At 41.5% G+C, this 63,811-nt stretch overlaps 1 protein-coding gene across 1 annotated transcript; it reads right to left on the bottom strand.

The window, feature by feature from the left end:
- Window positions 1-22,862: 22,862 nt before the first annotated feature.
- On the bottom strand, window positions 22,863-37,941 carry LOC307146299 (E3 ubiquitin-protein ligase TRIM39-like; the record flags this gene model as incomplete). Its single annotated transcript, XM_079850197.1, has 6 exons — window positions 22,863-24,334; window positions 24,455-24,481; window positions 25,792-25,936; window positions 36,799-37,020; window positions 37,121-37,195; window positions 37,894-37,941. 6 exons carry the CDS (start codon window positions 37,939-37,941, stop codon window positions 23,796-23,798), a joined length of 1,056 nt encoding a protein of 351 aa, XP_079706323.1. The 3' UTR covers window positions 22,863-23,795.
- Window positions 37,942-63,811: the final 25,870 nt, after the last annotated feature.

The following is a 63,811-nucleotide window of genomic DNA, read 5'->3' as shown; positions in this document are numbered from 1 at the left end:
AGGGGCACACATAAACTTTCAGTTAGTGCGAGCATATGACCGAGCGTCGTGTTTCATTTCGGCGTCTGTTTGCAGGCGTGCGTGTAATAAAACAGGCTCGTTTACTGCAGTATTAATATTTCCAGCCGCCTGAACTCAGAGGGGACTGAGAAATATGCGAGGATTGGAGGTAGTCCGGCCTGGGCGGGACGAAAACACTCTCTCTTCCTCCTTTCGCCGGTGCTCGTGACGTCCGCTCTGATATCCCTTGAGAACGGCGCAGTTGTGCGGCTCGAACAAAGGGAGAGAGAGCGGGAAGATGTCAACATGTGCTGTGACATCGTTTGTTTGCAGGCGTGCGTGTATAAAAACAGGCTCGTCCTCAGTCTGAGATCCTCGGCTTGCTGGTCGCTTGATTCGACGGCGGCTTCCTCAGAGTCCAGCGATGCAGAGAGCTTCGCTGAAGAGACAGAAACCAGTGAAGCAGCCTCTGAGCCCCGCTTATATACGCTAAGCCACACCCCTTTTGCGGGCTGTGACGCATTAAGCGCGCCAAGCGCGCTCATTGGTCGTGACGTCACGCCAAGGGCTCAGCGGTAGGCTGCTGCAGTTGCCGCAGGGCAGCCAATGGGCACGCTAGTAAGCCTGCTCTAGGTCTGCAGGCTGCCGCACTGCGTTGACAAGATTATTCAAAATTAAGGATAATTTTTGGCTTCAGTATCTCGAGAAAGAAGACTTTCCCGCAGCGTAAGCTACTTACGCAATACGAGAGAACCTCTCGTAAGATAACTTTTATTCTCAAAAGTAAAAAAGAAAAAAGGCAATTTAAAGGTATAGGCAATTTCAGATAGGCTAGCAATAGCAAGCTAGCTTTGTAAGCTATCAAACTCTATCTTGCACTCGGATTGTTTGCTCTATGGTTTTGACCCCATGCCTGTAATTTGGATTGCGATTCTGGATTGTCCCAATAAAGTTTGTGACAGAAGACTACGCCACTAAATGAATCCAGCAGTGCAATTTATGCATCTCCGACAAGGAGAGCGCAGCATCAAGGACCATGTACTGGACTGTACATGGCTCACTTAACCAACATGGACAAAATTCACCTTGTGATCTTTTTTGGGGGTGAGTTGTCTGAGCAATTCAGATTAATTATGCTGCTACATGACCCATATGTCACATCCGCTAGCTAAAGTATTCTTAATCTAGCACTTCTTCCTTCTGGGCTTTTCCATTATTAACTTGTTTTCTGGTATCCATTATCTGTTCCCAGAGGTGGAAAGAGTACTGAAAATTTGTACTCAAGTACAAGTACCGTTACATTGCTGAAATAATACTCAATTACAAGTAAAAGTACTGGTGTCAAAAAAGTACTTAAGTAAAAGTACAAATTACTCAAAAACTACTCAGAGTACTAGTTACTAGTTACTTTTTAGCTGGCGATAGTTAATGTATTACCAATAAATATTCAACCAAATCATAGATTTATGTAGAAAATAGCTACTTTTAACACATTTTTACCTTATTGTCAAAGGACATTAATTAGTGGTCATGAAACTTCAATATGACACCTTGAAATATGTCAGTATTCAGTAGGCCTAGCCTATAATTTTTAATACCATCGGGAAAATTACCACATACTAAATATTTTAATATCTACATTTTTGTCCATCCATTTTGTCAAGGCAATCATTATTTTCAAGCATCGAAAAGCACAACACTCATTGTAACAGTAATCTATTTGAATGGAAAAGTTTAATTCAAGTCTTCTGAAGAGACATGTCCACTTTATACGGTGAGATTTTAATTTAGGCTTTTGTTTACATATTTAAACATTGATCAATAACCATTACAATAATCTAACTTAAATATTTACTCACTCAGTGTATGTCTTTATAATAGGGTAACGCTAACTGTTGCAATAGCTCACACACAGCACAAGGAAGCTTGATTTCAAACTCAATTTAATTTGCAAAAAAGACTAGATTTTTCATAACTTTTGACAACGTTTAATTCAAGAGTATGGAGAGATTGGAGCTGGACGTCATTTGAGTCTGCAGTGAGAACCACTTGGAGTTCATTCGTATATTTGAGAGCTCACGTCCAGTTTTCTGCGATTACATGAATGTGCCCTCGCGTTATAATATTGCACTCGTGACATTTGCCATTAAAATATGCCATAGAAACTTGCAGGTATTAATAAAATTATGTGTAATAGGCCTACCTGCAATCTCGCGCTGTTGAGATGAGAGAATGAGAACACGCAGCTGGTATCGTATCGGTGTATTGGCCAAAATGAGTATTGACAGATATTTCAGTATTGATATGTATCAAAATATAGATATTTGTGGCACACCTGGATTAATCAGTTTGTCCAATAATGGCAGACAGGAAACAAAGGAGCTGGCTCAAGTTCAGGAAGTAGTGCAGCTGTTCATGAAGCCCGTTTACGATCGAATTTTTTTATTGGCTACTGAAATGCCGGTCAAAGATTTGAATATCAATTCAAATTGTACTCAGTAACGAAATGTGATTTTACAAGTAGCGAAGTAGATTACTTAGTTTATTATGTACTTGAGTACAAGTAAAATTACAGACTTATACTCAAAAAAGTACAAGGACCCAAAAAACGACTTAATTACAGTAACGTGAGTAGTTGTAATTTGTTACTTCCACCTCTGTCTGTTCCCATGATTTTGTGATTTCGTTCAGCTGTGTGTGATTACCCTTGTTAAAGTTTTCCTAAAGCCATGTGTTTTCATTCCCATTCTTTGCGTAGTCTTGTTTTGTGTTGCACTGCTGTTTTGAGTGCCCCTACCCCTGTTCTTCTGCCCATTGTCCTTGATATCCTTGTTTGCCTTTATTTTTGGACTTTATCGTTCATTTGGATCGTTGGCTCTATGGTTTTGACCCTATGTCTGTCATATGGATTATGATTCTGGATTGTCCCAATAAATCTGCGTTTGTATCTTCAACCCAAGTCTTGGAGCTTGTTGTCTTGGTTCAGGAGGAACTGTAAAAGTTGACTGCTGTTTGTTTGTGGTGCAATAACGCGTGTACAACTGATGTACGCTCAACGGCTAGACAATACCCATAATCTACTGTGACTATCACGTTGAATGAATTCCCATGTCTCGCCAGAAGATGGCGCCCGCAGCTGAATCTTCAACACATTTTCCAAACCACTGGTGGCTACAACCAATGAGGCTATAACATAATACCATAGTTGTAAATTCCTTTTTACTTGATTATTAAATTGTTTAATTAAGGTTTATACATGCTAGTTTCCATGACAGAGTTCAAGATAAATGTTTTCATTTTACTAGAGCTGCCAGTTTGCTAAGTTGGAAATGATTATTAAAGGGGGGGTGAAATGCTATTTCATGCATACTGAGTTTTTTACACTGTTAAAGAGTTGGATTCCCATGCTAAACATTGACAAAGTTTCAAAAATTAAATTGTACGTTTGAAGGAGTATTTCTGTGCCAAAAATTGTCCTTCCGGTTTGTCACAAGTTTCAGAAAGTTTTTTTCGAGTATGGGTCTGTGTCACGTAAGATGGGGCGGAATTTCCTTATATGGGTCCTAAGGGCACTTCTTAGCGCGGGCGCGCGCGCACTCGTAGACCAGACAGAGAGAGAGCGAAAGCAGTACGTTACCTCATCAAAGCGCTCTGCTCAGCTTTTGGGAGATCAATGAAAGACTCGGTACAGCCTATCTTTCTTTTATAAATATAATAAAACTAAAGACTTTTTGGAGATATGAAGGATGCAATACTACTCTATAGGTACTCAAGATTAACAGGAGATTGAGTGAAAATGAGCATTTCACCCCCCCTTTAAGAATGAAATCTAGAATTCTTTCACAGCAGGTATAGCTGAATGAAACACTTCAGCCATCTACTGGCCATTATTGTCATAACATGATTTTGACCTGACATAAAAGTCTTCACCAGATGGCAGCAAAGTTTACATTTATAGAAGTGTAGATTTATACTGCAAGTACCCAAAATGTTAGCCTGGTTAAAACCAGACCCTTCTCAGTTGAAACTGAGTGTAGGGTCTGGAGAAGCTAGACAAATCATTTCGAAAGGGGCGTCACCAACCGACGTAGCTCAGCTTGATTGACAGGTGATCTGACCAATCATACTTCGCCATCTGCCATTTTGTCCGACAAAGCAGTCAGGAGAGAGTAGATTAACAGGATTTGAACTTGAAAAACGGAGTGTACTGACGCCTTTCCGTGGTTAAAACAACATTCCTTCTTATGTTTGTTCATGTTTATTTGAGGCTATAAATTAACTAGAAGGAAGAGATGATCGGTTCACAAGAACAGCTTTAACTGATGCTCTACAGCGATCTGTCACGGCACATTAAAGAGCAACAAAACGGTATTTATTGTTTAAATTTCTTTTAAAAAATTACCAAATTTGAAAGCTGAGACTTTGTTTAATATGTTTAATATCAAACGTAACCGAAAAGTAGCCTGCTCTGTCCTGTCTGCCAGCGTGTTGTCAGCCTCCTCTCTGCTCCGCAATGTATTTTTCACTGCGTGAGAACTCCTTCAGCGTCGCTGCGCTGTCGTCATCATGTAAATCCCTCCCCAAACGTTTCTGATTGGTGCCGCGATTTCGGCGGCACAGTAATGAGTTTGAATGGGCTCTTCTCCAGACTATCCTGAAGAGAGAATTAAAATTCGCCGGAAGTAGTCTGGGTTTTCCCAGGCTACCAAAATGTAGTATTTGTTCATACAAATGATACTGAAATTTACATAAGATCTATGAACTAAATTACCTAAAATCCCCCAAAAGTGCATAATTGTATTGTTACTACACTGTAAACTTTACTCTAAATTTCAATTGCTGACTTTTTAGTATATTCAAATCGCTGTACAAGTCACTTCAACTTAAATTATATTAAACTGACTTTAAAAAAATCGAGTCGAATCTTGTATAACTAAAAGTTTAAATTGTTTATAATATTTTGATGAGTTAACGTTATGTAAAAACATAACTTGCCATGACTTATTGGTCATATAATCTTTTACAGTGTTTCAGTAAATTTTCAGTTTTATAACACTATTTAAAAAACCAGGAAGAGCCAATGTGTCTTTCTTATAATGTTATAAAGCTGGTTAGGGTTAAAGTGTTTAGTTTTTTAACTCTTTACCTTCTTCTCTCGACTCTCCTCCTCTATAGGAACAGTGTTGTGAGTCCTGTGTTCTCCTTCAGTGCAGAACAGACAAACACACGTCTGGTCATCTCTGCAGAACCACTCCAGAGGTCTCTCGTGTTTCTGGCATATATAATCCTCCAGATTTTCCACAGGATTGATGAGTTTGTGTTTCTTTAGACCTGGGACTCTGTGATGAGGCTCCAGATGAGTCTCACAGTAAGAGCTTTGACACGTCAGGCAGGTCTTCACAGCTTTCTGCTTTCTTTCAGCACAGACGTCACAGAACACTGGATGATCACTTGAGGACGCCATGGCTGGCAAAACAAATGACAATATAACATCTACATTGCTGAATAGAGCAACTTTTATATTAATAGTTTCCTTTCGATACGGTTCACTCAGTTACATCAGTTTCTAATGTGTACTGAATACTGATTTTCTCAGAATACTGAAGCCTGATTGGTTCACGGCTGTTCTTTGCACAGACAAATGGCTTTTCAGTCTGCCGAAATGGGCGTGGCCGACTGCATTTAAGTCACGCTAAATAGCCATTTCAGTCAGAATTTCTCTCCTTCAGCCTTTTTCGCTAAGACCACACTACTCCTGGCTGGCTCTGACATCGGTCAAGTGAATTGGTGACCTGCAGGCTCTTTCAGTGGATATTTCCCCTTGAGTTTGGGCCCAACGACATCAAAGTTGTCCTTATACCTAGACGAGGCTATGTGCCTAAAGGCAGGCATACACTGCAATTTAAGGAAGGTTCCCGACTCACACCGTACGAGTAGATTGCATGCGATGTAAAGCCAAAGCTCACAATGCATGTGCTCACACTATGTGGTCTGATTGACAAGCAGACACTTGACTGCTCACACTATACGTGAACGACGCTACTGCTACCCAGTCAAGAAATTCTCACTGAAATTACTTTTTAGCACCACTTAAACATGCAGTCAGTCTACCCATTTCGGCAGGCTGAAAAGCAATTTGAACAAGTTAGGCTTCAGTATTTGCTTTGGATAAAGGCGTCTGCTAAATGTAAATTTGGAGAAAACAGAGTTTCCTCATACGTATCAGAAACTGACGCAATGCTCATTCCCGTTATCTCAGGGAACCATGGTTACGTTAGTAACAGAACATTATGTACACTGCGCAATTTAGTTTGTGTTCTAAAATGGATGTTGCATTAATGTTAAAATTATACAACTTAAACTATGAACCACTGTCAAGCAGTCAAAGCAGCCATAAACTGCATGGCATATGAGTCAGCAGTTTCTGACAGGAAGTTCCATCACGGGAGTCTGCTAAATGACTAAACGTAAATTTGGAGAAACCGGAGTTTCCCAATATGTGAAATGGTGTAACTGACAGAAAGATAACTGCTCATTCCCGTTATCTCAGGGAACCAAGGTTACGTTCGTAGCAGAACGTTATGTAAACTGCGCAATTTAGTTTGTGTTCTAAAATGGATGTTGCATAGTTAAAGTATAATAACTAAAAACTATTATAACTTGAAACTATGAACCACTGTCAAGCAGTCAAAGCAGCCATACATGCCATAAACTGGCACATATGAGTCAGAAGTTTCTGACAGGAAGTTCCTCCGCCTCTAACTCTAACCTCACTGAGCCTATAAGCTCCGCCTCTAACTCTAACCTCACTGAGCCTATAAGCTCCGCCTCTAACTCTAACCTCACTGAGCCTATAAGCTCTGCCTCTAACTCTAACCTCACTGAGCCTATAAGCTCCGCCTCTAACTCTAACCTCACTGAGCCTATAAGCTCCGCCTCTAACTCTAACCTCACTGAGCCTATAAGCTCTGCCTCTGACTGCCAGTCTGAGACCATGTGCTTCAGATGGCGGCAGTTAGATCTATTAGGCCGCAGAAGAAGAATCTAAACACAGAAACTAAATGTGTCTCTGGGAGCCATAGTACAGCAAATGTAACTGTTTTTTACAACACCATTTTATACAATCATGAAAATATATTTTTATATATAAGACAAAATAAAAGGCCAACCCAAGCCTTTATGTGGCCCCAAGCAGAATTTTATTTGAAGGCCCCTCAGGGCTACCAATACGACTGACTATTGTCAATGTTTGATTATTCGCAGACTATAAATCTAACACACCCATTATCAACCTATTAGTATTATCATCTGATGGATATGCCACAGTCGGATGGATCGAATGAACGTTAAAGTATTGTAGTTTGTTTAACCAATATTATCACTTAAAAATTATATTATATAAATATTTTGATCTCTGCATGAATCTTCATGATTCACGTGGGTCAGGATTTTAGGCTGAAATAACCGGAATTCCGGATTAATCCGAAAGAATCACATCCTTGCTAAAGCCATTAACAAGGTAGGACTCATCTCTACCCGCATCCTGTTAAAATGGGTATGTGCCATACTTTTTTTATGTGACAAGTAAACCACTTTACCTGCTTTCGGTTAAAAAATTCATAAACATGCAAAAGTGCAGAAAAATCAACTACAAATAAAATAACTTGAGATAAACAGTATCTACTTATATAAAGAATACATCTAAATGTACAAAACAGACCATATTAAATTAAATAACAAAATGAACAGATCAGATGAACCTGTAAAAAGAAGACAATAATCCATTTATTAATAAAAGTTCATCCAAAAATATAAATTATGTCATAATTTCCTCACTCTCAAGTTATTTTAAACCTGAATGTTTGACCGGTTTTTGGTGTGTTAGGCTGTGTGTGCTTTGAGTGTACGTATGTGCTCAGAAAAAGTGCACAAATGAAATGTCATTCAAATTAAATGAATTAAATGAAAGCCAACAGGGCTTTAAAACACATGAAAATAATGAACTTTTGTGATTACAAATAAGTGTAAGGGTCCCGTGAGTATAACTCTACCGCTGTTCTTACATGTGATGTGAATGTAAGTCGAGTTGTCCAGTACTGGGATGGAGGCGCCAGAACAGCAACTGATAGAATGAGCGCTGAAGCACAATATGATATTTCTTCAAAAGCTGATCGTGGAGACATTTTAATAGTCCACGAGCAAAAATCATGATATCACACATGATACTGTCCCTACATGAACTTTCCTAAAACAAGAAGATATGTTACCTATAGGCAACTAAAAATGTTTTTAACATACCTTTTTCTTGTGTTTTTTTCTCTTCCTCAGGTTTCTTCTTTTTCCCTTCCTCTTCACCAGTGGGGGGATGTGGCCTTTTTTGTGACATGACGGTTTTGCTGCTGCCTCAATCAGTCGCAGTCCTCTTCTGAAATGAAATGCTGCTGTTTGATGAAACTTCCTGTTCACCGGTTTAGTTTTAGGACCTGCAGTGATGTCATATAGCTCCGCCCATAATCATAAATATGGTGATTCCCTAGGCTTTGTAAAAAGCTAAAACATTCAATATATAATGTCATTTGAAAAGTGGCAAAAAAAGAGAAAACAAAGTCTAATATTTCATAAGTTTACTTGGCAGCTATTCTTATAGCTATCGGATTATTCAAGTTTCTTTAATGTTTTATCTTTTCATGACATTCGTCTGCTATGTCAGTACATGTGAAACAAGATAAATATAGTTTGAGGCTTTTTTTCAAGTTAATAAACTTCCTTCACACTTCCTTTTGGCTCCACAAGGTGGCTGCAGAGCTAGAGAGAACTGCTGTGGGAAAGTCATTTCACGGGTTGATTTGTAGAGTGTTTTCTGTTCATACATGCCTCGTTCAAGCTCATTGAAATATGTTTTGAATAGGTGGAGCTGTAACATCACTACATGACTTATCATTTTCTCTCCTGCGACAGCCTATGAAGCCACTACTGATGAAACTGTGAGTATAAAACAGCACCTGAAGAATATGTCATCTACTTGTCTGAAAGAGACGTGTGCAGGAATACCTGAAGCATGGAAAAGAGATGCAGTGTCTCATTCCCCTTCTCAGGGAACCATGGTTACATGCATAACCTAAACCATTACCTTTTCAAAGGGAACTCGCACTGCGAATGGGGAACAAATACCCATGCTGCCATGCTGAAGGGATGAGTGCCTTATTGGCTGACATAAAGTCAAGACTCAGGAGTCCCCATCCCTAAGGTACACACCAGCATTTTGACTAGGGTTGGGTATCGGTTGGGTTTTATCCGATACCAGTACCTACTCTGTATTTTTTAAATGGTTCCGGTACTTAAGAAAACGAAACAGCACACACTTTGTCAAAAAATAATACCCTTTTATTTACAGGGTCAAACTGGACACAATATTAACTTAAATCTTTAAACAATATACATACAAGTAACATATGGAAATAATAAATAAACCAATATAAAATAAAAATTCACATTTACATAATATCAAATAAAACAATATTGTATCAAACAATATAATAATACTGGAGATTAATAGAGATTACTACCAGGGTAATCTAATCTCAATTTTCTCTTCCTAATGACCTGAACTGAACAGTGCAACACCTTAAATATTAAAATAGAAAAAAATATATAAAACACAAATATAGAACAAGATATTACACAACAGTATTGCACATTTAAAGAAGCTTTCAAGACTTGTGGTGAGGACACTTTACATCATTTTTTAACAATTCTTCTGCAGGAATATCACCATATTGGCCTTCTCTGGCAATATACAGCATCTTTCCTGACTTACAGCATGCCCAGCACAGGAGAAAATCCTCTCAGAGGGGGTTGATGAGGCCTGCACACACAAGGACACCTCTGAGAAGACAGACAAATTAGGGAGGGTATCCCTCTTACCCCACCCAAGCTTCTGCAACACCAACTTCCAGCCTGCCTTTAAAGCGAGGGTCCATCAATGTGGCCTCCTGAAGGAAGTTCTGAGTATCTTGATCCTGTAATGAAAACATGGTTTAGTGTCAAATAGTGAAAATGGTGTAGTTTGCCTTCTTTCTTTGTGAACATAGATATTGGCTGCAAATGCATAGTACCTGGTATCTTTTTTTCGAGATCTCCCCAGACCAGAATTTATATTGTTGCAAGTGACCCTCGTCCATCACCTCACCTGTCCCTCTCCATTGGCCTCCTTAGCCTTTGATCGAGGCAAGCTGCCTGAATTGCAGGGAACTGCTCCACCATGAGGTATAGAGAATTCCAGCGAGTCCTCACATCCAGGATAACATTGTGCTCATGTAACCCCTCTCACCCGGGTCCTTCACACCCCGCTCCGTGCGGGTCTCGAAACCGGGTCTCCGGCATGAGAGTCAGGCGCTCTAACAAGGAGGCTAAAGACTGCAGCCTCTAGCATCTGTCGCTAGAGCGCCTATTGAGATCAGAGGAGTGAGGTTTACTCGCACAGCAACTACTAGCTGGCCTCTGTTACACTCACCCCCCTAAACCTCACTCCCATCCGGGTCACGGCACCAGTGTAACCCCTCTCACCCGGGTCCTTCACACCCCGCTCCGTGCGGGTCTCGGGCATGAGAGTCAGGCGCTCTAACAAGGAGGCTAAAGACTGCAGCCTCTAGCATCTGTCGCTAGAGCGCCTATTGAGATCAGAGGAGTGAAGTTTACTCGCACAGCAACTACTAGCTGGCCTCTGTTACACTCTGGCAAATCTAAAGCACAGACATTTGAATTACAATAAACAATTGCTTATATTTAAAAGTATTACTTTTCAAGATGTATTCATAAATATATATATGCTATTTACTGAGAAGTCACTGCTTCTCTCTCAGAGTTTCAGTTTTTTCAGTTTTGCTCATGGTGGAGCACTTCAGCCACACCAGCACTGCGCGAATCTTTGCACACCATCTAGTCACAGCTTGGATGCCATACACCTTCTGTGCTGCCAGCTTGAGTGTGTGGGCAAAGCACCCAACTTTTAAAAAATGTCAAGTTTCTCAGGGCAACATCCATGTTGTATGCGTTGTCTACTGTGGCAGTTATGACTTTTCCAGTCAACTTGAACTCCTCAAGAATGCTGTGGATTTCCTGTGCCACCACTGGCCCTGTCTGGGACTCATAAACTGCTTCAGTGCTCAGCACTTTCTGCTGGATGCTACCTTTGTAAATGTAATGGACAGTCACTGTTAGATAGTGGTCCTGTGCCACGCTGGTCCATCCATCGCAAGTAATTGCAATTTTGCTGACCTGCGCCAGCTCCTGGATGACATTATGTACGTGTTGGACATGTCATCCCTGGATGGTGGTTGGTATCTATGATTGAGGGCAGTGCTCATCTCCCTTTATAAAAAAATAAATATGATATCTATTAGTCAGTCTATTAGTATCTATTTACATAGAATGTCTTCATGGTACAGAGGTGGCATTCACATGCATCAAGGGAATTCTATTTTGATATAGCCCACATTTTCACCTGAAAGATAACGATTCCACCATGGAAAATGGATGAAGCCCCATCACCACAAATTTGGTGACTGCCCTGTGGATTTCCTGGACCTTCTCTTTGGTTAGTGCAGCCTTCTTAGCCATGATGAAAGGAGTCACTGTTGTAACTTGAAAGCCAGAAATAAAAATATTACTATCAAAATTCTTTAACATACACCTAACTCTTCAGGTCACTACTACTAGTAGCCTATTCTGCTCAACGGCTCATAACAATTCTCCCCCACTTCCCCCTTCCCCTCTCGATAAATAGGAGTTGCCTCGGATTGAGTAGGCTGTAGCCTCGAACAACAATTGTCCCCCCACCCTCTCGATACAGCCTCAAAACACAGGTATACCTTACCAACCAACCTACGTTTCTGATTAAATAAAAAAAATTGCACCATTTAATACTGATGTAAAACACTTATGATCAAAATTTTGTCTTCACATATTATGACTTTTACTTTAAGCAGAGAAATATCTGACACTGAGCAGAAATATTTAACACACACAGTATAGCCTCGGCTCGTATAACTTTGTTAAAACATTTTGCACATGTTGTCACACACACTGCTGAATGTCAACTGTGTTTGCTAGACTACTTGATATGCAAGATTTGCAGTTGGCATTAAATTACTAGACTTACCCGAAGAGGAACGGCTGCTGTTATCATCATCTGTGATGTCCATCACCGCACTGGCAAGGCTGGGACTCTCTTCAATTTGTCTGGCGGCGAGGCCAACTCTAGCTGCTGCTGTTGACATGCTTGGCTCTGCGTCTCGTAGTTTGTCAAACACGGTGCATTGTTCGGCTTTTAAGTACACTCCATGTCTCGTCAGATGTTTCATTAAATTCGAAGTGTTACCTCCCTTGCGTGATATTGCTTTAAGGCATTTGTTGCATGTTGCAGAGTCTGACTCTGCATTACACGTAAAATGCAGCCAAACCTCGGAGCGTTTTGCCATCGGCATCTTCATTAATCCTCTCGCTATCAGTTCTGCCAGAAAGACTCGGGAAAAGATATTGTAACAATCATCCATTTATTAATGACCCAGCAAGCAATATATGCGATAAAGTATTTGGCGTAGGCCCCGTCCGTAACTCGCAATCCGAGGGTACGGATTCAGCATTTCCTGCCTGAAGATGAAGGCAGGGGCGCAGCCGACCTATGACGCATGTTCATGGAAATGAAAGGTCTTCTGCTAGGTCCCAGGTTAGTTATGGCTTTCACTGAATCCCAGAGTCCTCTAGAGTTTATAATATCCTTGTGTCGCTGGTTGAGCTCTTGTTCTACAATCTTCAGTTGCAACCGATCACCGTTCCTGAAGACAGCTTTTTAGCGCAATTTTCCACCGGACAAATTGCGATTGTTAACTCATGATTTCTGTTCTGTGGGTCTGTGCGCACCAATCTTGCACTTCTATCTACTCCTCAACCAGACCACCTAGAGACTTCGGGTTTTCGGCATTATGTTAAGGAAGGTCTAATCTCGGGAACGCACAAAAAAAATCCAGGAAAAGATTTACTATCTCTTAGTTTTGTGATCCCATGAGGTGAGAAAATTGCGCTAAAACACTCACTGAGTTTTTATTACTTGTTTCCTGTTAATGCACTCCTTTACTTCCTTTGTTATATAAGACTTGTTGTTAGGGAACACAATAATGTATTTTTCCCCACAACATTATCTACACAAAAAAGGATGTAACTAGATATTGATTCAGAGGCATCATCATCAATGCATCATCATTGGTCTTAACCCCAGTGACGGGTAGGTTTAGGGGCAGGGTTATGGAGGTCATAAGACCCCCAGTGACGGGTAGGTTTAGGGGTGGGGTTAGGGGTAGGTCATCAGACCAATCAGGGATGACTTCCCTAATGAATATTCATGAGTCTTCCCCTACCATCCTGGGAAAAAAATATTGCATCCCGGGAATGTGCCAAGCCGTGGCCCCACCTCGCCAGACTATTTAAATTTTCTGAACAAGTTAATGATGGTTTTCGCTTCAAGTGTTTGCTGTGTTTACCAATGTAAGCACTGTGGCAGTAGTAATGCAATATTTAGAAAATGTACTCTTGTACTCTTGATACTCAAGTACTTTTAAAAACAAGTACTTTAGTACTTTTACTTAAGTAGACATCTGACTGTAGTACTTTTACTTGTACTTGAGTAAAATTTAGCAAGGGGTATCTGTACTTTTACTCAAGTAATGTAGCTGTGTACTCTGTCCGCCTCTGGTGAAGACCATTAGACTTTATTCCCAATCCTCAAAGCAGCCTCTGATTTTAATCTGAAGATCCTCCATTTTATTCCGAAGTGACCTGGCGTTGCACAATATCTTCATCTACGGGTTTAATTATACATTCAGGTCCTTTTCAGACTATATTGTAAATTTGTTAAAGATGAATATAAATATAAATCTAAACATATAAATGGCAAAGGTGTAATTACACTCTATTTAGCACAAACAGGGCTACCATAATATGTGAGCAACATGTATGTACATGTTTGTATTTTTGAGAGAATAATGTTTATGCATGGTTATTGAAAAAACAAAATATTAAAGTTTCTGAAATAGGGCCACAAAACACATACTAAATATGTGTCCACAAGACATTTGATTAATGCAGTGGCGTAACTTTGTTTTAAAAAGTGGGTGGGACGGGTTTTTAAAAAAACGCTAAACGCTAAATCATAAATCATAAATCGATGTATGTACAATAACATTACGATGTCCAGCAATCGATTGAAATAGTGCATGGGTTTAATTTGCCGTTTAATGAGGTTTGATATATGTTGGTGTGGGTAAATCCGTTATTAATACGTGTATTGAAATGGTCTAGTGGTAGAACTTTTGCCAAGCGTGTCAGAGGTTGTGGATTCTAATCCACACTCGTATAGGTTTTTTTCTCTCATTAAAACTGATTATGTTTATCAGTGGCTGTATATCAGGCAAGCATACGTTTGTAAGCATTTTGTTTTGTAATTTCACCGGAACGAATAGAGAGTCTCCACAACGGATTGAAGCGCCCGTCCGAGTGAAGACTGTAACTTATCCGCGCCACTGATCGCAGCGGCAACGAGCACTTGGATCACTTGATTTCAAAAACAACACATTTCAGCGCTAGATCGCCTCTTACAAACGAACTAAATGAATGCTCTGCTAGTTAACTGGAGATGTTTTATTTATTTGTATTGGTACATTCGTGCCGTGAGATGTTTCAAAAGTGGTGGGGACAATATCGACCTTAGCAAAAAGTGGTGGGGACATGTCCCACCCGTCCCACCCGCAAATTACGCCTATGGACTAATGGATGTTGTCGCTTAGAGTTTTTTCTTCAAAATGATCTGAAAATCATCCTGCCTAATCATTCACATAAAACAATACATTGATTTAAACTTTGTAAGACACGTTTTGTTTGGAAAGGCAAAATGCGTGTGGGCGTGCTTCACACCTGAGAAGACAATGACCTGCATAATGAGATGCATAATGAGCCGCATAATGAGCCTTTCATTCAGGTGTGTCACTGAGAGGGTACCACAAGTTAAGAATGTGAGGACTTATTTTGTATGCATGCAAATTGCATAATATCCATGGAAAACATTTCTAGTAACTATGCAGTTAATACTCATACTGTATTTTCAGAATGTTTTGGAATATATCCTCTCCCCAAATGTGACACTAATAAAAACCTATAATAAATAATTTAATGAGAAGGTTTATATTGACCTATTAAGATGTACCTTACCTTGTTGCTTACCTTGTAAATATATGTTTGCTATTTTATTAAACAGTTTTTACATATAAATCAACAACAATTACAATTTTAACAATATTTCAAGTGTAATCTTTCTTTTTAAAAAGTATACATCGATTTTATCATACGTATTTCAAAGTTAAGGATTCATTCGTTTGAATATTGGAACAAACACTATAATAACATCTTGTTGATCTTGTCATCAGTTGATAATTCAATACACAGAATAATTCAAACACAAATGATCTGAGGCGATCCATACAAACCTGTGAACGCCCACATCAGCTGGATAAAACACAACGTGAGTTTAATCAGACTCATGCACTTTATGTCGTCCTGCTTCGCTGGGTGGAATAATCCTTAGGAATAATTTAGTTTCACATCGAGGAGCAACAGATCCAGCTATTCAGAGGACTGTATTAAGTTTTTTTATTCTTAACTGCTTTGTTCTAATCACGATATGCAATAGTGTCGATAAACTGCAAAAGGTCTGTTTAAATATGAATCGTGTGTCTGTGTGTGAATGAATGAACGGCACAGATTTTTCATACAGCTGTAAACAACAGCGCACACTTGCACTTACATTAGTAAACATGTTATTTTTACATGAACACATCTACTAGTTTTGCTTTTACCAAACTATATTGCTATACTGAGATGAGTAAAAATCGATTGAAATATGTTGAAATAAAATGTCTTTGTATAAGCAATGTATTAAACTGCAAATTAACATTTATATGCAAATATTTCTGCTCATATGTTAAATATATATTATGTGATGTTTTGTTAAAAATAAAGTATGGGCGGGGTCACATTAAAACTTAATGAGCTGAGATGAGAACGGCTGACATCTCTCTCTTTTCATACAGATTACATAAACTGAGAATTTTTTTTATTATTTTTATTATAACATATTTTATATAAATTACTTCATTTCACTGACAGAGAGAAGGCAGAACTTGCATCATGTTTTTCATATTTTTCTTTATTTGGCAAAAAGCACAACACTTTGTTTTTATTGTGAGTATACACAAAAATAATAGACACTTAACAGGATCGAATGATGTATTTAACACTTGTAAGATCAAAATCGACACAGTATTTTAAGTCTCTTTTACACTGATAAGAAAAAAAGCGTGCAGATCATGGCGGCGTGATTGCCGACCCCAGGGGGTTAACACACTAAGTAACTATTACTATATGTCTGAATAATATGTATTTAAACAGTTTAATCATTTACTTATACTTTCTAAGTGATCTCATGTACCATTGACAACTCCTAAATAACCGGTGTTTAAATAATGCAATACTTAATTTAGAAATGATAAATTGATCATTAAAGCTGTAGTCGGCAAGTCTGGCAGATTGGGTCGACTTAGCCAAAATTTTGAATGTTTACAACTCCCATGCCCCTCCCCCACTACCAGCGAGCACCTCCCATCGAGGTCATGCTCGTCAGTGCGTGTGTACCATAGACTGTAAAAAATATGGACAAAGCGTCTGTGACGTCACCCATAGACTTTCTGAAGAACGGGTTTGAAGCCGTTTATGGGGGGTATGGACGGCGCCATCTTGGAAAATCTCGGGAAATCCTAACCCCGCCCACCTTCTGGTCAATCCATATATGGGTAAAAGGGGCGGGCTTTGTGTGAGATTGGAACGATGTCATTTTTGCGTGAAGAAAGCAACATAAACAACAATGGATGACATACAGCAGATCTTGTTCTTGCTTCTCGGCGTGTTTGTCACAAGAAGCCAAGCGCCGACATTAGGCGTTTCTCGATAGCAAGTACGACTCAGGAGACTCAGGAGAATGACTCCCGAGGACGTGAGTCCGGTTATTCTGTGTCACTCAGTTCGCTCTACTCCGGTTATCTCTGTATGTATATTTTAGGCAACAATAAAACGAAATATGTTATAAAACACCACACTGCCTCTTTTCGTTTTCATTTAAAGAAATCTTAAACATTATAGCCACACAAATGTGGTTCAGGCAACGCGTATTGATTATATTCACTGCATATAACATTAGCCTATTTATAAGAAAACTAAATATAAAACACAACCCTGCCTCTTTTCGATTTATATAATATAAAAATATTAAACATTTTAATATGGTCCAGGCAATATGTGCATTTGTACTTAACAACAGATGTTGCAGTAAACAACATTACAGATCATCTTTGTTGTATTAAAATTTAAAATGACAAAACTCAACCCAGTCTCTTTTTGTTACATTTCAGTTTTATCAATATTATCCATTATAAAAGTATAAGTAAAAGGTACAAGAAGCTATACAAATAAAGCAAACAATTCAGTCAAACATACAAAGTCAGCGCTCTAGTCTAACCATACATCGGTAAAGTTAAATAGCTTATATGATTGGCCAGGGAACAAATGATAGATTCACCAGACCAAAGATCGCCCATTAGATATACACAAGACGAATTATATCTCATGTTTAACCACTACAGAGACGTCAGAGTCAGCGGCAAGCGTCAGAACGACTAGCCGAGGAAAGGCTGTTCCAGGCGGGGTACTTGAGCACAGAGCGCCCGGTCATCGCCTGCATCACAACCTGGATCAAATTTTCATAAATCTTTATAAATAAACCACAGATTTGAGCTTTAAACAACTACATTCCCGCCTGAAAAACTCTTAAAACTACATTTCATGATACAGAAACAGTAGTATTATATTTCAACTGTATATTAAAAAATGGCGCTTCTTATGTTGTCATTCTCCTTGGCGCAGCCTATGCTCGTTATCAGCTGTCAATCAAGTTGTCAATCAAAGTTAACCACGCCCTTATTTGTCATACATTTTATATCTAAATACGATCTAAACTAACGAGTTAGAAAAAAATTCACCCCCCTCACAGTTGTCAGGCACTCGGAACCTATCGAAAAATACAATAAAAGTCCATTGGACCAACCTGTAAAAACATGAATTTATGCTGTGAAAACGGACATATTAAAGCTGCAGTCGGCAAGTCTGGCAGATTGAGTGGACTTAGCCAAAATTTTGAATGTTTACAACTCTCATGCCCCTCCCCACTACCAACGAGCACCCGCCCATCGTCAGTGCGTGTGTACCTGATTTTCTGTGAACGCGTCCGTCTCTTCAGCATCGATCAACACCATGGACTCGGAGGTAGGCTGCCCTGGCTAATCTATCCATAGATAGCAATAACCGAGGAATTGGAAGCTTGTTAGTAGATTTTCTCTCCGCCATCACGCTTCGTACAATCTTCAGGCGAACTTAAGGCATGTCGTGTGCATGTGATACTGTAATGTGCGCGTCTGCGTGAGGGAGAGGGGATCTGTGGCGCGTGCACGAACTGTGATTGACAGTCAGATCTCACACCCCCCTGCGCTGATTGGACCCAATGAGACGGGAGCGGTGGATTTTTGCAAAACAAATAACACGCTCCAGGTGGAGTTAGAAGCTCGGGTTTTTTTCTAAAACCACCTTATTTATGATGTTCTGTCGGATTATAGTGTCGATTTCACTGAATATGATCAAAAAAATGTTGCCGACGGCAGCTTTAACATGGGGTCTATGGAGATTTGCTCCATAGACCTCGCCCTAGCGGATTTTCAATGTATTGCAGTTTTTCGCACTTCCGGGTAGGCTTCATTTTTCAGATTAGAATGTTGCCCCTTGGTGTGTACCTGATTTTCTGTGAACGCGTCCGTCTCTTCAGCATCGATCAACACCATGGACTCGGAGGTAGGCTGCCCTGGCTAATCTATCCATAGATAACAATAACAGAGGAATTGGAAGCTTGTTAGAAGATTTTCTCTCCGCCATCACGCTTCGTACAATCTTCAGGCGAACTTCAGGCGTGTCGTGTGCATGTGATATATTGTAATGTGCGCGAGCCGCGAGGGAGGGGGGATCTGTGGCGTGTGCACGAACTGTGATTGACAGTCAGATCTCACACCCCCCTGCGCTGATTGGACCTGATGATCCGGGAGCGGTGGATTTTTGCAAAACAAATAACACGCTCCAGGTGGAGTTAGAAGCTCGTTTTTTTTCCAAAACCACCTCATTTATGTTGTTCTGTCGGATTATAGTGTCGATTTTACTGAATATGATTAAAAAAATGTTGCCGACGGCAGCTTTAATAAAGTATGAAAATACAATTATTAAACACATTATAGATATGCTTTAAAATCAAGAACAAAGCATTTATAACTGTATTTATAAACTGCTGAATGTCTATTAATGCTTTATAAATGACAAATTAACTGTTTACTAATGCTTAACTAATGATTAGTAGCATGCAGTTATTATAAAGTGTTACTGAAAAATCATTCAGTTCAAGTACTTCCTGTTTCTAAAGTCTCTAAGGTGTTACGTGACCACAAATAATCAAACTTTGATTTATAGCCAAAAATAAAATTAAAAAATGACAGTATTTTTACCAACAATCTGATGCTGCTTCATGCTTCCAAACTACTGAACTAGCTCTAACATTTCCATCGCTTACCTGTGAGTGAATATCAGATCTGGTCATTTATTTCAGAGTTTCTGAAATGAAATGCTGTTGTTTGATGAAGCTTCCTGTTCATCTGTTTAGTTTCACTTTCACTGAAATCTTTTACACACTTGCAGTGATGCTATAGCTCCGCCCATAATCATAAATATGGAACAGTTCATAATTCATCCCTGCTGAGTGTGTAAACAGTGTAATAAACTTTTTTCAAGTTATCAGTTTACACAATTGCAGCTTGATAGAAACGACACACGCTAAACATGTTTCACAGTGAATGAAAACATGTTAAAAAAAAGTCTGTACACAAAGTCCAGACTCCTGCCCGTAGAAACGCAAGGTCCGACAACGGGCTGAAGGTTTGGCGACAGGCCGGGGTGATTGTCCCCCAGTTAGTGCTGCGTTGCCACGCCCATCTCGGGACTCGGCCGTGAATCCAGTGCTGAAGCGGCCTCATATGAAGCAAACTGAGCGGCGTTACTGCGGCTGTGGATGCCATATACCCCAAGAGGCTCTGAAAGTGTTTCAAGTGGGGCCGCTGTCCTGTGCTTGAGTGAATTCAAGCAATTCAACACCGTCTGAGCACGTTGCTCTGTGAGTCGTGCTGTCTGGTTGACCGAGTCCATCTCCATACAGAGAAAAGATATCCTCTGCATGGAGGAGCGTTTGCTCTTTTTCCAGTTGACCCGAAGCCCCAAAACTGGCTGAGGTGAACAGCACCCTGTGTTCGCACAACTGCTCTCGCAACTGGGCCAGTATGAGTCAGTCGTCAAGGTAGTTAGGATGTGAACACCGTGTTCTCTCATAGGAACATGACCTCCGTGAAGACAAGAGGCTTCAGGGACAGCCCGAAGGGGAGGAACAGGGCCGGAGTGGGGCCACTTTTCAGCCCGGGAGTTTCAGGCCCAAGACCGGCCCACTTTTTCCATGGTGGAATTCCAAATTAGCACTTTTTCTAAATTGGATAAATGAAGCAACAGTTCAGCTCGTACTATTGTGTAGTTTGTCTTAATACCATGGGTTAACAAATAATGTAAATGTTAAATAATAATTCACTTAGACTTTATAAGCAATTGCGACTTTATTTAACACAATTCTGACTTTATAACGCGACTTTATATCACAATTCTGACTCTATATCTTGCAGTTCTGATTTTATAAGCAACGGCAACTTTATTTCACGCAGTTCTGACTTTATATCTTGCAATTCTGACTTTATAAGAAGCAATTGCGACTTTATTTCACACAATTCTGACTTTATATCTCGCAATTCTGACTTTATAACACACAATTGCGACTTTATATCACACAATTCTGAATATATATCTTGCAGTTCTGACTTTATAAGCAATTGCGACTTTATTTCACGCAGTTCTGACTTTATTTCTTGCAATTCTGACTTTATAAGAAGCAATTGTGACTTTATTTCACACAATTCTGAATTTATATCTCTCATTCTGACTTTATAACACGCAATTGCAACTTTATTTCACGCAATTTTGACTTTATATCTCTCAATTCTGAGAAATAAAGTCAGAATTGCGAGATGTAAACTCGCAATTGTGAGATAAAAAGTCGCAATTATCTTTTAAAATGTTTTATTCTGTGGCGGAAACAAAGCTTCCATACCTCCTGGCCTCTTCCTCCCATCCATCCTCCCTGACGTGTACCGTTACGGTAGGGCCGGCCCAGCTATCGGTAGGCGGTGCCGCGGTAGCCTACCTGAAAAAACGTTTTGGAAAAGACGGACTATGGACCCAACCAACTCTATAGGAGGGGAGGGGAGAACTCCCTCACATCATGGTACAACCCATGCAGAGGCTGCGCGCTGCGGTGTCAGAATGCGAAACGTGTGTAGCCTATGTAACTAACGTGACATTGAAATGTGAAAAAAAAAAAAACATTTCCAAGACCGGCCCAAAAGTGAAGCGGCCCACCGGGAATTCTCCCGATTACCCACTCCGGGCCTGGGGAGGACTTTGTACTGAAATGACTGACCCTCGAATGCAAAGCAAAGGAACCGTCTGTGTCGATGGAGAATCAAGACATTAAAGGCCGATCACTGCAAAAGCAGTGGGGAAGCGAGGTGGAGCACAGGGACTAGACTCGGAAGGCATAGTGTCCAGAGGTGGGGTCTGAGTGCGCAGTGCAACATTTACCTGGCTCCACGGTTGGGCAGGGGGTGCATGAGAAGGCATAGCGTTCTCGAACCGGACCCCACTGCCCACTGGTGATAGGAGAGGGTTATGAGACTGTAATCATCCTGTGACCCTGAGATAAAGGAAGCTGCTCTTCAATTGATAAGCAATAGACAAAAATATGAAAATACAGAGAATTTTTTTTTTTGGTACAATCTACATATTAGGCACGATGCAGCAAAAAGTACACAACAATGAAGTGGTGACACTCTAGATATCAAGAATGCAAAATAGACACAATTTTGCATTTTGGTTGCATCTGTAAAGTGTCATAATAGCATAATAACTATCTTAGATCTCAAATCTCAAGATCACATTCCAGAACTGCTGTCACAAGTGTTGAAGAATGTTTTGTTCCATATAGAGGGATTGAGAATAGTGTAAGAAAGATCCCGTTGGGTAAGACTTTCACTGTGACGTGTTCATGCACTTTAGATTTGCTTCAAAACATAAATTGTACTGCATTAAATATGATATTTAAAGAGTGAAGCTTCCAGAGAGTTGATATTGTCTTTGTGTCTGTCAGTGATGTGGAGAAGCTTGCGACGGTTACACTGATGGAGAAGTTTGTTCCCACCGTCTCCGGCTCTCAGAAGCTCCTGGCATCGATGGACTGCCGTCTGCTCACTCAGGTGCACGGATTCACTGATATTGTGCTCAAACCAAAGTCAAAAACACTGTCATTGTGAAGCCTTATAATGCTCTCGCTTCTCTTGAAGAATATGTACTGGATATAAGGATCATCTGCATTAAATAATAATTCTGTATTTTTATTCACAACTGATCCTCCATGTTTTATTCATATCCTGTCTGTCTGTTGTAAAATTCATCTATATATTCATGTGTATTTGCATAACAATTAGAAAGCTGTATAGATTATACTCAATATCAGTAATAGAATTGAACGTTTGTCTTTATTAAGATGCTGCAGTTATTACAACATAAACCAAAAATTACAATATTTCACAAGTAATTCAATGTTAAAAGCTGGAGAGGAGAGGAAAAATGGCTTCAGAGATTTCCTTACAAATTAACATGTACCATGTTTGGAAATTTAGTATATTATGTAGATTTTCACAATATAATATTAAATCATAATGTAAGGTTGAAAATAATCAAAGATATTTGAAAATGAACAAAGACATTTGCTTTTACTGTTTCAACCCCCCTCTTTCTTCCCCAAGGACTGTTTGTAAAACTGTTTGTAATAAGTGTAACCATAACCATACTGTCATTAAACCCTTTCAATTACAAATAATGTGTAAACTTGATTTGGTATTGACTTCGAAGTGCTACCTATTGCAATACAATATCATCACCCTCTAGCAACGCTCTCCCACATATTAAGCTATTGTAACTGCGCTTATTTCCGTCGTTGGTATAAGTAGCAATGGATGGTAATAGACACATTTTTGTACAGTTTTCTACCATCTTGCTGATTACGTTTCTTTAGTCATTCGGCAGTCCTGCAGCCTAAACCCCTGTAGGAAAACCCCCCTTACAATGTCATAGATTTGAAAAGCAAAAGCAAACAAATAATTGTGTTGATTCGAAAATATAGACTCCTTATAAGCTGGCCATTTAAATGTAACTCTTAAAAAAAATTCACACAACATAACTCACAAATATAATATTTCATTAAAGTAGATGTTTTGTCAGTGACTGATTTTTAAGGGCCTGAATATAGTTTTTTTTTTTTTTTGTTGCACTTGTACACATTTTGACTATCACATATTGTAAGAAAGAACTTCTTGATTGTGGTTTGTGCAAATTCTTTTTTTTTATATATATATAAAAACAGCAATCTTTTCAGATTTGTTTTTTGTTTTTCATTTTAACGGTGTGATAATCAGTGGTCTTGAGTTTTTACCTTCATCATTACGGCCTGGGTTAAACACTGGATAGAGTTTATCAGTGAAAGTCTGACCAGTGAAAGAGTAGATATGAGATCTGTATTTCACGTTATAAAAAGAGACCAGACCCTCCTCATAATCCACAAACACACCAACCTTCTCAGGTCTCACTCTTAGAGGGAACATAACCGATGGATTATCAAGAACTGAATATTGATTCTCATCAGTTAGACCCAGAACCCAGAGTCCATCCTCTGGTCTCGGTGTGATCCTCCCCTTCCTGTTAATGGATCCTCTGATCACTCCTAAATCCCACTGAGTCTTTCCCTTCACCTGCACCTCATAGTAAAATCTCCCTGAACTGAATCCCTCCTTTGCCAGAACACGAAAACCCACATTAAATCTCTTTGGGTTTTCTGGGACGTCCCGCTTAACATCTCCACGACTGACTTGTTTTCCATCATCAGACAGGATGAGAGATGGATTTGCTGTATCAGGATCCAGAGTCACATCCACTGAGAGAGATCAGACATTATCAATCAACTTCAGAACAAACATTTTCAGATGTACCGTATATAATAGATTAACAAAGTATTGTAAGTGTATTGAAGAAAATGGTGTCAATCACACTGTACCTGCAAACTGCTGCACAAACTTCAACCCTGTGGACACAGATAATGACGAATTATTTATAGCAAGTTTCTTAGAGAGTTTATAGAGAGTTTCTCTCTACTGTCAGCATCTATAGCATGCAAATGATGCTCGTCCCTCAGTTTGTAAAATAAAATGCAGAATGTGGTTACAGTAAATATACTTATAATGGAGGTCTATGGAACAAACATTGAAGATTTAAAGTGCCCGTATTATGCTATTTTTAAGTCTCCTGATGTTGTTTTGGAGTCTCCTACAACAGGTTTACATGCATCAAAGGTCAAAAAACGGTTTAATTTTCTCATAGGGCGTAATGCCGAGTCGACTGATATCCAATTTTTCCATTTCGGCCATTTTGAATTTTGTACTAAAATGCTGTATTTAATGAACGCATGAATGTATCGTTACAAAACTTGGTATGGGTCATCGGCACGATGCTCTGAAAGAGTCTGAGAAGTTTCGGCCGAGTTAGGCCACTCCTTGCCGAGTGTAACAATACCAAACATTCTAGGTTTTGCCTTATGGTTAGTTTAAAGTTGTAAATTTACGCTTAAAAAACATTTGCTAATATCTACGAAGCCATTAGACCGATCGAGACGAAACCAACGTAGGAATTTTGGAAACATAGATCGTTGACTATACGTTGATGCCCAAATGTCAAACTTTTGATATTAAGTGGCAAAAAAATCTAATCAAAGTTGCCCATGGGTCATTTCTTATACTCTCGTACATATAAATGTCTATTACTCCAAAACAAAATGAGATATTTTCACCAAATTTGACACACACACACACACACACACACACACACACACACACACACGTATGGGCTCACTCTGAGAACACACAAAAAAGTGGTGGAACTGTGCCTTGGTGGTGCTATAATAGAACAAAACAAGGATAATGCCATTAATTACAATATAATATCATGATATTAAATGCAACACTTTACGAATGCATTGGTGTACCGTTACAAAACTCGGTATGTGTCTTGATAATCCATTAAATCATATTTTTAGTTACTGTATATGATTTTTCAGCCATTTTGCCTAAAATCTTCTTTAAATGTCTTTAATTTCTCTGTTGCAGTTGGTCTGACACTCCCAGCCATGTTGGCATGTCTTATTGTCTTCTTTCCGCTTGGCCCCGATAATTGCTGCTTGCAGCTATATTTTATAATTATTGTTTTGTGTGTGTGGCTCAGGGAGGGCGGCGCCCTAGCAACCTTTATTGACCAGCCACCACTTAACCCATAATATTCCTTGAAAAAAATATTTTTTTAGTTACTGACAAAAATCTACTGTATTTCATATTCACATACCAGTTTGATTGAGTTTTTCATTTAATATCTGATTAGTTTTCTTCAGTTGAGCCAGAGCTCTATGCAGGTACACATTCAAATCAGAGTCAATCCTGATCTCAGTCCAGTTCTTAGTGTGTGGACGACTGTCCAGGGATGAGCACATCTACAGCAGGAGAGAGAAGACTGTTAAATATGTTATTAATTTATATTTAAAGTTACTATATTTTACACAGTACCTTTCTAACTGTCACGGTTCTGTTAGTTTGGACTTTTTATGTCTTACCACCTTCTGCTTGAGTTAGTCATTTGTTGTCTTGGTTACTCATTATGTTCAGCTGTGCACTTATTATCTCCCTCATTATCACCTGTAGCCTACTTAAGTTCAGTTTTTTTTTTTTTTTTTTTTTTTCATTGTTCGGTCTCGTCTGTGAATAGATGTGGTGTACTTTCTCCTGCCTTCTTCGTTGTGTATCTAGTGAATTATCAAGTAAAGAGACTGTCTGAACTAATAAGACCTCTTCGTGTTTATCTACACCGCCAGTTCGTGTCACTAAAACAGTTAACCCTTGAACAGGCAAGTGAAAAATGATTTAAAAAAATGATTTCATCTCACTTTTAATATCATCTAGACTTAAGTCAAACATATCCAAAGGATTTTTTAAAATATTTAATATAATTAGGTTCTCTTACGAGAGGTCTCTCGTACTGCGTAAGATTATCTTACGCTAGGGGAAAATACTTTTTCCGCGAGATATTGAAGCCAAAAATTATCCTTAATTTTGTAATAATGCAAAACGCGTTGCGGCAGCATACAGACATAGGCGAGGCAGCTCGCGCGCAGAGGTGGGTAGAGTATCCAAAAACTGTACTCAAGTAAAAGTACAAGTACTTATAGAAATATTTACTCAAAGTAAAAGTAAAAGTATTAATCTCAATAGTTACTTGAGTAAGAGTAAAAAAGTATCCAATGAAAAAACTACTCAAGTAGTGAGTAACTAGTTACTTCGGATCATATAGGCCTATATATATATATATATATATATATATATATATATATATATATATGAAGACTTCATGATGCAAAAGCCTCTGAGTGCCATCTGAAATTTTCTTCTAAAACAATCATTTTTATCAAGCTCGTATATTTAAGTTCAGTAATTTCACTTTAATGACAATTAATAGATAGGCTACTTTTCATTGCCATTTAAGTGTGAACATAAACATACAAGCTTGATAAAAATGCTCTTTTAGAAGAAAATTTCAGATGGTACTTAGAGGCTTTTGCCTCTGAAGTCGTCATATATATAAAATGATATTATTTAGATTTTGTTTATTTAAATTACTATTATTATCAGCTATCTTTGCAACAAAAACAGAAGAGAGACGTAAGCATTATTTCTGCCATCTGTAGGCCTATAGCTCGAAAATCATGGCCTGTCCTCTGGTTTGTATAATAGTAACTTATACAACTACATTTGGATTATTAGACAATGTCGAAATAAATTGAATCTGCAGAGTGTTGCATTCAAAGGTATTGACAGAGAAGAGTTAAAAACTCTTTATGTGCTCGCGCTCATGACTGCTACTCAACATCTGAACACAAAACAAACAAAAAAACAAATAAAAGTACATTGACGGATCTTCTTCTGACTGTTCTCCAAAATATAATCATAATCAAATGTATATTTCTGCAAGCATGTTTAAACTGGTTAACTGTCTACGGCAGGCAAAGGCATTCGTTTTCAAGTCGAGTTCGCACGCCACTGCGCAACGATACACACAATACCGCGGGATGGCGGGTGTTCATAAACTGTGAACAGTGGTAGCTTTATTTAATGTAAATTAATGTATATGTCCAAAAAACGGGTAATGTCATACTTTCTAGTATCGTGGCGTAATAATCTGTTTGGTTGTAAAATGTATTACCTGAGTGAAATGAAATCGAATATATCGTCCTGACTCCTGTGGAATCATTCATTCACAGACAGCATACGAAGATGTTCAACTAATAAAGATCTTCATCGCTGGCAAAAATAAGATGCATTTGAAGATTTGCTCTCACTTGACCGTAGGCTACTGTAGGTCCACTGCCACTTCATCTAACGCTCTTGATGTGCTTAAATCTTCCTGTTACGACTCCGAGTCCAGTGTGAATTGAAAGCGCTTCAGACGATTCAGTGCGTGCAGGGAACTGAACAGAATCAGGAACTGAATAATTCAAACTGATTCGCGAACCGATTTAGACAGATCTGCCCATAGATCTGCCAACTTGTTTGATGAAGTCTTTGAACAGAATCGACTCAAAAGAGTCATTCATTTGTGAATTGAGCATCGCTCAAGTCCAGAAAAAAGATACATCGCGGTTGGAATAAACTACGCATTTAACAACACATTGCATTAAAATAAAGTAACGAGAGGAACGTCGCCCAATGTAACGAAGTAAAAGTACAGTTTTTTCATTAGAAAAGTACTCGAGTAAAAGTAAAAAGTACCCACATTCAAATCTACTCTTAAAAGTAACATTTTTCTAAAAAAGTACTCAAGTAAATGTAACGAAGTAAATGTACTTCGTTACTACCCACCTCTGCTCGCGCGCCTATTGGCTGTTCTGCGGCAACTGCAGCAGCCTATCGAGCGAGGCCTGGCATGACGCCAGACCCAATGAGGGTGCTTCGCGCCCGCTGCGTCACATCCCGCCGAAACGGGCGTGGTCTAGGCCTATAAATACCGCTCGCAGGCAACTATTATCCGATTTTTTCATCCTTCAAGCAAAGCACACGCATCGCTGGAGCTGGAGAAGAAGCCGCGCCGTCTGAGAGAGAGCACCTTCAGCGGGACGAGTCACTGAAGTCGCTGGCCGCGCCGCCTTCCTTGCCTTCCTGCTGCGCTTTCCGCCGCTTATATCCTTTTATCCTTTATTCTCTGTACTCTGTGTGTGTGTGACACATTCTAAACATTCTCACATTCTAAAAGAGCAGCGTCTTTTTCAAGATGCCTTCCTGCGGCTCGTGCAGAGCCACACTCAGCGACGGGGACCGCCATGTTATCTGCGTTTCCTGCCTGGGTGAGGAACATGCAGCTCTCGCGTTTGCTGACGGCGGATGCCCTCTGCGAGCTGATGCCCATGGCAACTCTGAGGACTCGTCTGGCTTTCTTCACCGAGACTGCTCCCCCGCCCGCCGCGGTGTCGCGCCGTAAAAAGCGCCGTGCCCAGCGGGTCCCGGAACCTTCCCCCAGCCGCCAAAGCTCGCCGGTTCGCCCACCTGCTTCATCGGCTTCGTCAGCTTCTCTTCCTGACGGACAGTGGCCGCTGTCTGCCGCCACTTCCGTCGACATCGCTGACGAGGAAGCCCTGCTGGGAAAGGATGATTCCTGCTCTATCCTGGCGTCAGGCAGTGAGGATTGGGCGAGCTCTGAGGATCTCGCGCCCCCTGCCCACACATCGTCAGGCAAGAGAGCGATCCATCGAGACGGAGCTCATGCGGATACTCGCACAGGCCGCGGCGAGCCTCGGCCTCGAGTGGTCTTCGCCCGAGCAGCCCGCTCACAACCGGCTGGATGGCTTTTCCTGCCTGGGGAGCGCGTTTCGCCTGCGTCCAAACCAGCGCCCTTTCTTCCTGAGCTTCACGAAGAAGTCGCTAAGTCCTGGAAAGCCCCCTATTCAGCTAGAGTGCGTCCTGCTGTTTCTGTGGCATTCTCTGCAGTTGACGATGCCAAGAACAGGGGATACCTTTCGCTGCCGCCGGTCGAAGAGGCGATAGCGGCCCAACTTATGTCCGCCCTCCGCTGGACGGCGCGCTAAGCTGGCCCTACCCTCTAAAGCTTGCCGCACGACGTCAAGCCTGCTCCGCCGCGCTTTCTCCGCCGTCGGGCAAGCTGCGTCAGCGCTGCACACCATGGCCACGTTGCAGATCTTCCAGGCCGATCTCCTCAAAAAGCTGGATGAGAAAGGACCTGACGCGATCTGCGTGCCGGACCTAAGAAGTGCCACGGACCTTGCTCTCCGTGCCACTAAGTCCGCGGCACAGGCCATTGGACGAAGTATGGCCTCTCTCACTGTGACCGAGAGACACCTGTGGCTGACGCTCTCAGAAATGGCCGAGTCCGAGCGCACCGCGTTCCTCGACGCCCCGCTTTCTCCCGCTGGCCTCTTTGGATCCTCCGTCAAGGATTTTGCGGAAAGATTCGCAGAGGTACAGAAAGCGTCACAGGCTATGAAGCACTTCCTCCCGAAGCGCTCCAGCTCTGCAGCAGGCCGTGCGAAACCGTCTGCACAGAGCTCACAGCCCCAGCCACCGCCCACTGCCGCCACTTCGCAGCGCCGCCAGGCCCGAAGCGCGAGACCGCGCTCCCGCTCATCCAGCCGCAGCCGCGCCATGCGTGGCCCGCGGCCTAGGATTGTGGTAAAGCCCGAGGCCCCGAAGTCGTCCTAGCACGCCTAGGAAAACGACGGTGTTCGAGTCCCGCTGCGGCCGGACTCCCACCAAAGTTATTCGCTCGTCCAGTTCCAGAAAATGTGACTGTTCCAGTGTTTTCTGCAGCCAACAAGCCGGTTCTGTCGCCCGCTTGCCTGCACACAAATGCCGTTTTCACGGCTACCCAGATAAATCCCCAAGAGAGTGTATTTTCTGGTGTCCCGGCCATGGCCGATGGTGTCTCATGTGTAGTAAGAATGCCCACTGCCCAGTGCCCATCTCTACAACACAAGCACAGCCTGTCACACAGGACCCGCGCACATAAAATCGACTCAGATCGGTTGCGCTTCAAACGTGGTAAATGTGCCCACTACCCAGTGCCCACAGACACCACGTTATGCATGTCTCACGGTTCCTGTAAAAACGAAAACAGCGTGTATTCGCTTCACTCAAGCGAACAACGCTTTCGGTGTGATAAATGTGCCCGCTGTCCCGCGCCCACATCCACACATAGACATGACAGTTCCTACGGGACTCGCCCAGCCCTCCCCCTCGCGGTTGACCGCCGCAGAGGAGTCGAGCGCGGGCAATCTGCCCGCTGTTATCAGCGCGCCCCATGCCTCAAATGTCACTAGCGCGACGCTTGTGTTACAGCACACCGAAGCCTCCCCATCGCTGAGCGAACGGAGCACGCTTCGTATTCAACCCCTAGCTATTCATGCAGACGCATGGGCAAAGCTGCCCGGGGTTTCGAAGTGGGTGCTGGACATTATAAAAAGAGGCTATTCGCTACAGTTTCGCCGACGCCCTCGCCGCTATGCGGCGCGCGTCGAGACCACGGTAAAAGCAGAAGTAGCACATTTACTTCGAGCCGAAGTGGCGAAACTATTGAACAAAGGGGCCATAGAGCCTCTCTCTCAAGTTCAGAGCGAAGGAGGGCTATACAGCAGATACTTCCTGGTACCGAAAAAAGACGGGGGTCTCAGACCCATACTAGATCTAAGGTAACTGAACAGAGTGCTTGTGAAGCGACAGTTCAGGATGCTCACGACCAGAAAAATCCTCGCGCAGGTTCGCCAAGGAGATTGGTTCGTGTCAATAGATCTGAAAGACGCGTATTTTGAAATACAGATAGCGTCACGTCACAGGTGATATTTGAGATTCGCCTTCGAGGGCCAGGCATATCAGTACACAGTCCTGCCGTTCGGTTTATCCCTGGCACCCCGTACATTTACGAAGTGCATGGATGCGCCGCTCGCACCCCTCAGAATGGGCCGTGCGAGTACTGAACTATTTGGACGATTGGCTGATTCTAGCGCAATCTCGCTCAGTGCTCATAGAACACACGACCATTTTACTCGATCACCTCGAGAATTTGGGTCTCAGTGTCAATTGGGCGAAGAGCTCTCTGTTCCCCAGTCAGACGATATCTTTCCTGGGCACAGAGTTGGACTCGCTGTCCATGATAGCGCGACTATCACCACAGCGCGCGGTAGACATTCAGCGTACAGCGAACTCGTTCCGCTGCGGCGCATCTGTCCCGCTCAAGAAATTTCAGAAGATGCTGGGTCTCATGGCCTCAGCATCATCAGTGCTCCAGCTGGGCCTGCTCCGCATGCGCCCGCTGCAGTTTTGGCTGAAAGCGCGAGTCCCACGCCAAGCGTGGGCATCCATTCTGCTTAGCCTCAAGGTCAATCAGAAGTGCGTCACAGCTCTGAAACCTTGGAGAGCGGATGACTGGTACCAATCAGGTGTAAGCCTGGGGACTTCCTCGAGGGTGAAAGTGGTGTCCACGGACGCATCCACCTCGGGATGGGGAGCGCTGCTCGAGGACAGACCGTTCTTCGGCCAGTGGTCAGAACGGGAGAAGCTCCTGCACATAAACTGCCTCGAAATGCTGGCAGTAGACAACGCGCTGACGCGTTTTTGTCCCCAAATAAAAGGACACCACGTCCTGGTCCGCTCGGACAACATGTCTGTGGTGTCCTACATAAATCGCCAGGGCGGCCTCAGGTCCAGGAACCTGCACAGGCTAGCGGAACGCCTCCTGGTATGGGCTCAGTGCAACCAGTGCTCGCTGAGAGCAGCACACGTGCCAGGGCTCCTAAACATAGGACCAGACAGACTGTCCAGGAACAATGTTCCGGCAGGCGAATGGTCTCTACACCCACAGACAGTCCAACTGCTGTGGAAGAAATTCGGCAGAGCGAAAGTAGACCTGTTCGCGTCTCAAGAAAACGCTCACTGCCCGGAATTTATCTCCAAGAGCAGGGACGCGCTGGCTCATGTATGGCCCCACCGCCCGCTCTATGCTTTTCCCCCCGTCTCTCTCCTGCCTCAGGTGATAGAACGGATCAGGGAAGAAGGATGCTCAGTACTGCTTGTAGCACCGTTCTGGGAAAACCAACCTTGGTTCCCAGTTGTGATGCAGCTAGCGAGCACTGCCCCGTGGCCAGTGCCAGTGAGGAGAGACCTCCTCTCTCAGGCCCACGGCTCGATCTGGCATCCTCACCCGGAATTGGGGTCCCTTCATGTCTGGGCCATCAACGGGTACATGTTGAACTCCCTAAGGGAGTATTAAACACGATCACGCAGGCTAGGGCTCCGTCTACGAGACGGCTCTACTCCTCGAAATGGTCAGTGTTTTCGGGCTGGTGCACAGCCCGTGGCGTGTCACCCACAGACTGTGGAGTGACGGAGGTGCTTTCCTTCCTACAAGAGCTGTCGGATAAGGGCAGGACCCCTTCCACGCTCAAAGTTTATGTGGCGGCTATAGCAGCGTTCTCAAGAACAACGCTTGGTCAGTCAATAGGAAGGAACGATTTAGTCATCCGCTTCCTTAGAGGGGCTAAGAGACTGAATCCTCCCAGACCTCCCTCAGTCCCCGTATGGGACCTTTCTACGGTGCTGGAAGCCATGAAAGGTGGACCAATCGAGCCTTTACAGACGATTGATCAAGACGATTGTCTTTCAAGACTGTGTTTCTGCTGGCTCTCGCTTCAGTGAAGCGCATAGGGGACTTACACACGCTCTCTGTGAGTGCGACGTGCATGGAATTTGGGCCTAATGACTCAAAAGTTATACTCAAACCTAAGCACGGTTATGTTCCAAAATCCCTCAACACACCGTTTAGGGCGCAGGTCATCTCCCTGTCAGCCCTACCGGTCCCTGATGAGGAAAGAGACGCGGGCCTCCTTTGCCCAGTCAGGGCATTACGAGCTTATGTGTCTCGCTCGTCTGTTTTCAGACAGACAGAGCAGCTCTTTGTTTCGTTCAGCGGGCATTCTAAGGGACTAGCCGTGTCGAAACAGAGCCTATCCAGATGGATAGTTGACGCTATAGCGCTAGCATACGCCTCCAAGGGCATGCAGTGCCCGTTGGGTGTCAGAGCGCACTCCACGAGAGGCATGGCCTCTTCATGGGCCTGGTCGAGTGGGATTGCCTTACAAGATATTTGTACGGCGGCAGGCTGGGCCTCCCCGTCTACATTTATAAGGTTTTACAACCTAGAGGTTCCCGCCCTGCAGGCCAGGCTGCTGTCGGTCTAGTTAACCAGTATTATCTGACCTGATGCTATCAGCTCAGAATGCTGCGTCTACTGAGCACAGCTCGATGATCGACAGTTAAAAGCAGTAGCACAAGATGTGCCTGTGCAAACTGTGTAAGACCCACATTTCCCCATCAGTTCAGGCCGTACCCCGCCCTGTCTGTATGATGAAATTCGCGACGCGAAGCTGAGCGACGCTGCCATATGTGGAAGAGTGCGGCTTCGCCCATCCCTCTTCCCGGACTCCCTGTGAGTTCCCTAGGTGATTGTGCACTATATGAACCCCGGGCTTTCGCCCTTGGGTCTTTGGTGTCAGATCTCAGCATGCACAGCGTTTTGCATTGGGTCCCCTAGCGTAAGATAATCTTACGCAGTACGAGAGACCTCTCGTAAGAGAACGTACTCGGTTACTAACGTAACCTCGGTTCTCTCTAGAAGAGGGAACGAGTACTGCGTATCTTGCCGTGCATGCGCACGCTCTGGTTGCTTCGATGATGAAAAACCAGATAATAGCTGCCTGCGAGCGGTATTTATAGGCCTAGACCACGCCCGTTTCGGCGGGATGTGACGCAGCGGGCGCGAAGCACCCTCATTGGGTCTGGCGTCACGCCAGGCCTCGCTCGATAGGCTGCTGCAGTTGCCGCAGAACAGCCAATAGGCGCGTGAGCTGCCTCGCCTATGTCTGTATGCTGCCGCAACGCGTTTTGCATTATTACAAAATTAAGGATAATTTTTGGCTTCAATATCTCGCGGAAAAAGGATTTTCCCCTAGCGTAAGATAATCTTACGCAGTACTCGTTCCCTCTTCTAGAGAGAACCAAGGTTACGTTAGTAACCGAGTACGATTTTATGAGTTGTATCTCCCAGTTGTATCTCTCGTTGCCCTATTAGGGTATGAAAAAGGCACATTTTAGAGTGGCCTTTTATTGTGGCCAGCCTAAGGCACACCTGTGCAATAATTATGCTGTCTAATCAGCATCTTGATATGCCACACCTGAGAGGTGGATGGATTATCTCGGCAAAGGAGAAGTGCTCACTAACACAGATTTAGACAGATTTGTGAACAATATTTGAGAGAAATAGGCCTTTTGTGTACATAGAAACAGCTCATGAAAAATGGGGGCAAAAACAAAAGTGTTGTGTTTATAATTTTCCATCCATCCATCTTCTACCGCTTATCCGGGGCCGGGTCGCGGGGGCAGCAGTCTAAGCAGGGATGCCCAGACTTCCCTCTCCCTCGACACTTCCTCCAGCTCTTCCGGGGGGACACCGAGGCGTTCCCAGGCCAGCCGGGAGACATAGTCTCTCCAGCGTGTCCTAGGTCTTCCCCGGGGTCTCCTCCCGGTGGGACATGCCCGGAACACCTTCCCAGGAAGGCGTCCAGGAGGCATCCGGAAAAGATGCCCGAGCCACCTCAACTGACCCCTCTCGATGTGGAGGAGCAGCGGCTCTACTCTGAGCTCCTCCCGAGTGACCAAGCTTCTCACCCTATCTCTAAGGGAGCGCCCAGCCACCCTGCGGAGAAAGCTCATTTCGGCCGCTTGTATCCGGGATCTTGTCCTTTCGGTCATGACCCAAAGCTCATGACCATAGGTGAGAGTAGGAACGTAGATTGACCGGTAAATCGAGAGCTTCGCCTTGCGGCTCAGCTCCTTCTTCACCACGACAGACCGGTACAGCGACCGCATTACTGCAGAAGCTGCACCGATCCGTCTGTCAATCTCCCGTTCCATCCTTCCCTCACTCGTGAACAAGACCCCGAGATACTTGAACTCCTCCACTTGAGGCAGGAACTCTCCACCAACCTGAAGCGGGCAAGCCACCCTTTTCCGACTGAGGACCATGGCCTCGGATTTGGAGGTGCTGATTCTCATCCCGGCCGCTTCACACTCGGCTGCAAACCGTCCCAGTGCATGCTGGAGGTCCTGGTTTGATGAGGCCAACACGACCACATCATCCGCAAAGAGCAGAGATGAAATCGTGTGGTCCCCAAACCTGACCCCCTCCGGCCCCTGGCTGCGCCTAGAAATTCTGTCCATAAAAATTATGAACAGAACCGGTGACAAAGGGCAGCCCTGCCGGAGTCCAACACGCACCGGGAACAAGTCTGACTTACTGCTGGCAATACGAACCAAGCTCCTGCTCCGGTCATACAGGGACCGGATAGCCCTTAGCAAAGGGCCCCGGACCCCATACTCCCGGAGCACCCTCCACAGGCCGCCGCGAGGGACACAGTCGAATGCCTTCTCCAAATTCTACTTCGAATTCTACTTCGTCCCGGTCGTTTATAATTTTGTTCAGTATATATATATATATATATATATATATATATATATGAAGAGTTCAGATGCAAAAACCTGTAAGTGCCATTTGAAATTTTCTTCTAGAATGATAATTTTTATCAAGCTTGTTTATTTAAGTTCAGTAATTTCACTTAAATGGCAATTAATAGGTAATTTTCATTGCCTTTTAAGTGAAATTACTGAACTTAAATATACGAGCTTGATAAAAATGATCATTCTAGAAGAAAATTTCAGATGGCACTTAGAGGCTTTTGCATCTGAACTCTTCATATATATATATATATATATATATAAGAGATGCACCGATGTATCGGCCAACAATCGGTATCGTCCAATAAAAGCAATTATTTTCACTATCGGCCATCGGCCGATTATATAAAAACAGCCTATGATCAGTGCCGATTATATCCTGTCAATCAAAAGGATGCGGTAAAACATGACCGACTGCAACTCACACTGTGTGTGAAGAAAATCTCTCCTGTTGAGTAGGCAAGTTTATCAACAAAACTTGGATATGCAGATTTCTGCATTCTACTGTAACAGGTAATTCCCACACAACACAAGCATATACACCCCCTAGCGGTAACAACTGGAACGGCTAGAATTGTACTCAGTCTACTACAATTACTGTTTCAGTTCCTTTTGTACAATTTTTAAAAGACTGGTACAAATAAAATGGTCAAGCAGCTCAGCAGGTATGTGAACAGATAGTTTGTCCTGTATTATTATACATGATGACTGATGAGAGATGTTGACAGACCTGTATGATATGGAGATGATCTTCGGTGTGTGAGAACTGCTTCAGCTCAGTGTTTCTCTTCTTCAGCTCAGTGATTTCCTGATGCAGATCTTCATCCTGTTTCTCTGCTGCTTTCTGCTTTTCCACCATCATCTTCAGCTGCTCAGACTGAGATTTCTCAAAGGAGCTGATCAGATCAGTGAAGAGCTCAACACTGGAGGACTCCTCTTTCTCTATGTTTTTCTGATAACGATTAGAAGGTTTATCTATTAAGTTTTATCCATTTAATTGAGAACCTTTATTAAATCGATTGAAAAATTAAAATACATTTTAATTCACTCACCTTTTTCAGCTCTACTGAGTGCTGGATCTCTTTAATCTTCTTTAGTCTGTCCAGGATCATCTGACGAACGTCAGTCTACATACAGCGAAACAGATAACTGCATCTTCTGAAAAGATTTGTATTAAACGACCAAATGAATTTGAAATTCCTGTGGCTTTTAATAAATCAATGTTATCTTTGAGGATAACATTTTATTCTTAAAAGTAAAAAAATAATACAAATATTGCAATTTAAAGGTAGAGTAGGCCATTTCAGAGAGGCTACCAATAACAAGCTAGCTTTGAAAGCATGAGATCGCGCCCTCCCTTCAGAGTGTCTCCAAGGTGTCAGAAGAGAGACTGCGTTAAATTACCCAATGTCTCAAAGCAGATAACATTACAATATTAATGAACAAACAACTAACAGAGCTCTTTCTTGTACTACCTGACAGCAAAACATTTATAGTGTTGACACAGAAACGCATAACTCTGAGTCTGAGGACGTGAACAGCTCCCGGTAGAACGTCATGGGCTGCCATCTCTTAATTACGGTAACGACTGTCACATCCGCCAGCTGGAGTGCCCTTAATCTCCACAAGAGGGCACTCCTCCTGACGCCTGGGCTTTTCCCTGAACTTCACTTCCCAGTATCCATTGACTATTCTCATGATTGTGTGATTTCATTTAGCTGTGAGTGATTACCCTTGTTAAAGTCTGCCTATTTAAACTCTGTGTTTTAATTCTCACTTTGCATAGTCTTGTTTTGTGTTACACTGCTATTTTGAGCGCCTGTACCCTGGTTTCACTTGTCTTGGTCTTGTTCTTCTGCTCACTGTCCTGCATATCCTTGTTTGCCTTTGTTTTCGGACTCTATCGTGCATTTGGATTGTTTGCTTTATGGTTTTGACCCTATGCCTGTTAAATGGATTATGATTTTGGATTGTCCCAGTAAAGCTGCATTTGGATCTTCAACCCAAGTCTCGGAGCAGTTTGTGACAGAAGACTACATCATTAAATGGATCCAGCAGTGAGAATTATGCATCTCCGACACAAAGAGAACAGCGTCAAAGGACTATGTACTGGACTTTGAGTTAGCTCACTTAACCAACATGGACAAGATTCCCCTAATGATCTTTTTGGGGGTGGGTTGTCTGAGCCCCTCAGTTTAATTATGCCGCTACATGACCCAGACTGGACTTTGGCACATTATATTGATTTGTCATCGCAGCTGATTGGTTCTCCTTTTAATGTGGAGGAGGTAAAGGAGGACTCTAACATTTTTTTTTTTGGGGGGTGGGGGTGGGGGGGATAGTTTGCATCAAGCTCCGGTGGCTTCTCGATTCAGCAAGTCTGATGATCCCAAGTCCGGTGCTCACGGCGCTTCCATGTCAGGTGGACCCAAATCCAGAGTCTTCAGCCATCATGGCCGCCACGCCAGAGTCTTCAGCCGTCATCGACGCTGCACCAAAGCTACAAAGAAGGTCCTTAGGCACTTGAGACTGGCTTCCAGTTTGGAGGACCTACCGTTGATGTCGATGCGAGCAGCCGGCATCTCAGTGGTCCTGACATCATCTTTGTGTCCAGTGCATCCGAATCTGGTGGTATCGAGTCGGGAGGTCTCAGAGGATCTCCTACAGCTGATTGCACTCTCAGTTACGGCAATGGTCATTTTATATGTCTGGTCCATGTACGTTTCTTCCGTTTCTCCAGAGGCAGTGACACCTGACCTAGTTTTATCTGAGGCAAACTACTGTTCTTGGTATGTCCTGCTATTGTCAAGATCACTGATAAAGTCTCTGCTTCACCGTCTATTTGTGAACTGTCTGCCTGTGCTGTTATGACCACAGTGGTCGCCTGTGAACACCATGTCTGCCAAGAAACAACAACCACGGTGATCATCTCTGAACTCCCTGCTTGGCTGGATACAACCACAGTGGTTGTCCCTTAGCTCTCTGTCTGTCCTGGTCCGACCATGGAGGTCGTCTATGAACTCCCTGCCTGCCTCGTCTTGGCCAAGGAAGCCACAGACTCTGCTTGCTTTGTCACAGACATTACTCCTGAATGTCCTGCCTGTTTTGACACAGCCCCAGAGGCCAACCCTAACCAATGTTCTGGCTGATCCGCTATGGGGTTCATTAGACCAGTCTGATCTGTCCTGGTGGTCTTCTGCTCCGCCGTTGTGGTCACCAGCTCTGCCGGCTCCACCGTGGTGGTCCCCAGCTATGCTTTGGTGGTCTTCAGGGCCGCTGTGGTGGTCACCAGCCCCTTCTGCTCCACCGTGGGGATTTTCAGACCCGTCTTCTCTGCTGTGGTGCTCATCTGTTCTGCTGTGGTGGTCTCCAGCTCCACAGAGGTGGTCTTTAGTCCGGCCAGCTCCGCCCTGTACACCTTGCCTGCCTACTCTGCACTGGCTCCCCGGTCCGTCTGTCTCCAGTCCTGCTTCCACTCCACGACGCTGCACCTCCCTCCTGGATTTATGTATCCGTTTTTGGTGCTTTTCCACTGCATGTAAGGGTACGGCATGGTTCAGTAAGGCACGCTTTGGCGTTTTTCCACTGCATGGTACGGTACGGCTTACTTCGTAACGCTTTCCCACTGCATGGTACGGTAGGTACGGCTCACTTTGTGTCGCTTTTTCACTGCATGGCACGATACTGATACTAAAATGTGACGTGAAAACACTGCAGATCACTGAATGGTCAGACAGAATAGTAACTACCATTGCATTTGTGACACGAGACACCAAACCCGCTAGATTTAAATAGCCAGTAACAGCAACTGCTGTAGCACCTGTTTTTAAACTACTTGCTTGACTTGCTTGAAGAAAAAAAAAAAGTCAAAAAAAGAAATGGCTGAATCATGGTCAGTGGACGAAGTGCAGACGTTCCTCTCTCTGGTTGCTGCAATTATAATGATCAGTCTATAATCCCACCCACTTTTTAGCAGTATTAACTGCAGTGGAAAAGCAAACCGAGCTAAAGCGAACCGAGCCGAGTCGTACCACGCAGCGGAAAAGCAAAGCGAGCCGAATCGTGCTGAGCCGAACCGTACCGAGCTAAACCATGCAGTGGAAAAGAGCCATAGAGGATCTGGAATCCGCTCCTTAAGGGGGGAGGATATGTCTCATCCGCCAGCTGGAGTGCCCTTAATCTCCACCAGAGGGCACTTCTCCTGACTCCTGGGCTTTTCCATTATGAACTTAATTTTCTGGTATATATTGTCTGTTCTCATGATTGTGTGATTTTGTTCAGCAGATTAAAGCCGCGTTTCCACCGCAGGAACTTTCCCCAGGAACTAGGAACTTTGGGCTGGTACTTGATGCGTTTACACCGCAGGAACCAGGGTCTAAATGAAGTTCCGGGTAAATATTTCCCCCTCCGATAGTCCCTGCTCATGAGGTAGTACTTTTTCAAAGTTCAGGAACAGCGCTGCACAAGCTGATTGGTTGTGTTCACGCCGCATTTTGGTTGGATGACTCCACGCAGCATTTTATTTATTTTTAACCTCCCTTTTTAAAAAATCTATTGCGGTTCATGTCGTGGCTTCATGCAGTAAGAGTTGTCTGTCTGCAAATATGGAATTTAATAAAAAAAAAACTGGTGGACTGGCGACGAGTTTCAGGCTTTATTAAGGGTATTTGTGGAAGAGGAAACTTTCTGCGCGTTCGTCCCAGCCATCTCACGGTCAATGTCCGCAATAGCTGATAACATACAAATTTTATATCTAACGTTAGCATTACGAGCTTACTGAACACGCTTTATCAGTGCTCGTCTCTTTTCTGCCACAGCTTTTATTATTAAGTCATTATGTTTACACATTGTCATCTATTGCAAGGCACTCCAATTGTTACAAATTTACTATAACAGGATTGAAATAGCGCTTTGAGGTTAGTAACAAACAACTATTTACAAGACTGTCACTATTTATGATTGATAGACGGGGTTCAGGCTTTTTTTAAGCGTATTTGCGAAAGAGGACATTTTTGCGCGTTCGTCTCAGGCATCTCACAATAACTGATAACATACGTTGTCTATTTTTATACGCATACGAGCTTTCTGAACACGCTTTAGTATCAGTGCTCGTCTATTTTGTTTTGTTAATTACCTCATTAGTAAACCAATACATAACTGCAGCACAGTTTGAATCTCCTCCGTACTTATTATAAATGTGGCGCTCAAAACTGATTACTGTCCATCGCAGACTGGGAGGAGCAGTTGCGCGCAGTTTACCTTCCCGGTACTTTAGACCGCGGTGTAAACGCAGAAAGCAACCGGTCTGGGGCAAAAAAAGTTCCTGGGACAAATTGTTCCGGGCAATTTCAGTGGAAACGCAGCTTAAATCTGCCTATTTAGCCCCGTGTTTTCATTAGTAGTCTTGTTTTGTGTTGCACTGCTATTCTGAGCGCCTGTCTCCATGTTCTTCTGCCCATTGTCCTTGATATCCTTGTTTGCCTGTGTTTTTGGTATCTATCGTACGTTTGCTCTATGGTTTGACCCTAAGCCTGTTATATGAATTACGATTCTGGATTGTACCAATAAATCTGCATTTGGATCATCAACCCAAGTCTTAGAGCAGTTTGTGACAATGACATGGCGTCATTGCCATTTGGAACTTAACTGCAGTTAAGTTCCAAATATTTGAATATAATGCACTGTGACAATTGCGCTGAATGAATTCCTGTGTCTCTTCAGAAGATGGTGCCCGCAGCTGAATCATCCATCCATTTTCCAAACCACTGGTCCAGTGTGGCTACAGCGTAATATCAAACAGGTATAAATTCCTTTTTTTAGATTATTAAACTGTTTAATTAAAGGGGGGGTGAAATGCTATTTCATGCATACTGAGTTTTTTACACTGTTAAAGAGTTGGATTCCCATGCTAAACATTGACAAAGTTTCAAAAATTAAATTGTACGTTTGAAGGAGTATTTCTGTGCCAAAAATTGTCCTTCCGGTTTGTCACAAGTTTCGGAAAGTTTTTTTCGAGTATGGGCATGTGTGACGTCAGATGGGGCGGAATTTCCTTATATGGGTCCTAAGGGCACTTCTCCCGGAAGGTTGCGCGCGCGCGCGCACTCATAGACCAGAGAGAGAAGAGAGCGAAAGCAGTACCTCATCTAAGCGCTGTGCTCGGTTTAGGGAAGTCAATGTCACCAAAGAAGTAGGTTTTTGGTTGCCAGGGCAAGACAACCCTGCACAGATTCCCAAAGAACCCAGCGTTAGGGGCCAGTGGATGGAGTTTGTTTTTCCAGAGCATCAACGAAGTTGTGCAAGACTGTTTTTTCCCTGCATTTCGACGATGATTGTTTTATAAACAAAGCCCAGATCGACGGATTTGCAGATCGTCTAATGCTTAAGGATCGAGCAGTCGCAATGATAAAGGTTCGGTGAGTAAAACTGCTTCAAATGTCTCTGTGTGTTGTTAGCTCGGCGTGTTAGCACAGCTTTAGCTTCGCCCGCACGGCACGCCTCCAGCCGCTCGTTTTTTTCCGGAAAGACTCGGTACAGCCTATCTTTCTTTTATAAATATAATAAAACTAAAGACTTTTTGGAGATATGAAGGATGCAATACTACTCTATAGGTACTCAAGATTAACAGGAGATTGAGTGAAAATGAGCATTTCACCCCCCCTTTAAGGTTTATACATGCTAGTGTCCATGAAAGAGTTCAAGATAAATCTTTTCATCTTACTGGAGCTTCCAGTTTGCAAAGTTTTAAATTATTATCAAACAGCAAGCTCAAACTATGCAAAAGCGACAGCCCTTGCGGTGCACTCAGTGTCCAAATTCACTCACTCGTTTTTATTCACTCCTTCAAGTGGACTTTATGAAAGGAGTAATGTAGGAAATAGTGAATGAGGGTATTGGGGGTGATTTCGAACACAGCCTGAGTGTCTACAACTCTGGACAGTCTTACAGAACATGCTAATGACATGTGGCGTCTGCATGAGCAGGGTGTTGGGAGGTATGGAAATAGGTTGACAGGCAGGTAGGACATCACATCAGACCGAATGCAATGATTAGACAAACATTTTTCGTCCTGAGACTTTCACAGAAGATATTTGTCGGTTTGACAAATAGTTATTTGACAAATAAAAGTTAGATAAAGACCAAATAAACATCCAAATTATTAAGAATGAAATCTAGAAATTTATAGAAGTGCATATTTATACTGTAGTTAAGTTCCAAATATTTGAGTATTTGTTCATAAAAATGATATAAAATATACTAAATTACATAAAATCCCCCAAAAGTGCATAATTTTATTGTTACTACACTGTAAACGTAACTGTAAAGTTCAATTGCTGACTTAATTTTTTGTATATTCAAATCGCTGTACAAGTCACTATAAATTTAATTAAATTAAACTGCCTTTAAAAAAATCAAGTTGAATCATATAATTTAAAAGTTAATTTAATTTTTTTTTGTAAAAAAAAAACATAACTGTTTAGTTTTTAACTCTTTACCTCCTTCTTTCGACTCTCCTCCTCTAAAGGAACAGTGTTGTGAGTCCTGTGTTCTCCTTCAGTGCAGAACAGACAAACACACGTCTGGTCATCTCTACAAAACCGCTCCAGAGGTCTCTCGTGTTTCTGGCATATATAATCCTCCAGATTTTCCACAGGATTGATCAGTGTGTGTTTCTTTAGACGTGGGACTCTGCGATGAGGCTCCAGATGAGTCTCACAGTAAGAGCTTGGACATGTCAGGCAGGTCTTCACAGCTTTCTCCTTACTTTCATCACAGATGTCACAGAACACTGGATGATCACTCGAGGACGCCATGGCTAATAAAACAATGACAATATAACATCTACATTGCTGAATAGAACAATTTTCATAATAATCATTCCCTTTTGATACAGTTCACTCTCATTCTGATGCATATGGGGAAACTCCGTTTTCTCAGAATACTGAAGCCTGATTGGTTCACTTTAAAAAAAGCAAATCCCTTTCGGCGGGCTGACAGAATTTAACTTGGCTTACAAAGCACAAAGCGTGGATTGCTTGTTCAGGTTGTGAGCTCACTCTACAAGAAGTGTTGCATCCTCCAAGGCGCTGGCACATGGCAGCTCGCTGACATATTTCATTTGTAGAGCTGCGAGCTGGGCGGCACCTAACACGTTCGCTAGATTCTATAGCCTACATGAAGAGCCAGTATGCTCCTGTGTTCTCACCTCAACAGGCAAAAGCACAAAGAGGCCAGGCCCGTCTCTTTTAACATTTGCACTTATGTTCTCCAGAGTTTAAACCTGAGTCCTCCATCACCCTCTGTACTGGACGTGGCGGAGCATCCAGCGCAAGGCCTATATTCCACTGTATCCTTGAGAACCAGATCTAGGCTGGGTGACATGTGTTACCCTGAGGGGATCCCATATGTCTATTTTTCCATGGTTGCTCCTGAACGGAAGCCTGTCTCTTTCCCTTGGGAGAACCCATCTCTTATGAGGTTGGAGTCACCCCAGTATCTTCCATATGTAGTACAACCCTACGCGTTTAGTCCATATATACACATCTCCACGGAAGTCCTTCAGGGAAAGGATGTGGCTTCCGCAGCATTTCTTTTCCAGTGGAAAGGGCACGCTTTCCCAATGTTATCCAATAGTCTCACTGAGTGGGTTATGCGGAACAGCAGTGATGTACATTATCTGTGTATTTTGCATTATTAGCCCTGTCCCATCAGGTAAGAGGGTGTACGAGGCTTAAACAAGGCACTAAATGGGGGCAGCAGCTGTGGCGCTTTGGTAGGGATTCCTATTCGTCGGTCATCTGACTTGATGCGAGAGTGACCGACTGATAGGTACCGTCTCGGCTACCTATATGTAACCCTCATTCCCTGAAGGAAGGAACGGAGAGGTCACATCGCCACATCTGCTGTACCCCGCTGGGCGGCCAGGTCACAGGCTCGACTACTCAGCGAAAACCTGAAAAATGCGATGCACCTGCTGCTCATTATGTACCCGAGGCAGAGCAGCTGATGCAATCATTGCATGCCAATGTGCACTGGTTCGTTTTAGTTACACTTGAATTAGATTGGCCTCTCTAGCAAGATACCTATTTGTCGGTCATCCGACGTGACATCTCTGTTTCCTCCAGGGAACAAGGGTTATACGTAACCGAGACATTTTATGTCTAGGTCTACGTTGTTAATGCATTTACAAACTGACAAACCTACATAAATTTGTTTAAAGATAGGGTTAAAAAAGTTTAAATTAGTGTTTTATTCCATTAACAAATGAGTAAACATTGTCTGGCTCACTTTCAAACAGGACAAAATAGTATTCATATGCAGCAGTACAGCACAAAATCAAATAAATTATGACAAAATGACAAATTATAGGAAATTGGAAGGTAATTATTATAACTTAAATAAATACATAACAATAAATCAGATAGACAGACAGACAGACAGATAGATGGATAGACAGACAGACAGACAGATAGATAGACCTATACACTGTTAGCAATTGATGTAATTTTTACAATAAATTTTACAACAACATGTTGTATTCATGTTTTTATTGTAAATGCAAATGCATGATGGGAAATTTATGGACAGTCCTGTAATTTTATTGTACACTGTAGAAGCATTATTTTACAGCCACCGCATAGCATTGTGGGATCGTTGCTGTTTGAATTTTGAAATTGACCCTTCGCTAAGCCCCGCCCTCCTTAGTTACTGTTGCTACGCCTGTCAAGCTTTTGCGCCTGGCACGTCTATTACAGTCAGTATGTATGCACTGGTTTCAGACATTCCTAAGGAGATAATTAGTCATTTTTGGCGAACAGGTGAAAATATGAGAGAGCAAGACTGCAGAATGCATTCGAGGGCTATATCCACGACATAATATGCAAACGATTAGAGAATAATTTCATCAAAATTGAAGCTAAAGCCTATAACGTTAGGTCCCAGCACAAGCAGCAGCCGCCTCATACGCTGATCATTCAAATGGGAAACACACAAATTGAGGAACAGCTTTGTGCATGCACAGCAGGGTGAGTGAAATTTGAAAATATTCTAATATTTATAAATCAAACAGCTTATCCATAAGTATTGTGGAATAAACACAAGACATTAGCCTGACCACTTTGCAATGATAACATTCTCCCGCTTATATTTTTAGCGCGCCAGGCTAACGTTACTGCTCACATGTCGTGGGTCATATAAGTGACTACTGTTATGAACTGATTAAGTTTGCACACCAACCTTTTCCGAGATCTCCGGCAAGCCCCCTGATGTTCCCTCCTTTTACTAACTACCTTTTACTTTTACTAGACACCGGGAGAGTCGCGATCGGATTGGAGTAACATTACTAGTTTGGCCGTCGATTAACAAAATGCTGAAATATATTTTAAGTAACGTTAAATTATGTCTGTGAGCCTCCGTCTTGCCTTTAATCACACTGCTTGATCCACGATCTGGACAATAACTTTATTCTAGAGCTGCTATAAAGTCAAAACACTTTACTTTTAATTTCCTATTATCAATGTAAAGCTGCTTTGGAACAATCTACATTGTTAAAAGCGCTATATAAATGAAGATGACGCCCGGCATTTCTCCCCTTGGGTTTTAGGTTTCGGGAAGGGAACAAAATCCACCACCCCGTCCAAACTTTCAGGATACCGGGTATCAGATTTGCACAATCCATACGCACAACGCTTCGGCATGTTTCCCTCGGTCGAAAGCTTGCCAGACCTCCCGCGCCTAGTTACGGTTGCTAAGCCACGATTGGCCTGTGGCGGTTTTCGGGCGTGGCTTAGCGAAGGGTCAATTTCTATCCGATGCACACCACTCCAACCGGTGCACTTGCATCGCAGACCCTTGCATCGATTGTGCCAAGCCACAGACACATACACACAGACACACACATACTCATATAGCCTACAATGACTCTCAGCCTCACACACACAAGCACTTTATGATATATATTCATAAAGATCCCTTAATGTTTCATGTCATGGTTATGACCATGTCATATCAGTCTTAAATGTTACCTGATAAGTGTGTTTTTCCCCCTGTTTTCAGAGCCTTTTGCGGCATAAATCCCCAGACGGGCAGCAAGGCAGAGAAAAAACGAGGGCTGAACGCACCAGTTTGCACACTTTTGAGGAAACTGCTGGATTTTGAATTGGTGGGCAGGGGACATTAGGGGACATTAGTGGGCAGGGGACATTAGAGGACATTAGTATGCTTGACAACTCATGTTCAACCAGTTTGGTACAGTAATATATTATTTGTTTGTGCATTGTGCACTCTGTTTTCTCATCAGTTTTAAGAGAAAATAAAAATATCTTAAAATAAATACTAAGTGTTTTGTTTTTCTTTGCAGAAGTCTGAAAGAGGACATTTATCCAAGTTACAACATTTAATTGTAATATTTACAATATTCTGTCCTGTGAAATTACAGGAAATCCCTAAAATTACAGGAAATTCATGGATACTGAGTTGCCGTAAATATAACATTTTGCTGTAATATTTACAGTATTCTATCCTGTGAAATTACAGGAAAAGTACAGTACCTTGCTGTAGTTATTTTACAATAACAGTCCTGTATACCGTTTACAGTAAATATATGGCAACTATTAGCCAGGAATTTCCTGTAAAATTACAAGAAATTTCTAACAGTGTAGACAGACAGATAGAACTAGACAGACAGGCCCTGGATCACCAAGGTCAAGTAAATCCAAATCTTGACTTAAGGTCAGTCTGAGAGTTCTTAAGAATAACACAGAATGATATATAGGGGACAAAGACTCCCTGTGCTATATTACTGGTCACAACAGTAACTGTCTTCATTTATCTGCAGTCTGACAACAGAATTGACCATATATTAATATAAATTCAATATGTATAGATAAATATATTTCATGATGATGTGTTCAAAAAAAAATAATATTTTTTTATATTTACTTAGAAAACTTGCATGTCGTTTCTGAGCTTTGGTGTCATCACTGTGTTAAGATGTAAATACCAGGAAATAAATGTGTGGTCACATGACCAAATTACCTAATCATGTTAGACCTGCCCCGAACTCATGTTGTAGACATAAGAGTTGCTTGTTAAACTACCACACTAAAATATGTGAGAAAAAAAATTGTGGTCACAATTGTTACCAGTGGGATTAAGTGAGTTAATGTGGTGTACTGAAAAGTAGCTAAATAAACTAGCAGACAATGCATTTACTGTAAACAAGTTAACAACTTTAGCTGCTTGGTTAAAAACTTAGCAACATGCAAAAGTGCAGAACAATCAACTACAAATAAATTAACTTAAGCTAAATAGTATCTACTTATATAAAAAATAAATCTTAATGTACAAAACAGACATTATATTAAATATTTAAAAAGTGACATAAAATTAACAGATCAGATGGACCTGTAACAAGATAACAAAAAAATACATTTATTAACAGTAAAGGGATAGTTCACCCAAAAATGAACATTTTGTCATCATTTACTCACTCTCAAGTTGTTTTAAACCTGAATGTTTGACAGACTTTTGGTATGTGTGGCTGCGCACGCTTTGAGTGTATGCGCTCAGAAAAGGCGCACGTCATAACAGCACGCGGATGAAAAGTTTAACCGGCAAGGCTTTAAAGCACATTAAAATAATGAACTTTTGTGATTGCAAATAAGTGCAGTGTCCCGTGAGTGTAACGCTACAGCTGTCCTTACTTGTGATGTGAATGTATGTTAAGTTGTACAGTACTGAGACGGAGGCGCCAGAACTGCAACTGATAGAATATGCGCTGAAGCACAATACAATAGACATTTTAATAGTCCACAAAATCATGATATCGCACACCCCTACAGTCCCTACTTGAACTTTCCTTAAACAATAAGATATGCTACCTAGGCTAAGTATGTTAATTAACTATAGCCAACTAAATATAACTCGCAACATAACCTAGTTAACATTAATTTTCTTAACATACCTTTATCTTGCTGTTTTTTCTCTTCCTCTGGTTTCATCTTTTTTCCTTTCTCTTCACCAGTGGTGGGATGTGGCCTTTTTGACATGACAGTTTTGCTGCTGCCTCAATCAGTCGCAGTCCTCTTCTGAAACTAAATGCTGCTGTTTGATGAAGCTTCCTGTTCACCGGTTTAGTTTTACTTACTCACCTGCAGTGATGTCATATAGCTCCGCCCATAATCATAAATATGGAGCAGTTCATAATTAATCCCTGCTGAGTGAGTGAGAGTGTAAGAAACTTTTAGAATATCAAGTTATCACAGTTTACACAAATGCAGCTGGATAAAAACGATACAATAAACATGTTCCACAGTGAAATCTCCTGTGATTTCCTGGGTCCTGTACAAAGGTAAAACAACCAATGTATAATGTCATTTGAAAAGTCGCAAAAAATAAATGAAGACATGCTAAAAAAAAAAAAAAGGTGCTCACACAAAATCTAATATTTCATTATTTACATGGCAGCTATTATTATAGTTATCAGATCATTCAAGTTTCTTTAATGTTATATCCTTAATGACATTTGTAGAGATGTATAGAGAGAACTGCTTCATCTCTAGAGAGAACTGCTGTGGGCAAGTCGTTTCTGTTGTAGCTACACGCTAAAAGTTAATAAAAATATGTCTTTTCATATCAAATGTTAGACACTGTATGAAAAGGATTGCTCATAGTAGACACGGACTGATTTGCCGAGAATGTTTTCTGTTCATGCGGGTATTTAGATTTTATTTATTTCTGTTTTGATGTACCCTATAATCTTTCCATGTGCAACATTTTACATTTTTCCATGTGCTTTCTAAAATAGCAAGTCATGTAGTGATGTTACAGCTCCACCTATTCAAAACATATTTCACCTTGATCAACCTCATTGAAATGTTTTGAAGAGGTGGAGCTGTAACATCACAACATGACGTACTATTATCCAAATTTACCCAAAATAGTCTCGTTTGTTTGTGCTGTTTTGTGCCGGTAAAGTTTTGTTTGTGCTGCTCTGGTTTTTAAAATATTAGACACCAAATTACAGATGATGACGTCAATCAGCCCCCCGACCTGCTCCAAATTCACCCAAAATAGGCTCAATCTTTTGTGCTTTGTTTGTGCCGGACAAAAAAATAAATAAAATAAAATAAATATATATATATATATATATATATATATATATATATATATATATATATATATATATATATATATAAACATCTTTTTGTGCACTTTATTTTAAAAAAAGCCTACACTGTTAGAAATTTCTTGTAATTTTACAGGAAATTCCTGGCTAATAGTTGCCGTAATTTACTGTAAACAGTATACAGGACTGTTATTGTAAAATAACTACAACAAGGTACTGTACTTAATAGAATGGCCTGTAATTTCACAGGATAGAATACTGTAAATATTACAGCAAAATGTTATATTTATGGCAACTCAGTAGCCATGAATTTCCTGTAATTTTAGGGATTTCCTGTAATTTCACAGGACAGAATATTGTAAATATTACAATTAAATGTTGTAACTTGGATAAATAAATTTGCAGACTTCTGCAAAGAAAAACAAAACACTTAGTATTTTGTTTATATATATATATTTATTTTCTCTTAAAACTGATGAGAAAACAGAGTGCACAATGCACAAACAAACAATATATTACTGTACCAAACTTGTTGAACATGAGTTGTCAAGCATACTAATGTCCTCTAATGTCCCCTGCCCACTAATGTCCCCTAATGTCCCCTGCCCACCAATTCAAAATCCAGCAGTTTCCTCAAAAGTGTGCAAACTGGTGCGTTCAGCCCTCGTTTTTTCTCTGCCTTGCTGCCCGTCTGGGGATTTATGCCACAAAAGGCTCTGAAAACAGGGGGAAAAACACACTTATCAGGTAACATTTAAGACTGATATGACATGGTCATAACCATGACATGAAACATTAAGGGATCTTTATGAATATATATCATAAAGTGCTTGTGTGTGTGAGGCTGAGAGTCATTGTAGGCTATATGAGTATGTGTGTGTCTGTGTGTATGTGTCTGTGGCTTGGCACAATCGATGCAAGGGTCTGCGATGCAAGTGCACCGGTTGGAGTGGTGTGCATCGGATAGAAATTGGACTGAAACCGTGATGCATCTCCCTTTAAAAGCTTTGCATCGGTAAAATCTGATTTCCTATTTTATATAGGCCTGTATAACAACACACAAACTGTATACAAACACAAGTACATATATATATATATATATATATATATATATATATATATATATATATATATATAGGTTTTTATTGGTTGTTTATGGGCACCTGTTAAATGGCACCTAATTATGTTACTTTATACAAGATGTAAAATAAGTCTCTTATATCCCCAGAGTGTGTATGTGAAGTTTTAGCACAAAATACTCCACAGATAAATTTTTGGGGGTGAGCAAAAACGCACCATTTTTGTGTGTCTCCCTTTAAATGCAAATGAGCTGCAGCTCCTGGCACCCTCTCAAGAAGAGGGCGGAGCTTTAAAAGCTCATGCTCCGGTGACAACAAAACAGATCTCACACAATAAAATGTCAGAAACTATAACAGCGGTGTTCGGAGCCAGATAATAGGCTATATGCTGATAGAACAGGTATAGCCTAGTTTAAATACGGTTATTATAACTTATACTGTCACCTTTTTTCTATCCTCTACAAGCCTGTTGTAGCAGAGTAGACCCCATCTGAATGATGGCAAAATCACTGTTAGAGCTCAATAAATCATAGTACAAGAAGTGAGTATTAAATTCTTATCCATAAACTCTCTCTCTCTCCCTTGTATTATCATCAACATACACAGTGAATTACACAAAACCACAAATATATACAGACTTTATGCCTTTCCGGGGGACGCTTAAACTGGTAAATCCATAAAACAACTCCAATGAACTGTAATAAAGTGTGCACTCTCCCTTTCATTACTGCCATGACCAGTATCGCTCCGGAGACTATAAGCTGGATCACGAACAGTTGGTACTGATCCATTCTTGAGTAACAACTCTTTAGCAAAACCTATTCTTTGTATTGTCCCTTTGTATTGACCCTCATTCACAAAGCAGTCTGGAGTGAAATGATTTGCGCAGACATAAACGAATGTAGGTATATTTTGTGGCGCATTACCTTAAAAAATAATACAAATTCACTGTGTCCTCTGTGGCTTGGATAATGGGAGAAAATTAAGACTTTAATGTTCATAACAAAGTCAAGACTCTGAGGAGTCCCCATCCCTATAGTACACACCAGTGTTGTGACTAATTCCCTATGGCCAGAGCCCTAGCTACAAAAACCCTGACTACAAAGCTCAAGAGCTTGGTATTTCTAAGAACACATTTTAGTGAATATTATCATAAACCAGAACTTCTAAAGAATAAAGGCCTCAGCAGGGTGACCAAAAGAGAGGAGGCCTGACTACGTTCTATATTCAGGCCAGTTTCCAAGGAGGCTCACAGAGAGCATAACCACTCTGAAATTCTGTTCAGACAGAGTCCTGAAGATCAGAGGCCTCAAAGAAGGACCACTTTCAAGAAAGAGCTCTAGAGATGCTGTTATGTCCCTCGTTAATTAGATGTTATTTGTCTAGGAATATTATTAGACATAAAAGTTTTGCATGTGCGTGTAAAGACAGTGACAGGGATTGCAAAAGAAAAGGAACGGACAACAAGCCAACAACTTAGTTGAAAGATTTAATTCTTTAACTGCAATAAAGTGAAGTAGTAATAAAGTAATGAAGTAATGAATATTTACAATTTGTTCAATGTAACAAGGACAAGCAAAATCAATAAACAATCTGGTGGAGAGGAAGGAGCGAGAGAGTGGTGCTTAAATCAAAAACTGAATATAACAAAAACATTTAACTTAAGTTAAAGAACTAAACTAACTATCAACAAAAAATGTAGAAAGAAACATCTTCAGCATACGAGACGCTCTAACTAAACAAACAAAAACATACATAATTAGCACCACTTCTAACACTAGTGTGTCTAATACATTTCATGAAAACTACATTTGCAAATGTAGGTCGCGACCTGCTTACCTGAATCACAACTAGGGCTGCAACAACGAATCGATAAAATTTGATTATTAAAAAAAGAGTTGGCAACAAATGTTATTATCGATTTGTTGTGTCGCGCGACTATTACACCACTCAATAAGTCGCAGAGATGTTTGAGTATAAAAAAAAGTTGAGCGCAGAGCAGAGCAGCATGAGGCGCCAGACTGGACAAAAGCTAAGCGAATGCACTGTCAGTTCTGTTTTTGAATAAAATCGGGTTTATTAATCTGAAAAATAATCAAAAGATTAACCGATTATTAAAATAATTGTTAGTTGCAGCCCTAGTCACAACCTCTCCCGCCAGTCTACATAGTGTTGGATGGTGAACTGACTCAACTTAGATGAAGATTTCATGAGAGCAACAAACATTTAGCAGACACATCAAGCATGTATCAAGAGCACAAACACATTTGAGCACAAACAACCAAGAGAACTGATCTAATTGCCAGATCATAAAAGCATCGAACCCCAGACATCAATCAGTCTCTCAGACTGGCCTCTCGAATGAGAAAACCGTCCTCACAGAGTGTGCATACACTTTCCCAACCCAGAGTCTATCTCAACTGTTGCCATTGAAGTTATGGTGCGTTCAAATCATCTCGTATAGATCGTAATTACGAGTTGAACGCACTTGAACACCACCACAATGTCGTAAATACCAGTGGGGAGCTCGGGATTTTCTTTAAGCCCCGATCTGTACGAGTTGGGGGCGTGTCAGTGAGAAACATGGCGGAATCAATGGATGCAACGCCTGTAGTTGACGGTAAATTTTAATTGAGAGAAAAGTGATAGTAAAATATATATCACAATACTTACAGGTATTTAGCAGTGACATTGTAAGGCTTTTTCATTTATAACAAAGTAAGCTTTCTGCACAAAATATGATATCATTGTAATATAACAATTATATAATAAGTAGGCCTATAATGATACAGTTTACATTGGCTTCATAAGTTATTTAAAAACATAAAAAGAGAAACACACTTGATGCGCATTCTTTGTTCTTCATTTTCTATAAGCAGGAGTTAACAAACCTTGCTGTATTTTCGTGTAATCCATTAAAAGAAGGTACACCGCCATCTTGCTGCGACGAAACTGACTTGAACGCACCTCATGTCGTAAACACGACTTCCCACCTCGTACGTACGAACTTCCCAGGAGGACTTGAACGCACCATTAGAGCAATTCATAAACTGTACAGCGACAGGTGATTGGTGGCGCGATTCCAGACGTCAGCAGATTGACAGGCAGAGCCTCCAATCGAAGACAGACACAGACGCATATGCAGCAACATATGCAAGAAACAAAATTACGTAGCACAGCGTACATAACAGATACTCTAACCCACAGGCAGCAGCCAAGAAGGCCAAGACAAGAGCTAGCAACTTAGCACTATTACCCATTTGGGCTCTAAGGACAGAGGCCTCAACAAACTTTCTCTCAAATTGACTACATCCTAATAGAGAACAGCTATCAAGGAGGCTACAGAGAGCCTAATAACCTGATCCAACTGGCCCGCGAAGCTCAGAGCGGAAGCCTCAGTAAAACACCTCTTATAAAGGAGAGGAGGCCTAGCAACACTCCACACTAAGGTCAAGTAGCCAAGGAGGCTCACAGAGAGCTTAAACAACCTGGCATACTCCCTGCACCAGCAATAAGGACGAAGGTCCTCGCTCAGGGGAGCAGAAGCCTCAGCAGGACGACTCTCTATAACAAGGAGGCCTAATAAGGCTCACTTTTTACAAGCAGTACCCAAGGACAACTTGGTCCCTAGCTGAACTCCAGGGAAGGATTCCTAGTAGTACGTCCTACACCTGCCAAGAAGGCTACATAGCAGATTTATTAATACAGGCGGAGCTCAGGGGAGCAGATAACCAAAAATGGCTAAAAAAAAGATTCTCCCAACTCAGGGGCACATAGGGATGTAACGGTATTAAAATTTCATATCACGATTATAGTGACCAAAATTATCACGATTATCAATATTATCACAGTTTTGTTCAAATGAGATGAAAATGTTCAAAAAGAACTGATGAAGAACACTGAAAACATTTCAACAAATTTTATATTTGGAAATAAACAAACAATAAATAAAATTAGCAGCTCTATGCACTTTTTTTTAAGCATACACATTAAATTATATGACCAATAGCAACGCATTATAACACAGCGCACATCTCTTCTATCACCGCAAACACTCTCTTTCATGTCATTCAAATGCTATAAATGAGGTTAGTGGATAATTCAGCAGCAACAAAATTTTATTGTGAAAAAAAACAACAACAATATTTAGTTTGGAAAAAATAAAAGGTAAAATGTTCCACATTGCTCTTTGTATTCTTGTAAAATACATTGATGAAAACAAATAAATGTATTTACATAAGGCGGGTGCCAGTAAGTCTGGGCTACCCTGCGAGCAAATAAAAGGTAAAATGTTCCAAATTGCTCTTTGTATTCATGTAAAATACATTGATGAAAACAAATAAATATATTTACATAAGGCGGGTGCCAGTCAGTCTGGGCTACCCTGCGAGCAAATAAAAGGTAAAATGTTCCAAATTGCTCTTTGTATTCATGTAAAATACATTGATGAAAACAAATAAATATATTTACATAAGGCGGGTGCCAGTCAGTCTGGGCTACCCTGCGAGCAAATAAAAGGTAAAATGTTCACACATTGCTCTTTGTATTCATGTAAAATACATTGATGAAAACAAATAAATATATTTACATAAGGTGGATGCCAGTCAGTCTGGGCTACCCTGCAAGAAAGCAAAAGGCTCTCCTGAGAATTAACATCTGAACTCTTGCATATGTAACAGCAACATCCGAGACGCAGCACACAGTGCAGCTCACACCTCACACTTTTACAGTCTCATCATCTCACCCTCTTCTCCTCCTCACCTAAAACTCACTAAAAACCTATGCAATGTTAAATGTGTACAATAAGTAATTATACATGTTTGGTATCATTTGAAATGTCTCAGTGCGACTGGCACAAATGTCTCATTCCCAAAGAAGTAAAACAAAAGGTAATACAGTTTTTTTAAGAGTTTAGAGATAAGTTGCACACAGAGGAGGGTGAGTCTTTCAGGCAAATGGCCTCCTGCTCTCAAAAGGTGTAAACTCTGAAATCAAATTCCCATTGGGCCTCATTCACCAATATCTTCCTAAGAATCTTCTTAACTTTGTACTTAATAAACTTCCTAAGAAAAGTCTATTCTATACGTCGGATTCATGACATGTTCTTAAACAACAGAACTGTTCGCACCTGTGTTCTTAGGATTGATGAATCCAACGTCTTTGTAACTGAAAGCACGTGCCAGTTGTTCCTAATTAGCATAAGAAAACGCCCCGCAAATTCCCATATAAGGACATTACACTTCAGGGCCGTGTGCAAGAAATGTTGGAGAATGTCGAAAAGACGCACGGATGGTAGTGGTCCACCGATCACCAAACGAGAAAAGAACTTCAGTAATTCTGAAATAGAAATTCTACTGCAACTGGTAAATGCCAAACGAGGCATAATATTTTATTTAATCAGCTTAATTGCTGATGTAAATTGCAGTGTTAGTGTTTCTTTGCATACATTTTTTTTTATTTAACTAATGATCAGAAATACATTACAGTAAAATAATATCATTGTAAATTACTTTAGAATGAAATAAAATGCAGTAACCAATTATTTGGAGCAAACTGTCATCACTCAAATGTGCGCAAGCTCTTGAGTTTGCGTAGAATTTGTTCGTAGCTAAGAACAAATCTAAGATAAGAAAACAATAGTGAATGTCAGAATCTTCATAAAAATTGCCTAAGTGGGATTTAAGAACACATTTCTTCGTAAGAACAGTTGGTGAATGAGGCCCATTGTTAGCAAATGTTTCCATGTGAAAGAAGTTTCTGTTGTTGTCAGTTGTCAGTCTCTACAGAAGCAAAAAGAGTGCGTGTGTTGTTTAAGTTGCTGTTTATAATATTCGAGAAGAAAGTCTATCTAGCTTTGCCTAGTTCCATATTAAAAGCATGGATGCTGTCTTTGTAGATGTTTTAATGGACGACAAGTTTTGTCTTCCGCCAAATGTGCTCTGCTTTTCTGCATTGTCTTAAAGTAAAGTAAACTGTGATCAGTAGAACATTATTTTGGCATCAAAACAACACCAAAGAATCCATGCAAATGAGAAGCCACTGTTGAGGAAGAACGTCTAGGTTACGTATATAACCCTCGCTCCCTGAATAAGGGAATGGAGTTGTTACGACAGATGTGAACTGACGAATAGGCTTGTCTGAGAGCCCAATCACCTTTGAGTGTAAATGAAACGAGCCAGTGCACAGCATGCAAGATTTGCATCACGCTCCGCCCTGCAGCGCGGGTATAAACACTGAAGCGGGTGCGCTCGCATTTCAGGTTTTCGCTGAGGAGCCGAGCCGGTGACACGGTCGCTCAGCGGTGGTACGGCAATTGTGGCAACGGGACGTAACGTCTCAGTTCCCTCCTTCAGGGAACGGGGGTTACATACTGTTATAGAATATGCAATTATTCTATTATAATTATGCCTTTTTGTGTATGAAGCACTTATGTATTGTAGTCAACCATAATTGTAACCTTATATAATGAAAGTGTTTTAATGAAACAAGGCACCAGAAGTAGTTGTTGTAAAGCGATTTATTAAGAAAATAGTTTATAAAGAAAAACACTGCAATTGTTTTTGTAAAATGGTTGATTGAGAAAGTGTGTTTTAAGCATTTATTAAAAAGCATAGTGAGGAACAAAACATGTATTAGAAAGAGCTTTGCTAAAGAAAGAAGAAAAATGCAAGCATTACCGTCGTATGTGTTGCGGACGAGATACAGAATGCGACGAAGAAAAGGTCAGAAGGAAGATAGACGAAGAGGCGAAAGGCTTTATATAGACAGGTCCGAAAGGAATGTCCAGAACTTATGACAGTTCAAGACTTAGGATTGGATAAAGACTAATGAATTATGAGGGGATTTCCAAAGATGACGACCTCAAGAATTCAGATGGTCTATATAAGGCTGAAAGGAGAAGATGAAGGCAGACGCTGATTCGTAAAGGATGTCTCCGGTGTTGGATGTCTTGCCATTGTGCCTCCTGCAGTTGAAGCTTGTAAATGATTTGGTTTACAGATTTGACTTACTTGTCCTAACCTGAGAATAATTAAAATAAGGTAAAAGGCGTTTAAAATTACGCACCATAAAACAATATGTAACCTAGAAGTTCCCTTTCAGTCAGTCACATTCGACATTACGTCAGACGTGAACTGACGAATGAATTGGGATCCCTACCAAAGCGGCACTATTGGTGACCCTTCCAGCGCTCCGCAGAGAAGGTCAATTACTGCTGTTCCGCTACAGCCTAGTTAGGGGGAGTCAACACCGGCAGGGACGGCAGGGCGGACTCTCCCAAGGGAAAGACACATGACCTCTTACAGAGCATCATGGAGAAAAAGCACAGCATCCACAGTGGAATGTTTTAATCCAGTCCTCCTTTCTTCTATAACTCTTCCAGCTGCGCTGAAGACACGCTCGCTACTACTGCTGCTGGCGGGGACACTATACACAGAGGGAGCCAGTCTTGACAGTTGTAGTAGCAGGGTCTCGGGTTGTTTCCACCAGTGCAGCACATCTCGTCATATGATATATGTCAGTGTGATAGGTTATAAAATATCTTTATATGTTTGTTTTTCCATCGTCAACTTCTCATTTTCTTTTAAGTAATGTCTAAAACATAAAAAGAAGGATAAGCTAAAACAGGCCTGAGGTCTGGCCCGCGTGTGAACTATGACATGAAAATTGGCCCGAAGCCCGGCCCTAGGGGCGTAAATAAGTCTAGGCCCGTCGGGCTCGGGCTGAAATGCAGGGCTTTACACCTATGGGTTTGGGCCACAGACAGTAATGCTTTTTCTGGCAGAGTAAAAAACATTTGTGGAACTGATGTTGGCTACTTCATTCTTGGTGATTCTGCTGACCCATTGCAGAAATGGTTGCTAAAACTATATCCTGACACTGGCAGGCTAACAGAGGGCCAAGAATTATACAACGTGCGAACAAGTCAAGCACATTGTGTGGTTGAACATGCATTTGGGAGGTTGAAAGGAAGGTGGAAGTGTCTCAGAAAAAGAAATGACTGCAATGTAAATGTTGTTGTTGATATGGTTGAGACATGCTGTACACTGCACAACTTGTGTGAATTGTACATGGACAGATTTGTGCCAGAGGGGAGTGGTGATTGTGATGAAGATGCTGAACATCCACCTTGCAATGTTGGTGAGGACTGTTTAGATGCAAGTGCAAGTGCTCTGCAACAGTTGTTCATGCAGCAGCAATAATTGTAAGTTGTTGTTATATTGTGTTTGTTACAAATATAACATTTGAAATGAACATTTGGCGTAACCCTGTTTCGTGACTTAAATACAAATATTTTATCCTATATGGTACATCACATCAATACGCCCAGTTGTTTAAGCATACAGAGTGAATACCACAACAAAAGTGTTAAAAATACTCAGTTCTACTGGTATGTATTTTTAATTGCAGTTGCATGTATATGTCTGTTAACATGTTTTTAGATATGGTCAGTTCTGTTAATGGTACTTTTGAATGTGAAACTGCTTTACATAAGATATTTCTGATATTTGAATAGGACATTATTTGCATCTCTCCTCTGGAAAACGGCTGCGGTCAACAAATGTGCACACACACACACACAAACAAAACAGCAGGTACTTTTAAGAAGTACTATTTACAAAAAAACTTTGCATTAAAGGAAACAGAAAGATAGATGTTTTGTCCATCTACTTCCTCTTGGGAAGGGCTGTGGTCAACAAATGTGCACACACACACACACAAACAAAACAGCAGGTACTTTTAAAGGGGGGGGTGAAATGCTATTTCATGCATACTGAGTTTTATACACTGTTAAAGAGTTGGATTCCCATGCTAAACATGGACAAAGTTTCAAAAATTAAATTGTACGTTTGAAGGAGTATTTCTGTGCCAAAAATTGTCCTTCCGGTTTGTCACAAGTTTCGGAAAGTTTTTTTCGAGTATGGGCCTGTGTGACGTCAGATGGGGCGGAATTTCCTTATATGGGTCCTTAGGGCACTTCTCCCGGAAAGGCGCGGGCGCAACCGTAGACCAGAGCAAGAGACGAGAGCGAAAGCAGTTCGCCATCAAAGCGCTCTGCTCGGCTTTAGGGAAGTCAGTGTCACCAAAGAAGTGTGTTTTTGGTTGCCAGGGCAAGACAACCCTGCACAGATTCCCAAAGAACCCAGCGTTAAGGGACCAGTGGATGGAGTTTGTTTTTCCAGAGCATCAACGGAGTTGTGTAAAGACTGTTTGTTCCCTGCATTTCGACGATGATTGTTTTATAAACAAAGCCCAGATCGATGGATTTGCAGATCGTCTAATGCTTAAGGATCGAGCAGTCACAATGATAAAGGTTCGCGGTCGTGCGTCGGAACCGCAGGCGGTGAGTAAAACTGCTTCAAATGTCTCTGTGTGTTGTTAGCTCGGCGCGTTACCACACAGCTTTAGCACCGCCTGCACGGCACGCCTCCAGCCGCTCGTTTTTTTTCCGGAAAGACTCGGTAAATATAATAAAACTAAAGACTTTTTGAAGATATGAAGGATGCAATACTACTCTATAGATACTCAAGATTAACATGAGATTGACTGAAAATGAGTGTTTCACCCCCCCTTTAAGAAGTACTATTTACAAAAAAAACTTTGCATTAAGGGAAACAGAAAGATAGATGTTTTGTCCATCTACTTCCTCTGGGGAAGGGCTGTGGTCAATTTGGCTAAGTCTGAAGCAAAAGACTCAGCTCATTTCTGTCTTTGTGACATCTCCTCTCCTCATAATCCATCTCATTAGCATTTATTTTTGGATTTCTTCTCTTCTCAGCTTCTGCTCTTCTTCCATCTGTTGCTGTAAAATGTCAGAGTCCCACCAAACCCTTACTTTTCAGGCTAGACGAGCCAATGCGCATGTGCTGTCCTAAGCGCGAGTCTCAGGTTCCTATGGGAACCAGAGCTTCAACAGATCGATGCAGTGACACTAGAGGCTTGTTCGACTTCATGCAGCTCTGCGCAGACCGATCGGCGGCTGACTTAAAGCAGTGCATGCTGGTTAGAAATTTTGTCCGACTTGATACAGCGCCGACACCACGTGACTGTGACGTATGCCATCAAAGTACCGCGAGAGCGATTCGAGAGTAGCCGGAGAACTCAGCCAGCGCAGCTTCTCAAGAGCGGCTGCACGAGGGCTGATGACGACACAGCTGTTCCACGATTGGACGGATTCACTGCATGACAACGATCACGTGTGTTTCGTGTTTATTCGAACACCTTTAGTTCCTCTAAAGCTCTCAAATCAGTTTTTTATAACAGTAAACACTCTTTTCATGTCGTTGCAATGTTATATTGTGTCATGTTTATCAAATTAAAACAGATTTAAAAACGTAGACTCGAGTCCACTTGGGATTTTACGGATGCAAGTTACACACTTTTCTTGTTGTTAAAGTAATTCTGCTTTAACATGAGATTACATGGATAGAACTTTACATAGAAAGGGTTAGTTGTGTTATGATTACATTTTTGAAACCTTTTGATCCTTTACAAACTGAGCTTAAGTTGGATTTAATCAACCCTCTCCGCGCGGGATTCGTACCGAAATGTCGGGAAAGGAGCCATGCGCGCTAATAATGACGCTAAAGACTGTAGTGAGGTTCACACACACAGCGCCTTCTGGCCTACGTTACACATACACTGCTTGTTTACGCATTAATAATAACAGACTCGCGAGTGCCTGTATGTATGACATTTAAATCGTCTTTACCTTGATTACAATCGTCATCCATCAAAACACTACTGGTGTACTAGTTTGCTTTATTCAGCCCATACAGACTAGTCCTGACTTTAGCAGTGGCTCGTTTGGGGCAATAGAGAAAATCGCCCATTTTGGACAAGATTTGATTTTCCTAAATGTCATTATCTTTAAATGTTCACAGTAATTGGCTAAACTGCTACATAAACATGCCTCCTGAACTTGAGACATGCGGACCGGAGCATATAGGAAAAGTGAATATTTTGCACAGATGATTTTCTATCATATCATACACATCAATTTACATAATTTTATTATTATTATTATTATTGTTTTGTTTTGTGTGTGTGGCTCAGGGAGGGCGGCGCCCTTTATTGACCAGCTGCCACTTAACCCGTAATATTCCTTGAAAAAAATATTTTCTTAAGTTACTGACAAAAAAAATCTACTGTATTTGATAATCACATACCAGGTGGTTTTAGTTGTTTAAGCAGTGTCTCTTGAGTTTTCTTCAGTTAAGTCAGTGGCAGAGAGTTCATATTCACATCAGAGTCAATCCTGATCCGAGTCCAGTTCTGAGTGTGTGGACAAGTGTACAGGGATGAGCTCATCTACAGCAGGAGAGAGAGAAGACTGTTAAATGTGTTTTTAATTTATATTTAAAGTTAGTATATTTTACACAGTACCTTTCTAACACAGAAAGTTATTATTACTGTGGTAACTTGGTATAAAAAGACAACACAAGAGAGAGGAATGCAGGAGGGTGGGTTTACTAATAACTGTGCTTATTGTACAGGATTACACCAGCATGACCTGACTCCAACAGGACTGAACATTCTACTGTAACAGGTAATTCCCACACAACACAAGCATATACACCCCCTAGCAGTAACAACTGGAACGGCCAGAACTGTTCTCAGTCTACTACAATTACTGTTTCAGTTTCTTTTGTACACTTTCTAAAAGACTAAATGGTGTGTGGCCCCTTTAAGACTTGTTGCACTTTTAATTGATGCCGCATAATCAAAGCAGAAATGAAAAAGAAGTGGCAGGAGGAGTGGAATATGGAAACAAAAGTGAGAATGTTCTACAGTAAGGTAGGAGGAATGAGAGAAAATAGCAGAAATAAAAAGGAAGAGGACATTATTTCGAGAATGAGATTCGGGCACACTGGATTAAATAATACGCTTAAAATAATAGGGAAACATGAAACTGGGTTGTGTGAGGAGTGTAATAGTAGTGAAACATTTGAACATGGAATTATTAATTGTCGTTGGTATAAGCAGGAAAGGATGATTCTGAAAGATAGGCTAAGTAAAGTAAAACTTTGATTTGAAATGAAGGAAATATTCCAACTGAATTCAGGGCATGTGTGGTATAGAGCAATATTTAGTTTTTTGGGCAAAAACTAGGTTCATTAGAAGGATATGAGTTTAGTTGTTATTAAAATTGTATTAATAATGATGTGAATGATATTGTATTAATATTATTTATTTATTTATTTATTTATTTATTTATTCATTAATTCATTCAATTAATAGTGAGTAAAGTAGGCTATTTTGATCCACACCCCGTTTCAGAACAAGGTGGCGGTAATGCACATGAAAAAGTTGTTTTTTCCGCCATTAAAAATCAGAAGAAGAAATTATGTTTTGGTCCACGTACAGGCGTAAAGCGCGGATGGGACAGAGAAAAGCTAGGGCTGGGTCTGCCTCCTCCGGCAGTGCTTGAAGGTTCACCACCTGGTTCCTGAAAGGAGTGGTGGAAACCTTGAGCACGTATCCGGGCCAGGGTATCAGGATAACCTAAGAGTTGTTCGGTCCGTATTCCAGGCAGG

Source organism: Squalius cephalus (assembly GCF_949319135.1).
Source record: "Squalius cephalus genome assembly, chromosome: 18".
NCBI lineage: Eukaryota > Metazoa > Chordata > Actinopteri > Cypriniformes > Leuciscidae > Squalius > Squalius cephalus.
The sequence above is the reverse complement of the archived record's forward strand: the minus strand, read 5'-3'. Positions and strand labels throughout refer to the sequence as shown.